At 31.7% G+C, this 72,089-nt stretch overlaps 2 protein-coding genes across 4 annotated transcripts in view; both read left to right on the top strand.

The window, feature by feature from the left end:
* The window catches only part of LOC127729069 (26S proteasome non-ATPase regulatory subunit 3-like), a 17,183-nt gene extending 11,559 nt beyond the window's left edge, over positions 1-5,624 (top strand). Inside the window, exons 7-11 of the mRNA XM_052236720.1 lie at positions 244-358; positions 1,000-1,223; positions 3,118-3,273; positions 4,111-4,161; positions 4,853-5,624. Coding sequence (XP_052092680.1) covers positions 244-358; positions 1,000-1,223; positions 3,118-3,273; positions 4,111-4,161; positions 4,853-4,930 — 624 coding nt within the window. The 3' untranslated portion in view covers positions 4,931-5,624. The remainder of the gene's footprint in view (positions 1-243; positions 359-999; positions 1,224-3,117; positions 3,274-4,110; positions 4,162-4,852) is intronic.
* A 23,409-nt stretch (positions 5,625-29,033) lies between these two features.
* Positions 29,034-71,152, top strand: LOC127729068 (NGFI-A-binding protein 1-like). 3 transcript variants are annotated; one of them, XM_052236717.1, is made up of 11 exons: positions 29,034-29,276; positions 48,912-49,034; positions 50,043-50,180; positions 52,455-52,723; positions 57,179-57,334; positions 59,251-59,370; positions 61,812-61,945; positions 63,078-63,219; positions 64,541-64,734; positions 66,738-66,781; positions 68,450-71,152. In XM_052236717.1, exons 2-11 carry the CDS (start codon positions 48,935-48,937, stop codon positions 68,821-68,823), a joined length of 1,671 nt encoding a protein of 556 aa, XP_052092677.1. In that variant the 5' UTR covers positions 29,034-29,276; positions 48,912-48,934; the 3' UTR covers positions 68,824-71,152. The 3 variants fall into 3 exon arrangements, with proteins under 3 accessions (XP_052092677.1, XP_052092679.1, XP_052092678.1); XM_052236719.1 differs by having other exon boundaries at positions 29,035-29,276; positions 63,096-63,219; XM_052236718.1 differs by lacking the exon at positions 29,034-29,276 and adding an exon at positions 29,385-29,575.
* Positions 71,153-72,089: the final 937 nt, after the last annotated feature.

The following is a 72,089-nucleotide window of genomic DNA, read 5'->3' as shown; positions in this document are numbered from 1 at the left end:
GCTGTGGATTCATTATTATTCATAGGGTTTTAATTTTTCTTGGATTTCATTAGCAAAGGTGAATCATGAGTTTAAGTTTGCAACAAACATTTCAAAACACAAATTGCCTGTGGTCTTGTATGCAGAAATTATTCAAACCCCTTAAGCAAGTATCTCAAAATAATGATTTTTCACGAATCCAAGGAATTTGGTACCCACAAAGATAAATTTATCACTCAGTATATGTATCATGTATATTTACAGGTGCACAAACTAGCCATTACAGTAGAATTATTGTTGGGTGATATCCCAGACAGACATTTATTCAGACAACCATCAATGAGAAAAACCTTAGCTCCATACTTCCAGTTAACTCAAGGTATAAAATACTGTAATGTATAGACTTGCTTAGGACTACAATATTGTAGTTTTAAAAGAGACATGTGTGATATACTTGGATAAAAATTTCATGGTACCCTAAAAAACAACAGATGGAAGATTTATGCAATATAATATACCATCATTCTACTTCTTTAAACAAAGAAGCTCTGTTGAGACATCATATGCCCATAAGTACATAAGCAATACTGTCTTGTCTGAATCTATATTTTACATTTCAATTAAAAATAAGGAGATGTGGTATGATTACAACTATCCACCAGAGTTCAAATGTCAAAGAAATGAAGAATTATAGGTCACCATACAGCCTTCATAATGAGAAAAACCCATACCGTATAGTTACCTATAAAAGGCCACCACATGAGAAATTAAAAACATTTGTTTTGAACAAAATCTTATGGTAAGGTGTTTTGTCTAGCCTCAATGACAACTTTGAAACATTTGGCTTTCCAAAACTTTTGATTTCAATGATATTTTGATGAATGTTGTTCCTACAGAAATCATAACTTCTTATAACTTAATACATACTCTTCTTTTGTTTCAAAGATTGATAGGATATAAAGTAGTATTAAATTTACTTACTTTAGTTCAATAGTTAGATGTTCTTCTCTCTTATTTCAGCTGTAAGAATTGGTAACTTAGCAAAATTTAATGAGGTGCTGGCCAAATTTGGTTCAAAGTTTCAGGCAGAAAATACATACACATTAATTATTCGATTAAGACACAATGTGATAAAGACTGGTGTGCGTATGATAAATTTGTCGTATTCTAAAATCTCACTGATGGATATATCACAGAAATTGATGCTAGACAGTCCAGAAGATGCAGAGTATATTGTAGCCAAGGTAAATAATATATCAATATCAATAGATTCTTATTCAACTTCATTTTATTTCAGTTGAGTTTGTTGCAGTCAAGATCTGTTGATTTCCTGTCTTTTTGGTCAGAAAATATTGTGCTTCATCTCATATGTATAAAAATAAACAGTTGTGTAAACACAGCAAATATTATGATAAAAGAAATCAGGAAATATGTTTTTGAAGAGGCTTTTGTGATTAGAATCAAGGATTTCTCTTTTATCTAGCCTACAGGATGAATGTAGTGTTTTAATTCAAATGAGGATACGCCACTGAATAAATCAAACACTGATTTCATAATCAAGGATTTTCTCAAGAAATTCCACAGAAATTTTTTGGGGTGTTTTGTAGATCTGAAAACTGGATGACTTGAAGTAAGCTACATTTTTTATTGTTGTTTTTATGGGACATGTACATGTAGTTCCTTTGAAGAATTATATGAAGTCTGAAGTCTTTTAAAAATACACAAGTTATTCACTTTTATGAAAACAAGCCATATACTCATTGTTTTGTTAATTTTCATCTTATTTTTATAATCAATTTAAAGTAAAGGAAATCAAATAATGTATTATTGAAAAAGTATAATTGAATAATAATAATCATGAAAAATTACATTTTCTGTCATAACTTATTGGATCTTATTATCTCCCTTTACACAATTTTTTTCCTGATATTTTAAGGGCTATTCCATTAAAATGTATGTGGGAGGGTAGGAGGGAAAGTTTAATTATTGAATATGGGTCATGGGTCTTTTTTCAGTATGTGTCTATTACCATTATGCAAAATTATCTAAAAAATGGTTCATGGTTGTAGGGATATTTTGAAAGTCCCTACCTACCCTCCCACATACATTTTAATGGAATAGCCCTAAAGGGGCATTAGCTATGAGATATGAAAAAAATTAGAATATGATTTAGTTTGATTTGGTTCAATAATTAGTAAAAGTGAAATGAAATAATAAATCGCTTTTAGCAGCCAATTTGGTTCAATTTTGTCAAAATAAGCGAAGAAACATCACTGATAAATTATTCACTTGCAAGTGAATAATTCGACCTCATTGAATCTGTATTCTTGTGACCTTCAATTTAACTCATTAGCTAGAGATTGGTTACACATATATTAGTCGTGTTCAGCCTTTAAAAGGGAAAGAATGTCAACATTGAAAGTGAAACAAAGGTGATCCATTTCGTTGACTGATTCGATCCACAAAAAATCATTCTTATACAGGTAAAAACGATAATTAACTGGTTTTTTTAACCTATAACATGAAATCAAACAGACATAGAAAAATCCAATTGCACGAGGTTGCTATCTATTTATAGGGCTAGTTGACCGTCGGCAGTCTTCAAAGATCATCTCGATAGTTAATTAGATAGTGTTTAGACTAAAATACACATTAAATTCTGATATATATTATCGAGTATATGCATTGTTAATTGTTTATTTCAGACTCATTGTAATTTGGATATACATTTTAGTATGTTATAAATCAAATTGGTGAACATGATTTTGACAGCTAATGCCCCTTTAATATTAACTTTTGATATTAGTTGATCAATTCTTTTTGTAAGATTGAAAGAATGTAATAATCACTGTTTACACACGTTATATCAGATCAAAAGTACAATTACTTCATGTTAGGGCTGTTCCAAATGATTTTGGGTGGGGGATGAGAGGCACTCAAATTTATTAAATATGGGTTTTTGCCTTTTCCTTAGAACTTTGTGGTAATAATAATTATATGTGAAATATGAATTTTTATTTTATGGTTTGTTAGGGTCTTAAAAAAGTGTCTCCCATGTCCTCCCCATGTTTTTTATAATAATGGAACAGGACTAATTTTAAGTAGAAATTTTGTGAGCGTATGTTGACATTCTTGCAGGCAATTAGAGATGGTGTTATTGAGGCTACCATAGACCATGAGAAGGGGTATGTGCAGTCAAAGGAAATCAGTGATATTTACAACACCAGGGAACCAATGACTGCATTCCATCAACGTATTAGCTTTTGTTTAGATATACACAATGCTTCAGTAAAGGTAATAATTACTTCAACACTGTAAACCAAATAATATTTCTCTTCAATCTATTTTTATCGTGACATGAAAAACAAGTAGAAAGCTTGCACCTCCATACTATGCTCCCATAACCCCACATTGATTGATAGTCCAAGACACCAAATATTATTCCTACAAATCATAAGAATTTAGAAATGAAAATTGTTTTGAATATTTTTTAATGGGCTCTAATATACAGAAAAAACCTGTTTGGAGTACCCCTTAAGAAAACTTGGAAGAGGTTCACCTGACCCTGGCTAAGTTAACATGACAAGATTTCAACAAAAATTTATGATGAATCTAAGCCTCTATTTAGAATTTTGGATTTTAGTTCTCGTTATCAAATTGGTCCATATTTAAGTCCAAAGGCCCCAAATTAAACTTTGTTTGATTTCATCCAAAATGAATTTTTGGGGTTCTTTAATATGCTGAATCTAATCATGGTTTTAGATTTTAGATATTGGACCATAATAGGTTCCTGTCCAATTTCAAATTTTTAAGTTCTTGGACTACATTCATTCTGTGTCAGAAACCTATGCTGTGTCGAATATTTAATCACAATCTAAATTCAGATCTGTATCAAGCTTGAATGTTGTGTCCATACTTGCCTCAACTCTTCAGAGTTATCAAATCAAGCTGTGCCCTGTGGAGCATTTTATTGTCTTTTCTGAAAGGAAAACTTTTGATGTTTATGATCTGCTTAAATGTGTACAAAGTAAAGAGTATTTGTTGTAAGATTGATTATACAAGATTGAAAAAAAACAAGTTTTAAGATAAGTTAATGAAAGACAGTGCTTATAGATGACTTTCTCTTTTCAGGCCATGAGGTTTCCACCAAAATCATACAACAAAGATCTGGAGTCAGCCGAGGTAATGTATTGACTGGATTGTAGTTATTGAAAAAGTCCATTTTGTTGTTTTATTTCGTGTATAATTCTTTACTCTATAATGAATTTAGTTACAGATAATGAGAATGTATATAACCACCTTGGTGGTCTCGTGGTAGTGTGTTCCCCTCAAGTGCGGGAGGTCGTGTGTTCAAACCCCTGTCGAGTCAAACCAAAGACTTTAAAATTGGTATTTGCTGCTTCTCCAAAAAGCACGCAGCATTTAGGAGTAAGAGCAAAGACTGGTCGGCTGGGAGTCAGAATAATGTGTCCGGGTAACGTGACATGTCTTCCTGCGGACTGTTACCTTGTGAATTAGCATGTTCAAAATCCGGCTCAGCGTGTCGGTCTAGTACAAAGCAGTGTTGATATTCAAGTTACATTCACATGTTCTCGTCCTAAATATGCATATTAATTTGCCGCTGGATGTTAAACAGACATTCATCACATCATCTGTCATGTACACCATATTCCCTCAATTCACTAAAAGTATAAAGAGTTTAACTAAAGGCTACCTCTGACAACATTCTTGACATGGATTCATAACAATGTAGTTAAGTTGGGGTTAAACTATTTTTATTAGATGTCATGTGGAATAGCAAATGTTTATAGGAATTAATGTTGGAAACACGTAAAATGCATTTAAAATCAATTGTTATTTAAAATAATTCCAGGAAAGAAGAGAACGTGAACAACAAGAATTGGAAAGTGCTAAAGAAATTGCGGATGAAGATTTCGATGGTTTCCCTTGATCATGGGTTGAAATTTAGGATATATAGTTGTTTTGGTATCATGTACCATTTGCATTTTATTATTGTTTATTAAAACTACATAATTATGTAGATTTAATGGAGATGTTTCAATGTAAGGCTCATGTGTTGAAAAAACGACAACTTCATTTGAAGGGTGAAAATTCTTTCATATTATTTATCGAGAATTACTGCCTTTTCATTATGTTAATTTCAATGTCAAGATACTTTTGAGAGGTTCCAAGAATCTCTGAAATCATCTAATAGAAACTGATTAGGATTTCTAAGAATAAAATTTGAATTTCTGTTTTGTAATAAGTCTTGGATTATCAGAATTTGAATTCATTTTTTCTGACTATTGTGATTTCATTTTGTTTTGTGGGTACCCATTTTTGTGTTACGAGTAATAATTCCTCTTTTAAAGAGAATGTACCTCTACAGAAGGCAACTGAAAATTTATACTTCCATTTAAGGTCCCTATTTACCCATAGAATTTGTCTCCTTCATATAATGAATCCATAATATTTTAGCTGATGTACATTATGACAAGATATGTAATCAAAAGATGGAAGATTCAAGTAATGAGAGAAGTTATGATTGAAAATTTGTCACAATATCAGTTGATGTCAAAGTACTATCAGTGTAATTTAATATTAGAAGAGTCTTTAGAATTGAAATAAAGTTGTATATATATTTATATTTGTTTGTTTATTTTAATATGAGGTTCCATTGGTGTTCCCTTTTCTTATATGAAATACTGTAAACATTGAAATTTTTTGCAATGTTCTTTTTTCACCTGCGTCACCAAAGGTAAAAGCAGGTCTAGTAACCCCTTCACTCTGTTCTTCTGAAAGAGCTTAGGTAGAAAGCTTGGTTCTACGAGTGGGGAATGCTTTTATATTTAATCTGTAGCTTGATGATATAAAAATGAGATGTGGTATGATTGCCAATGAGACAACTATTCACCAGAGTTTAAATGAAGTGGTAGTAAGCAATTAAAGGACACTGTACAGCCTTCAACATTGAGAAAAACCCATACCGAATTGTCAGCATGTTGATTTGTAGCATGTAAGCATTTTTTGCATCAACCGTGCAACCACTTCCTTTTTGCCAATGGTTTGAAATTTTACAACACTCATTGTACAAGGAAAATGTGTCATAGTTTTCTTGACTTTATGGAAGGAAATGATTTTATATTTGGTCTGCAGCTTGATAATGTTGAGTTGCCGTGTGCAAGCATTTTTTGTATGTCCGTCAAAGACCGGATGTATTATGGAATACCCATGTCTGTCTGTCCATCAACACTTAGTACGATATAAACTCAAATTCGCTTTAACCAATTTTCATATAACTTTAACCCAACATTAAAGTTGACAAGAATGCTCCGTTTTTATTTTTTATGCCCCTGCCACGACGGAAGGGGCATTAAGTTTTACCCTTGTCTGTCTGTCTGTAAGTCCCAAAATTAGTTTAACTTTAGTTGGTGGCATCACTTTCATCGTCCTCGAGTTATGTCCCTTTATAAATGTAAAAATTGACAAATTTGCAGTTTCCACAATCTTACTTTATTTTGCCTCAACCAAATATTATGAAACTTGTACACAATGCTTATTACCACAAAAACCAGATAAGTTTGAATTTGGATGGTGTCACTTTCACTGTTCTCGAGTTATGTCCCTTTATAAATGGTGAAATCACTTTCGGACCTTAGTTTGGCTCAACCAAATGTTATGAAACTTATACACAATGCTTATTACCACCAAACACAAATCAAGTTTGAATTTAGGTGGCCTCACTTTCGCTGTTGTTGAGTTATGTCCCATTGTTTATTGAAAAATTGCAGAACTTGCAATATATTTACAAGCTGGGGCATCTGTGTCCCATCATCTTTGCTTAATTCCACCCTTGGCAGATTAAGCCAACATTTGTGATCACAATGCTGCGCCATCTAACAGAAGATAAAGTCACCCATTCCGACTACATCATTCTTGACCAATGGCAGCACTTGAAATCTCTTCAATGTGGAGGTTTAACAATGGTTGTGTCTAGTGCTTACAAATTTCGTAAGCAGGAACAGAACATACACGTTGACATTCCAACATTTCCACTAGAAACATACCCAGGAACTTCAATTAGTTGATTAAGAACTTTGAATTGTCACTAAATATTGTCCTACGATTTGGGGGTAAAGACTTTTTGCGCAATCAGCATGTGGTAATTGTTTATTTACATTTTCTACATTTACACGTGATCATCTTCTAAGCGCTTTTTGATTGGATGCAGCCAGCTATAACTGCGACCAATGGAAACCATTACCTCGTCGATCCGAAATTCTATCTTAATCCGCAATGGGTGGAGAGGATTGGACTGGATCGTAACCCTTGGCTAGCGAAGATGGTGTCCTATGGACACATTCTTCATTTGTTTTATTTTTCAATTTGTCATTCCAGAGTTACAGAACATTGACCCTTAGATTTATGGCAACTCCAGTATTCCTGAATTGAATTCCTCCAAACTTCACATTATTGTGGGGATTGATAAAAGAAAGCTCCCTGATGAGTTATTTTATTTTCTAGTTTTTTGTTTTTGTCTCACCTGTGAGGAAAGTCGCAGAGAGCGAGACATGGGGATTGCTTTTCGGGCAACGGCTACGATGACAGTGTCAACAATTGTTAAGTTTTCTGCTTAAGTTAGTTTGATAGGAACTACTTGTGATAGATCATTGATATTTTGTATGAGGATGCATTACTATCAGTACATATCAGTTAGACGACAATTTTGAAGCCCTGCCCCCTAGGCCATGGTCCAGTGACTTTGATTTAATTAGCTATTTTCAATGTTAAGTTTTCTGCTTAAGTTAGTTTGATAGGAAGAACTTGTGATAGATCAATGATATTTTGTATGAAGTTGTATTACTATCAGTACATATCAGTTTGACAACAATTTTGAGGCCCTGCCCCCTAGGCTATGGTCCATTGACTTTGATCTAATTAGCCATTTTAAATGTTAAGTGTTCTGCTTAAATTAGTTTGATAGGAAGCACTTGTGATAGATCAATGATATTTTGTATGAAGTTGCATTACTATCAGTACATATCAGTTTGAAGCCCTGTCCCTTAGTCCATGGTCCAGTGACCGATTTAATTGGCTATTTTAAATGTTAAGTTTTCTGTTTAAGCTAGTTTGACATGAACTACTTGCGATAGATCAATGACATTTTCTATAAAGTTGCATTACTATCAGTACATATCAGTTTTGACGACAATTTTGAGGCCCTGCCCCCTAGGCCATGGTCCAGTGACTTTAATTTGATTAGCCATTTTCAATGTTAAGTTTTCTGCATAAGTTAGTTTGATAGGAACTACTTACAGTAGACAAAGATATTTTCTATAAAGTTACATTGCTGTCTGTACATCTCAGTTTGTCAACCATTTCGAGGCCCTTCCCACTAGTTGGTCCAGCAACTTTGAATTAGTTAGCAATGTTGCTTTCTATCAGATTGTCTTTTTCTGAATTTTATGCCGACAGGCGAGACATATCTCTGTGTCAACAGTTTAATTAGAGTTACATTTACAAATCACGCACTTACTCCAGTATTCCTGGATTGATTGCACTAGAAAGGAATGGTCAAGATTATTTGCTCAACCGGATCTGAAGCCAGCCATCAGCTTTTGCCATCAATTTTTGGTCAGTCCATCGAAACTTTTTATAGAAATCTCTAGTTACAATATTGATTTTGATGCTCCCAGCAAGGAAACCTACAAGATCATTGTTAAGAAAAGAATTTAGCATAAAGTTTAAAAAAAGTAGACTAATTTTAGATTATAGATCTGTCTTCTTTTAATTAACAAGATAATCTGAAATCTTGTTTCAGATCATCTAATTATGGCCCTTTGACTTCGAAGATTTCCGTAAAAGTAATAGTTTTTAGTTGTCATTTTTTTCAAATATTCAGCTTATATAGATATAAGAAGATGAGGTATGAGTGCCAATGAGACAACTCTCCATCCAAGTCACAATTTATAAAATTAAACCATTATAGGTCAAAGTACGGCCTTCAACACGGAGCCTTGGCTCACACCGAACAGCAAGCTATAAAGGGCCCCAAAAAATTACTAGTGTAAAACCATTCAAACGGGAAAACCAACGGTCTAATCCATATAAAAAACGAGAAACGAGAAACACTTATGAACCACATCAACAAACGACAACTACTGAACATCAGATTCCTGACTGTTTGGATTATGATTTTAAAATGAGATGTTGCATTAAGTATTTAGACGCAGTTGACTATAAAAATTCTTATACCGGCCATGAGTCTTTCTATTTATTATACAAATGACAACTGTTTACTCAGCTTGCAGTCATCCATGGTGATATTGTGCTGATATTTAGCGATGTATTATAAGCACATCTGGTTGTGGTTTGAACACTTTTTACCTAATTATGACCATGTATGGGACTATTATTTTTAATGAACATTTTGTACTTTCTTAGCAGATATGGTACTATGCTTTGAAAGAAATTTGATTATGATTAGTTTCCAATACTAAGGCTCGTCTACTGTTTACTTCTATAGAATTTATGCTTGGAACGGGCAACCTGACGTTAGGGTTTGAAATTGGTGGTTTTCTGCATATTTGAGACATTAAAACTACCAAGACACGAAGTTAATTTTGCTGACTATAATATTAGTCAGTAAAGACTTATTTATATTTTTCGAAAACTAAACTGGTTAGACCTACTTGTATTTCATTTTGACCTTTCATGATCCCATCTAATTCATCTTACTATTTGTGGTAATAAATTAAATAACCGTTTTATCATCCTTCAATGAATTCATAGTAGAATAATGGCGATATCTTTCCTTGTTCTTGGCATGCATGATTTTGCAAAGTTTAAAAGTGAGTTAGTTGATTTGGAAGCTATTAAATAACTGATTACTAGAAATCTGCAATGTCAACCCGAATTTACTAAGCCAAAAGGTGTTTAAAGTTGTTTTTTTTTAATAAGATTGAACTAGTCTCCACTACCAATAATCCATTCACATCATTTAGGACCAATAAAATTCATGTATTAGTTCCAGATATCATGCATTCAAAATCTTTCACATACGATCTAGCCGTCAGAACACATACCGGTAGTTTTAGGCCGAAACAAATATTGTTCTGCTTCCTGTCCTCCCACCTACCCTTAATTTTTATACCTACCATAACACATTTTATCGGCATTTTCGGCAACTTTTGGTTAAGCACCATTAAAGTCCAGCATTTTAGTAAAGCACATCTATAGTCCAGAACATTTAACAGATTTTCCTATGTAGTTTATGTAAAAAATAGAAAATATTTACCTACCTAGTACACAAGTTTTTTTTTTTTTACCTAACAGGAGTTCACGTGGAAATGTCTGCTCTGCACTATTAGCATGCTGAGGGTCCTTACAGCAGGATTTTCGTGTCAAGAAAATTTACGTTAATCAATGAACCATGAAAATGGGGTCAAGGTCAGAAGACACCCCTACAGACAAAAATGCAAACCTTGCATGTTTTATATTCTTATGTTATTGAGTTTACTCATATGGCGATTGTCCCTCACTACTCCAGACTCCCCAGCACTTATTAACCATACAGCTAAAAAATGACAATAACAATTTGTAAATCTTGTGCGTCCGAAGCGCTTTACTGAATTTACCTTCAAACGCTCAAAGCCAAACGTTTGAAAGCCAAGGATGTACAAGTGCCGAAAAAGTGAAGAGCTAAATGACCAAAAGGAACTTAAAAATAATAGCCAAATGCTTCTATTAAAATCGGTAAAAACTGGAGTTGGACGGTGCTTTTTTACGTCTCTTGTGGAAAGTTGTCTCATTGGTACATTATTGTGTCTAACATCTGTGGACGAGCCCGGCCACAGTCAAAGGTCTGTGTAATGCTGGAAGCTGTCTTAGTTTGGTCGTCCTCTTATTTGACGTTCCACAACTTTATTGTCGTTGGAATGAATGTGTGTTTGTATGCGTCATTTCTGTTTTTTTTTAATGAACTTGTTGGCTTTGAACTTCCGAGTCCCACCGATGTTGTGTTCTAGATCAGAGGTGTATCCAGGATTTTTGAAAGGGGGCGTAGAATAGAATCTTTCGCCGAGCGGAGCGAGGCAAAAAAAGGTTTTTGACCGGGCTTTTTTTTGTTGCTAAAAAACATAAAATAAGTGTAAAATGCACTTATTTAACGGTTCCTAACGTGGGGCATGTATATACCAACAAGAGTTTAGGCACGGACCATTTGATTTTCTGAGGGCGGCCTGGGATTTACATGAGAACCAAAACAAACAAAAATTACGCCCGTTTTTTATACATTTAATGCTAAATAATTTTGTTGGAAATTTTTTTTTGTAATAGAAAAAAAGTGGGTAAGATTATTGGTTTCAACCCAGGTACCGCCATATTTTGTTTTTCAGGCAAAATATTAAATCAGGACCAGAATTTAAGTGTCTATGGGCCACTCGATATCCTCGGAATCACGATTCTCGGAACGTCTCGAAAATTTTCCATCATTTATATAGGTAGTTATTTATGTCTTTGATACGGTCCCTCTATGGATAGGCTACAATAAAGACTAGGTTGCATTCTAAAAATCATTTATATGTTAGAACCTATTTGCCTTTTGACAAAACATATATGTTTTTAATAATGTGAATGTTTATTAAATATCAAATATAATGATAACGCAATTATATAATTTGCTTTGAGACGGTCCCTCTGCGCGTTGTGTCTGTTGTATTTAATAAACCTGGGAATAGTTATTTGATATACAATGACCCAGAATAAACTGATTATTTCTGAACGTTTTTCATTTGATATTTAGTATTTCAATCATAGCATGAGAAAATGTCGGAAAGAATGAAGAAAATTAAGAAAACGATATTTCTGTTAAAAATATTTATCTTAGGTCGGAAACACCGTGAGTGGTCGGAAAGCAGAAAGATAATCAAACAAAAGGAATTTTCTGTAAAAAAACATCTAATTTCATTAATAGATATTACCAGACTAAGAGAATATTCATTGTTAAGGTAAAACTGAGACTGAATTTATTCCTAATAATTATGATCAATTATAGAATATAATTAAAATTGTAATGTATACGTGCATTATGTCTCACAGGTTTGATCAGTCATTACATTTATGAAAATTATATGTAACGTATGAGGATGCGTACCCAAAGTTAGCTAAATATCTGAATTTTAAACGGTCGTGATTGAAAAAAATACTTGCGCGGTTTCAATTCACAAGGATTTTAAATCCTTGCATCTCACAAAAAACGTAATTAATATTTTACAATTATCATAACAAAATTTAATTACTATCATAATGTTAATTATTTTTTTTAAATTTTTGTTTATTTTATTAGTTCAACCTTATAGCATCTAAATATTTGTACTATGGTACGGTTTTGAAAATTGTATTCATTGTGTTGGTCAGCTATCCTACACGTCTTGATTCATTCACATTATACATCACCCTGTTCACACGCACACTATCGACTTGCGTTCACAAAAATTCCGGATAAAATGTCAATGAATCCAGAGTCAAAACACTTGAGGTAGGTAGTTTGACATCCGAATTCAACTATTAGATTAATATATGTGATGACGCAAATGCGTATTCTTATCCAGAGTATCAGTGCGTATGCAGAAGTTCTATTTACTATTTCTTACGCAAAAATACCAAATTCATACATAAATATTAATTTCACTCGCGAATGCGAATTTTCGCTTTTCTTATCTAAATTCAGGACACGGCAATAAGAGCTTGCCATGTGACTTTCAAGCACGGTCATCATTGCTTACGGTATTCTGACCTCTAGCTGTTTCTCTTTTGTTTTCTTTTTTGAGTCACTGTCCTTTTATAAACCTTGACATTTTCGAAATGCCAAGGATTTTCTACCCAAGGAATAGATTGCTTATCTTCATACTTTATTTGGCCTTTTTAACTATTTTTATTCGAGCGTCACTGATGATTTTTTGTAGATTTAACTCGCGTCTGGCGTACAATATGTATTTCCTGGTATTTTTTTTTATATCTACATGTCTTTTTATATAAATTGGTTCTTTTGAGAGTATGTTCAGGTATTCATAACACTTTTGAAAATAAGATATTATTCAAAACCAAGTTTCCCTGTAAAATATTTGGATTGATTTAAGTAAAATCATGAAATCCTTAAAATTTGAGATGTTTTATGAGACCAAAATAAGTCTCTATATAAGAGGTCTAAATCAAGCTGGTGTGTTACTCTCAAGAAAAATATACGAAACCTTCTTATAAGTTGCATGCCACAGGGTTTCACTTCACGTGGAAAATGGACTTTAAATTTATCTGTACAAAATCTACCATTGGGAAGAGAACTTCAATAACGAGTTGAGAATATGAAGGCATCCATGCAGGAAACAAAATATAAAGATGTGATAGATAAAATAAATGCATCCAGATTATAAAGCAAACTGAGTGCTTAAATTTATATTGCGATTGGTTTGTGCAATTTGCATTATACATCCGGTTTGTAGAAACTGGGATTTGCAATAGGATTATAAAAAAATGTACAATCCCAAGTAATAAATGAAATACTGTCGAGCTTTAAAATGGATATTCAAATAGTAACTGTATATACACTTTTCTATTCACACCTATCCAACATTGCTATCAACTGACTTGTGCAAGAATTTACACACTATTACATATTTCTAATAAAGGTAGTTTAACTTCATCATTATCTCCTTCTATTCACAGTCAATTATTTCAATTCAAAAGCAAACAAAAATTCAGCAACAATCTTTTGGTGACCAGTCAGTGGTCTTAGGTTCACGTATTGCTTTTTTTTATAAAGAAAGCAACTTGTTTTATCATGTGAGTGTTATCGAGTATTACCTTCTGTTGGGTGAAATTGTGAAATAGGAGTCAATACGTCCTTGCTCCATCCTTTGTCGTTTTGAAAGCGTCATGTTTGTCATCCTCAGTCTTAGCAATGTGTTACTGTAATTTGAATTTCAAAATGACCGAGTGACTTTTTTTCGACGTACTAGTCAACTCCACGGTAGCGAATAACGTGACTTTGACATAATCAATAATGTATTACACGTAAATATGAGCGAATAATATCTTTATAAGTAACAAATTGTCGCATAAAAATTAAATATACGAGAAATGGCAAAGTTAACGAAATTTAGTCTGATTAATCATTTTACAGTCTTAATTAAAAAAAAGTGCAAGTAAAGGGGGGCGTACGCCCTCTACGCCCCCTCTGGATCCGCCACTGTAGATGGTGTGGGCTTCCAACTTTTATATAAGGCTGTTTTATGATTTAAAAACCGAATATACAACTTGAGAGGTTTAGCTAGCTATAAAACCAGGTTTAATCCACCATTTTCTACATAAGGAAATGCCTGTACAAAGTCAGGAATGTGACAGTTGTTTTCCATTCGTATTTGATAACGGACTTTCCGTTGTGATTTTTTTCTTGGAACTCGGTATTTTTTGTTATTTTACTTTTTTGTACTCATTGTAACTATGATAAGCAGAGTGTTACCATAGCTCCTCTCCGAGACGGAAATTCACTTGCTGAATCATTATTGGATATATTAATTACTCAGGTAGCTGCTAAACTAGCCTAAGTGCAAAAAGTTTGAACTTATAAACATTATTCTATTTTTTAAGTTATTGGGTCATGATAATGAGGTCAAGGTCGACTGACTCAAGCCGGATTGAATATTCAGACATTTTTTACGCATAATACCTTGATAAATTCTCACTTAACGAGTTTGATATTTATAGAAACTATTGGGACAACCATTTTGGTTTTCGGGCGGGAGATAGGAGGATTTTGAAAATGAACATTCTGGTCTGGTTGAAAGAGCTGAAAATAAATAAGTTTGTCCAAGACGGGATGCAAATGAATATTCTGCAACACAGAATGCAGGAAACAATTGTGTAGTAAAGTGAAAATAAATGTTCGCCCGGAAAAAAGCAGGTGTAGCAACAGATGAACTTGAAAGACATGTCAATCCGCAAAAAATCCTCCTGGACTCCCCAACATTATCAAGTTGTCGCCCCTATTAAGTTCCAACGTCCTCAAACAAAGTTGACCTGAATTTATATATTTTAAGCGCTAGGTGACGGTTAATCAAGAAAAGTGCATCGAATGCTGTAAATACCATTAATATGTTAACTTTCCTTCAGTCCCTTTCCGTTGAATAAATAAAATATAGCACAAAACCTCTTTTTTCCAAATATCGTTCTTCCCCTTTTATATAGTTAAGGCAAACGATGTCAAAGAGACATTCAAAATGCATTAGTCGAAGAGAAACCAACTAAAGCCTGGAAACCAACTAAATCCTGGAAACCAACTAATCCCTGGAATCCTACTAAACCCTGGAAACCAACTAAACCCTGGAAACCAACTAAACACTGGAAACCAACTAAACCCTGGAAACCAACTAAACCCTGGAAACCAACTAAACCCTGGAAAAAACGAAACAAAGATGAAAAGACAAACAACAGTCTACAAAACACTGCATTAAAAACTAAAGATTGAGCAAAACGGACCTAATGTTAAATATTCCAATAGAAGTATACTTTGCAAATTTGGGACCTACTTGGGGATAATTCATCGATTTGTTATTCTTTTAACATTTTGGTCTTATAATATCCTGTGACTTAACTTAATTTTCACACGCTTAACTAAATCACTTCAAGTGCTGTTTGTTCATTTGACGACAAAAGTTTCTGAAAAAGAGATCGAGTGCACCATTCTTCCTAATAATACATAAATATATATACATGTATACATAATTGCATTTGATACATTCGAATTTTTATCGGGTACGTTTTGACGAGTGTATGTAGACGAAAAGTATGACGTACCAAATTATAAACCTGGTATATTTTATGAGTTTTTTTTTTAATCTTCATGTTCACCGCATTCAGAAAAAATTAAACCTCTTTCCTTTTACACTTTTTTTTTTAGGCCTATCCAGTATTATTACCCTTTTTGTTCATTGGTAGTTACAATTTCCCGCTCTTCATCCCGGTTGTCACCTACCTATTCTGATCCTATTCTAACATATTGTTTACCTTGTTTTCGGACTGAACTTATGCATGAAATATTTGCCGCTGATTATTAATCTAGTAACAATAAATCAATCAATCGAAGAAGCCCTGTCCGATACGAATTCCGAGACTTAATTATTGGTCGGTTGATTAGGGATTCATTAGGAGGTATCTTGTTATATAAGGCTTTATACATGTCCATTTCCTACAATCTGACTGAAATACAGACCCTGTGACAACGCTTCTTTTACTTGTCTGTCATTTCCTTTATAAGATACCTCCTAATCAACCGACCAATAATTAAGTCTCGGGATTCGTATCGGACAGGGCTTCAAACACAAACAAACATACTCCAAGGCTTACTGAGCCTTTCCGGCGATGACACACACCCAATCAACCGTGACGCCGCGGCGAGTCGCGGAATTGTTGCCTTAGCCTGTTAATTTGTAACATTTATCTCATTATTTAGCATACAACTGTCTACTATCTTTAAAAATTATTGACCGAAGGAAACGATTAAGGTATCCTAATACGCCCTGTTTCAATGAACAATGTGACTATAACGGAAAATAGTCATGGACTTACCGGCACAGAGTTCGTATTTTACAAACATTCAAGTTCAGTAGCGGGGTGTTCAAAATTTTGATGATGAATGGTTCTAAATTCACGAGGCTCTTTGTCATCACAACAAAAAACAGTTGAGTATATAGATGAAACTACCGATACTGATTTTAAATGACTATGGCAACAACTTGTTTTTCTTCTAGAAAATGGTCAAAAGGGGCACGAATCAGTTATTACCCAGCAGTGCAGCACGTTGACAACTCAGTCCTAATAATTATGACGTCTTGAAAGGCTATTTTAATTTTTTTTTTCTGTGAGGGCGTCACAGAAAAAAATTAAAATAGCCTTTCAAGACGTCATAATCAGTTGAAAAGCAGGTCACGATTTGACCCCAAGTCTATCAGCAACAATAGAGTCACGTGACATTGAAAATTCTGTAAAACTACGGAAGAGACAAACCTCATTTTTTCTAAATAATATACCACTGTCATGATAAAAACGTACCAATCAAAATAATCTTGAGTATATATAGTTTTCACTCTTCAAAATTTACACATCAACCAGAGACATATATATGTGTATATTACTATATATGTCTCTGCATCAACTAAAAGTCCTTCTTTCTTAATTTTATCTAAATATTTTCGATGAAACCAAAAATGATGGACTGAATTTGAATTTAACAACGCATCTCATTAAGACAAACACCCGATATGAATATCCAGGCAACAGAGTTTTGGACAGGGGCGGGTCCAGGTGAGGGCGTAATGGGCGTACGCCCCACCTTTTTAAAAAAAAACAAAAGAAACTATCGTAATCTGCTAATATTGTATTGAATATGGCAATTTATCATATTTTATGTTTTTTAGCAAAAAAAAAGGTACAAAAAAATTTTCGCATCGCTCCGCTCGGCAAAACATTTCATTCTACGCCCCCTCTTTCAAATATTCTATAAACGCCCCTGTTGGATACGCAAACGTCAAGTTATTTTCAACACGAAGCGGTGGTTTTTGCTGATTTTGTGCAAATGGTTATCTCCCCTGATATCACAAGTCAAAAATGAAAATCCAACAAAATCAATGAAAAGGAGTAAACATCACAAAAATCAAGAACAAAATAAACAAAATTCTATTTAGAACTATTGTTTTTTTTATATTAACAAGACATACCTGCCTCCTTTTCAGAGAAGGATAAGAGGTCAAGATTAAAAGACAATACATTGGTTAAAAATATATAAATAACACATAGCTGAGAGGGTGATAGAGCAGATTGTTACCCCGAGAAAACATTGTCAATTGAGGCGAAGCCAAGGTTGACAATGTCTTTTCGAGGAGTAACACTTACATATAGTAAAATGAGTTAACTGCACTTTTCTTCATCATTTGTGATGATAAATTTGGGACCCCTAAAGTAAAAGAGTGCTATAATGCCGTCTTTTATGTTAGGGGTCCCACAACCTATATATAGGTCATTTTAATGGGACCCTAAAGAAAAAGAGTGCTATAATGCTTTCTTTTACTTTAGGGGTCCAACAACCTATATAAAGATCATTTTAATGGGACCCTAAAGAAAAGAGTGCTATAATGCCTTATTTTACTTTAGGGGTCCCACAACCTATATACAAGATAATACTATATAAACAATTAATACAACAGTATAAATTTTAAATACACTATATATTGTGGGACCCTCCCATTTTTTGAAAATAATGTTGGGACCCCTGAAGTAAAAGAAGGCTTCAGTCATATTTATATGTAGAAATTTAAAATGGGTTAACCGGTTTCATTTAAAATTTCTAAAGTTCTTTTCCGTATTTGGATACGCAGACGTCAAGTTATTTAAACTCGAGTTTTTTGGCGAACAAAAAAGATGGCTGATAATTTTTACAATGGACAGGATGAAGTTAGTAATAGCAAATAAATATACAATATATGTACATTGTCGGAAAATATGAAATTTATTTGTATGAGCTTTAGAAACAGGACGAAAAGCGAGTAAATAAATTTTATATTTTCCAACAATGTACATATATTGTTTTTATCCTGAAATTTACACCCAACATTTAAAAATCTATATCATTGTATCTAATTTTTTATACGACCGCAAAAATTAAAAATGTTTGGTCGTATATTGGTATCACGTTGTCGTCGTCGTCGTCCGAAGACGGAGGGTTTCCAGATACTAACTTTAGTATAAGTAAATAGAAATCAATAAAATTTTAACACAAGGTTTATAACCACTAAAGGAAGGTTGGGATTGATTTTGGGGGTTATGCCGGTCCCAACTGTTTAGGAATAAGGGGCCAACAAGGGGCCCAAATACGCATTTTTGTAGTTTCCAGACAATATCTTGTGTTAAAGTGTATGAATCTCTCTGAAATTATACCACAAGTTTCCATACTACAAAGGGATGGTTAGGATTGACTTTGGAGGGTTATGGCTCAAACCAAATAGTAATTAGGGGCAAAAAAGGGGAAAAACTAGGTGTAAGGGAGGTAATCCAAATCAATTAAAAGAACACTGTTTGATTACTTCCCTTACACTGCTTGTAAATTATGTATTAAGAAATGATGATTGTCTTGAGGTGATTAGCTGTCAATTTATTTTTAGCAGTTACTATTTAAAAATGCTGATTAATTTTAGCCATGATTATGTATGTCATTTTTTCTATTTTAAGACTTTTATGATGTATTTAGATGGGTAATTATAGGTGCAAACTCCATTGGAAATTTGAATTGAGATTATGACCATATCTTCAGGGAAAGATTTTTTTTTTGGAAAAGGTGGGGGGGGGTGTTAAAAAAGAAATTGTGAGGGGGGCAATTTTTTTCTCATTTCAGATTTCAGAAATTGAAAAGAAAATTTCTTCAATTTTTTTTTTTTGCACAAAAAAGGGGGGGGGGGGGGTAAAAAATTATTTTGTTTGGGGGGGGGGGTCAATTCGCAACAGCATAGTGTATTGCACAAAAGCAAAAAATTGAATATAAATTCAAATCATATAACCAATTCTACGTTCTTTGACTACAGTTATGCTGTGTCAGAAACCTATTCTGTGTCAAATATTTAGTTACAATCCAAATTCAGACCTGAAAGAGGTTTGAGAACTTCCCCACAGTTAATAATTGAAATGAACTGTATTGATTGACATGAACAATAGATGGACAATAGATACCTGACAATAATTGGTGATTATGAGTGGACCATATCAAGTGAAACTCATCTGTTTGTTAATTTCATCATCTTCTGCAGGGACGAAAAAAAAGTGCACTGCAAAATCCAGTTAAGTTTAAAATTTTCTAAAACATACAATGCATTTGAAATTTATTTATCTAGGGCATGCTATGCCTTAAAACTTTTCCAGATGCACAGGTTTGTCATTAACATATATGCTAATGGATTATGTGTGTTTTTCGTTTGATAAATCTTGGATATAGAATCGTCAATGGAAAACGAAATGGTACAACTAGAATAAATTTTCAGGTATGTAACACTCTATTTAGTTTATATAACTAATAAGGGTGTGCTCGATTCAGGGATGGGCACGATTACTGACAAATGTAATCGATTAATAATCGATTACATGAAGGATTTTTGTGCAATCGATTAATAATCGATTACTCTAAATTTTGTATGTAATCGATTGCAATCGATTACTTTATCAAAAGTAATTACATTACTTTTCGATTATTATCAATTACATGTTATCAAATATTGAAGAAAGTTTAAACACAACTTATTTAGAGTGGTAATTTAGAACTTTACAAAAACAGCTTTTAAAGCATTGTTTCCAAATGTTATGTTGTCAGTTGTTTTCTAGATGAAAGCTCTTACAGAGGATCTAAACTATTTAAATATTCTTGAGTGAGTGATGATAAACATGAGAACATTCTTGAAATGAAATCGACAATTGTATCAATTGCCTCCTTATATTGTAGGTCATTTTCTCCATAGTTTGCAAATTTTTGCTGTCATACTGACTTAATTTTGATATTTACTCTTATTTAACAGGATGGTATATTTGAATATAATGAGTATGAGAGGTTTCCTATGAAAACAAAATATATAAAAAAGAAGAAGAGTTAATTTAACTAATTTTAAAAGATGGAAATTTATAATTTATAGTTACATGAATGAATTTATCCTTTTGTTTGGATAATCCCCCTAATTACAGGTTATACAATTGCCAATGGAGAACAATTTATAACCTAAGGGCAACAACATGTATTAAATCTCTCATTTAATTAAACATAATTGAAATCAAAACATAGTCTGTATCTCATTGATTAGAGGTGTTTGCTCATCTGATTAGTAATTATAAAAACAAGAAGGTTTTTGAGATTCTTTATTCTCTTTTCACAATCATAAACAATTTACATTTTAGTGACACAATGGGATACATGTATCTATTACTGAACAAAAATTTCAATGCATTGGTTCATTGTAAAAATGTTTTGTATTCTTTCCTAATTTTGATGTCATAACACTATGACGAATCAACAGTTTATCTACTCTAAGCTAAAGTTCTAAATATAATTGAAAATTAAGCTTTAAAAAATGTTATTACATATATAAAAGCATTCTTCTTTAGTATAGTACAGAACTTAACTTAGGACTACAAGTACATTTATGTATTTTCCTATTTTGAATCTATGTTCTTATTTTTAACATTTTTGTGTTTAATAAAAAATGTCTCAAATTATTGACAAGCATTGGAAGTCATTTATTTCAAAAGCTGGAAATAAAGTAAAATTTGTTAGCCTAGGAGATTTGGTTTATCATAATGCAGCTTGAGACAACAGATCTAATTAAGGTATTTGATAAACTCTCAAGTAATATTGATGCATTCTATTTTATCAGTACTTTAAACTGATTAATACATGCAGTTGTCTATTTTCATTTAAACTAGGTTTTATTTCAAACTATATTACTAAAGTAATCGAAATGTAATCGAAAGGTAATCGATGATTACATCATAATTTTTGCTGTAATCGATTAAATTACGATTACATGTAATCGAAAATGTTGTCGATTACAGATTACTGTCGATTACTTGAAAAAATGTAATCAATTACAATCGATTACGATTACAGATTACGATTACCCCATCCCTGGCTCGATTATAAGTTATATCTGAAACGAAATATGATTCTATATTTCAAACCATTCTATTAGATCAACTAAAATTAAACACGAAAATAGTGTTTCATGCATATACATTTTTCTTTCCCTTTGCTCATAACAACGAAAAATGTTATGCATATTTTAGATGATTCTTAAATAGCAATACAAGCAAACTGAAAATATTTTTCATTTTTCCCTTAATTCTCTAATTTAGAAAAAAAACTCCCGTGATTAAAAACATTTATGGATCCCGTTTTGTATGTTTTAACTTAAGTGGAAAACTACTTTTTGATTTCATTTAAACATTTCAAGATTAACGCCGTCATTTGCACTGCCGATATATCTGTTATATTTGCCACTGGACAAATAACAACAGCGAAGGAATTCGATAATGTTACGCTTTTCTGTTGAAAATTGAATAAAAACCCCGCCCAATATTTGACACAAGCCTTATTCAAATGTCATGCATACCCACTCCAATTCTATTCATTAGTCAGTACTATATTCAAATTATAACAACGAACAATCAAATAATATACCGAATACATGTACGCCATTTTGACCATTTCATTTTCTTGAACTATTTATTCCATCAAACCACAATATACTTGTAGAAACTATCCGAGTATTTTTTCTGTTTTAATGTAAATAAAATTTAGAATGGAAACGGGGAATGCGTCAAAGAGACTACAACCCGACCAAAGAGCAGAAAACAGCCCAAGGCCACCAATGGGTCTTCAACACAGAGAGAGCAAATCCCGCACCCGGAGGCGGGCTTTACATATCAAAATGGAACAAACGAAATTTTGCTGTACAAAATCAAAATACAACACTTTAAATTTCAAGGGAATGATATCTTAAACAGTTAAAATTAAAAGCAAATCTTTAAGTGGAATATATTTTTCTCTAATTTTCCTTATTGAATAATGTTAATGTATTCAATAATACAAATAATTCAACTGAGTTAACACATTTGATATTTTGTAGATGCACAGAAAAGGAATGGCACTCAATGGAAAATATTCGTGTTTACCCGCTTGGACACTTTCCGTGACATAAATTCAGCCAAGATTGGCATCGGAAAACGAATGGTGGATAATGCTGTGGAATTTTAGTGAATACGATGCTATATATTATACGATGGAATTACGACTCGCAAATAAAACCTGTTTATTAATAATCAGATATTTGGTGTTCATTGTATTACTTTACGATCCCAATTTTTAAAAACAATCAGTATCAGCCTTTTTAGTAAGTTTTCATCTTCATTCAATATCGCGTTTAGTCCTTTAGAATTATTTCCATGGGTGAACACTTTTTAAGAAAGAGCCCATGGAAGTATCCAAAGGGCAAAACGACCGGATGAATGAAGATGAACAATAGAAAATAACTCTCCATTCCTGAAAAATAATGGAGAGTTTGAACAAAAGATTTAGGTCACAGGTGTTTTTTAAATTCCAAATAATCAATAGACTCTTTATTGCTTAACATGCTTAATATGTCACCCTAACAGCTAAGGTCAGCTAATGATCATGATCGCATCAAATATGAATTACAAAGTAATTTATTCTTTAGAAGAATCATTTTCTTCATGCGATCTAAGTGCAGATTTGATGCAGTATTTACCGTTCCTGATTTGTCCAGACCTCGCCTCAGTGATATGTTTTCAGTTTGAGTTTTGCTATTTCTGTTGTTACTGTCATTGACAGCAGAAAATAAGTCACTGAGTCACAGACCTGGACTAGGTTCACGATATGCAAGGGGAAAGTAGATGTTTAGTTTTCTTCGCTTTGGATGTGACTATGTTTTGACAATAATTTCCGGTCAATAATTTCAAATTTACATATAGCTTATATTACTTATTACTATTTCATATTTGCATAGAAATTGCATCACGTGACGTTGACAGCTACCTGTAGACCTGTGAAATTCACATGATAAAACTGTACCAAGCCATTGAAAGTCACCATTTATTTTAAAAGCATTTTTATGATATGCAGTTCACGTGTCAAAACCATTCGTTGCATATAGCCAGAAGCGAAAGAAATCGAATACCCCTGGTACGTTATCGGCTCTAAAAATCACTATTCTATGAAAATAAAATCAGACACTGGCGCAGGTAGATATCAGAGTGATCTCGACTCAAATATAAGTTTGATTTATACTATAAGATAGATAGATATATTATAAGAGTAAAAAACTTATAGAAAAAGTTTTCTTGATCGAGATGTTCTCCGATCGTCCCTGTAAAGACAAAAAAAAACCAACCTTACTAAAATGTGTGCTCCTATATAAGATATCTTATTTATCCGGTGGCTGTCGAAATCCTTATCCTTCATCCCGGTCGACACACTGATGAACCTACCGAGTTTATTGTTAAATTGTTCTCGTCCTGAATATGCATGGCATGTATGTCACTGGACGTTAAACGATCAATCAATGTAGTAGAGTTGAACAATCAATGTTATTCAATTCAATTCAATGTTGAACAATCAATGTAATTCAATTCAATTCAATGTTTATTGGAAAGAGCACAACAGAGGCGGGATCCAATTACACTATACAAATAAAATGACTGAACAAACAAATCTTATTTGTTTACATATATATAGTATATAAATAACAAATAACTCGTGATTTTATCTGATAGATTTATCATATATATCGTGTATGCTATCATAGTATAATTATTTTGTAATTTTTCAGTAAATATACTATATATAGAAAGCATATGTATATGTCCCAAAATTAATGAGCTCCCTTTATATTTGTTTCAGTGCTCTTATATAAATTCCTTTCCCTAAACTTCATTCCCTCAATCATAACAGTTGTTTAACCTCAGGTATAGATTAACTTAGTTGTATTTGGCAAAACTTTCAGGAATTTTTGGTCCTCAATGCTCTTCAACTCGTACTTTATTTGGCCCAGATGCGGATTTAGAGGGGGGCCAGGGGGCCCGCCCCCCCCCCCCTTTTCTGGGAAAAAAATGGTTGATTATATAGAAAATCACTGAAGCATGACCGGAGCGGGCCCCTCTTAGGCAGTCATAGGGCCCCCACTTATGAAAATGTCTGGATCCGCCACTGTCAGTCCTTTTTAACTTTTTTTGAATCGAGCGTCACTGATGAGTCTTTTGTAGTTGAAACGCGCGTCTGGTGCAAATACAAAAAAATGAAGCTTTTTCAAAATACACAGGAAAACGATTACAGTGAGATACAAAGACTTTCAATGTATATGATTCCATAATTTCAGTGGTTCCACATAGATTCCCTCGGACATACCTATGAAATATATGATTATATTTTTATCATTGTCGCTGAAACGGCGTCTTAAGTATAACTAAAGTCAGGCAGGTTATCTATATATTTACCATTGTTGAAGGTGGAACGTGATCTGTGTAGATGTTTTAGGTTATTTATGTCTCGTTCTTTTTGGTCTTTGTTAGATTTACCGTCTTCATATCCTTTTGTTCTATTTTAACAAACGTTAAATTTGAACACGTTTTAGTCGAGTTGAGACGGCGTTTTGAGTGTCGCGCGTTTGTTGTTACGTTATTGAAGATGTACCACTGTACACGAATAAGTAATTTTTCTATGAATTTGAAGGACAATACTATGAAGTATTGAACTTTTCGTTGGAAACTGGAGAGGAGTCCAACTTCTGCTTCCCCGTCCCCCACTCCCGGTCTATTTCATCGCCGTTTGTAATGAGATCTGAAAACCCTCAATTACATCAATTGAAATTTAGTTTAAGCTTAATTCATTGGATGTTGGATGTGTACAGTACTGATTGATATTTTAATCTTAGATTCATGATTTGTACACAATAGGGGCATAACAAAGTACTTTGTTGTTTTGCACTTAACTATTTTTGTTAAAGATTTTTCTGTTAACCTTTTGTTTGATTTTCTGCTGTTTTTGTTTGTTTTGTTTTTGTTCTTATTTAAATTATTTGTATGTTTATTTGGATTTTGAAGCTCGAATCTGCTATTAAATTGTATGCATGGAAACTTCAATGAAACTGCATTTTCTCTGATTGTTGCATGGTTGCGGGTTGTTAGTGTTTTTTTCGTTGCTATGGTGAACATTACTAGGGAAAAATTACAGTTAAAAATTTTAGCTATAAGAATGAGGGTGCAAGCCTCACTTTTCTGTTGTTTTTTTAATGTTGTTTTCAATATACCTAAATAACAGTAATTTATTTACAAATGCCCTTGTTTTTTTCATAATCACCGTAAAAAAATTAAAACAAATACTGTTTTTAATTCAAATCAGTAAAATTCATCTCCTTATAAGCAACAACAGACCCCCTTATCAGTGACCCATGCCCAATGAAAAACATGAAAAATATAATGCATATATAAATATATTTATATATAAAACAACATCGAAAACATAAATTTTACAGAAACAGCCCAAAGATATCTTGACTATACATATATATCAACTCAAAAGTAAGCTCACAGCAACAAAATACTTTTGTGATAGAGTTATTATATACTTTTGGGCATGAAGTAAATGAAGAGATGATTGTAAATAGAGTGTAAATACTTATAGGAAAAACGACTCAAACTCCAGATAAAAATACCATGTGTCCTTTTATAAAGAAACGAGCCGCTGTAAAAAATATAAGTTATCTCTAACCCAGCACAAAATTGATTCTTTACATTTTCATGGTTTACAAAAAGGCTTGTCATTTTACCCAATTCGATTGGTTTACACGATCGGTGTTTTGATTTTGATAGTTCTAGCTGTTTCATTATATATTCCAGATCTTTTTTTTGAGTTCGAGACCATTCAAAGCGTGTTGATGGCATACATTTAGATAGTTCCTGTTTCATTATATATTCAGATCTTTTTTTTGAGCTCGGGACAATTCAAAGCTTTATATTTGTTCAAAACTGTATATTAATAAATTCTTCATTTTAATTGTTAGGTGGCTGTCTTTTTTAGGTGCCAATGCTATTCGTATATTGATACATGCAATTTTGAAACAGTATTTCAAACAAAATCATGTAATTAATTATGAGAAACGGGTTTTCCAAATAGGAAAGGTGTTTTTCCAAAAGGAAACCACAGCCAATTTTACTCGATTTAAAGGTTAGATGCATTAATATATAGCAAATTATACTTGTGTGCATGAAATTTAACTTATTTCAAGGAAACTGAGCTTAAGAGAATACATAAAAGTATCACTAGAACTGTTACCACATGCAGAAGAATGAAAATGTTTGATTAAAAACAATATCCAGCATTCTAATAGATTTTTTTATTAGCATTATATACTTTTTAACTTATTTAGCGGCAAGAAATATGTTTTTCGTTTCCTTGGCAAAAAGACAAGCCGATAAACAAGTAAACTTTGTTTTATTTTTCACTGAAGTTGAATAATAAAAATAAATATATAAACATTAATAATGATAAATCTTTATTGTCATAAAAGCATGAACCAGTGCAATTACAAGTTTTAAAAAATCAGTTCGAAGATCGTGCCTTTCGACTTAGAAATTCGGTCTGGAATTAACAAATGACAGAGATTATCGACTTTTTACAGGACTTGACCATCTCCATGCATATAGTATACAAGTACGTGGTTTGATATCGTCAAGATTTTTGCAACAAAGCATGCTGAAATACACTCCATCAAACCTGGGACGAAATATCAACATATCTATGTTGTGGTTATATAAGGTCTATATTATATTAGGTCTATATTAGGTCCCAGACCAAACTAAAATGAAGATGACTCATTAAGAAGGGTCGTTTTTATTCGAGACACTCTTACCCATGATTTCAGTGAATCTTAAAATATCGTACTAAAAAAATATGCATACGTTTTTCTCTTTTTTTTAAATTCTTTACATATGAACTGACTGACTTATATACACGATTTTTTTCCCTTCTAAATACACAACTTTCTTCTTCGTTCTGGTGTGTAAACGATAATTAACTTCTCGTGGGTGTGATCAGTCTGTGAAATGACTTGTTAAGCTATTCAGTAGGGCGTTAGTCTTTAGGAGAAAAGATCAATAGATGTACCATTTGCATTTGAATTTCTTGTAGAAAGATTGATTCGGAGACATTTTTCGGGTGGTACGCAATCAATATGGACGGGTTTTGTGGTTTTTAAATAGCTCCGCTTCATTGTAAATTTAGTAGTAGTTTTTCCCCCAGAGATCATAAAACGTCTGGCCCGTATCCAAGTGGTGTGATATTTAAATTAGATGTTAACCGTACCGGGGGTCGACTACCGCTGTAAGAGGCCCCAAACGTGATTCCAGTGCCTGTAGTTGTTGGTGACATTTTAATTTAATACGACTTTTCTTCAAACTTGGACTAGTCCCAGTTACAACTAGAGAAATTAAATAAACGTTTTTTTTTGTTATTTCTCTCACCTGTACAAATTATGCAGAGCTTAGTCGATTTTTTGAAGAAGTTTTCAATGCTGCTTTTTAGTACACTATTGTTTTAAATTACACAAATATGGTAGTCTCAGGTCTTGAAATCTTTAGATTGTTTTGAACGGATATAACAATCACCGACAATTTACATTTTTAAAGTGATTCTATTCCCCAAGATTATCAACAAACTAAATAAGATATAAAGCTAATGCTGAAACGCTGTCATGTTCAAGTTATATCATATTATATATAAAGTGCCTAGAAAATCAACCTAACGATGTTCGAGTAGATCTGTTTCTTTACTTCCTCCCCGAGCGGGGCTGGAACCTGTACTTTTAATTTCTAACTTCTACGATATAAATATATATAAACTTCCGATGATTATCCGGATTTCATTCTCTATACATGTATATAAATATAAGTGCCTATATATATATATATAGAAACAGACAAAATCACCATGCGGTTACATTTTTCTCTTTTTGTAGTCTATAAGTATACAATATATACAGTATGATATTCAAATTTGCAAACTTTTGCTTGCTCCTTGCAGACTACTTAATTAGTTCGAAATTTCATAATTCTCTATTGTAGAAAAGCATCCAGAATTTAAAAAAAAATAAAGTTCTAATTAAGAAATATTTTTGTAACAGTTTAAAAAAATATTGGATCGGACACCAATAGATGCATGGTGTTGTATGTATTTAGTCATATATAAATCCTTGATATTTCGATATAAATATCCTCTTTTTGGATTTTTTTATTTCTATTATTAACTTATTCTGAAATTTCTTCTTTCATTTTTTATCTTATACATGTTATAAAAACAAATCATTTACCCATCAGTTGCTACATGTGTACTTCTTAATAAAACGTATTTATAATCAGCTTAAACTTGTTGAAATTCCCCCGGTTAATGACCCCCACACCCTCCTGGGGAAATACGTCATAAGTTCCTACCCACGACAGCAAATATTCACGTGGTATCCTGCCCAATCAGGGTCGGGATATGAGGCACGAGGAACTATAGTGTAGTGACGTAGATCGATCGGCCATATATGGAAAATTAACCCCCACCCAGACGTACGATACCAGGGACGGGAAGTCATTTACTTTAATATAGACATAATACATTGTTAAAAAATAATAGAATAGGGAATATAATCAAAACAAAGGTAAGTGAACCACACGGATGTAAACATTATAGACACGTGTACACAATGTGCAGACGATAAGTCGATTATGTACCGACCCCCGGGGTCATGGGAACAACACAGCTTGTTTGTGTATTAATACTATTATTTATCTACACGGTTACTCTATGTGAAATGGACTTAACGTGATGTATCAAAGTGTGATTAAAACAAGAGTTTGTTTTATTTAGTTAAAGTGTAGACGAAATATTGACAAATTCGCGGAAGTATGGAAAGTGGGTGGAAATGGGAGAGAGAAGCCATGTCGGTTTTTGTTTGAGGTACTCATGGGGGGATTTTTATGTAAAATTTATGTGGTATGGTAGATAATAGCCTTAACAAATCCATACATCAATGGAGGGGTTTTATTTGTAATTTCACACAATAACCTCAATGACAGAATAAAAATAGTATACTTACGATCTGTTTACATTTATCTCTTTATTCAATACCCCCTTTTATTATTATTAAACTCCATATATGTATGTTCTCAAATACATAATGTTTATTCATTTAAAACAGGAAAAATAAAAATAGTCTGTGCTTTCATCCTTTGTACTAGAATACTACATATGCTGTTACTATATTTCAAATAATCACATTTTTAAATGGATTATAGGAGTTATTTCCCTTTTCACAAAGCTGCATCATGAAATTGAACACATAATAAATGCATTGTGTATTGAACTAACAGACAAACACACAATGAAATTTCATTTCCCACAATGTAATTATAAACTCTGGAAATACAACATAAAAACTTACAATGTAATTAATAAAGGTTTGGTGTATTTCATATCCATGTATATTAAATTTACCTTTGTATACATGTATAAACTGGGACCCTACTATAGGAATGTTGTTTTTGTGCAGTGTTCTCGTAGAAGGTATTTACTTTATAAGCTATAACACAATGTTAACATAACTGTTCATCCTGAATATAAAGCTTTTTGCATTACTATTATAAAATTTTATCCAATTTTATCCACCAGCTACATGTAGGCAGAGATCGTCTCTGAATTGTAGAATACTAGTTTGTTTTTGGGAAACACAAATATAAAAAGAAGATGTGGTATGATTGCCAATGAGGCAACTCTTCACAATAGACCAAATGACACAGAAATTAACAACTATAGGTCGCCGTATGGCTTACAACAATGAGCAAAGCCCATACCGCTATAAAAGGCCCTGAAATGACAAATGTAAAACAATTCAAATGAAAAACTAACGGCCTAATTTATGTACAAAATAATGAACGAAAAACAAACATGTAACACAGCAACAAACCCCAATTTGTATAAACTTATGTAACTAGATGGTACAAGTAAATATTCATACTTGTCTCTTTATCACTTTAAAAATTACCTTTTGAATTGCCTTGCTACAATGTACATGTAGTTTTGGATTCATACTTTTTCCTTGTAATAATATTTCTTGTTTTGAGGATTCTTTTTTATTCATGTGGATTCCATGAGACAAATTCTAAATACAAGCCTACATTTTGTAGTTCTTTAAACATTTGAATTATGGTAAAGTTGAACCATTATGAATTCATGCTATAACTTACTATTTGTTCAGGTTAATGTGGATTCTATAATTTACAGTTTAAAACACAACCTTAAATTTCTTTTCTCATTGAAATTTTGTACACACATTTACTATGGGCATTACCAGGGCTGCCATTTAGCGTGAGACTCACGCATTTTCATGCCTATTTGGCGGCATTTTCCTTTGATCTATTGTTTTTTCTCTTTGATCTTTATGATTTTGGCCAAATCTCACGCATTTGCATTATTAAAAGTTGGCAGAACTGCATTACTCTGAATAAGATTATGTTTTGTGCACTGTTCTTACATTGTAATTTTGAAAACCTTGTTAAAAGTGTAGCAGCCAATATTTCAGTATAAGAAGGTACATCACAATTTCTGTGTCAGCAGAACAAGTACCAATACTTTGTGTGTTAAATGAGGATTGTTTGATTCAAGATATATAGACTCTATTATTGTTTAACTAGTACCTGTAATTTTTGTCTTTTAAAATATCTAAATATCTAAATTATATCATGTACATGTATATAGTGCTGTTATTTTTTCTGAAGTTCAGAAAATTAATTAACTCAATAAATTGATTTTTATGCCTGGCCTACAATATCAGGGGGCATTTTTTTTTTACTAATGTTAGTCCATCTGTTCCTTGTTTCCTCTGTCCGTTCCCATTTAAGATACATTTTATTTAGTTTACAAATGTGATGGAGGTTACATCAACTAGAATCTTAGCATACATGTGCATGTTAAGTTGGTGTGCTTTAAAATGAATGTCAAATTATATAAATAGTGATACATGTATGACCAAGATTTTTGTTTTTTTTCTTAACTTGAGAATGTGATTGTATAGACACTTTTCCTATTGGTTATTGACTTCCAAGATTTGTTTTTTGTTTGTTTTTTGCTGTCTGACATTGGTGTGCAGTTATAACACATAGTCTTTAACCTTTATTCCGTAAGGAACAAATCCTGTAATAAATTTTCTAGTGGAAAAATTATTACAGAATACATCTTCCACTTGGAACTTAAATTATGCATGTTATGAGGGAACTTATATTTCATGACAAACGTACTGGACCATTCCTGAATTATTTATATACTTTGTATGCAGATACCATGGAGTCCATATGGCAATGTATGGGCTTATATAGTACCTACAATGTGTTTCTTTACATTCATGGTTCTCACCAAGGAGTTTTGAAGGCGTGTCCAACATTGAGCTCTAAGTAGAAATTGTATTGCTACATGTATATATATAATGTGTGAAATCGGTCTTCATGACAAAATAGAACAAGGAAATGACATCAAAATTAGATTATTGTAAACTTTTGCTATATAATAATGATATGTGTGCTCAGTTGATACAACATTTTACAATCTTAATGCCTCTTTGGACTCACCAGTTTTTAAAATGTTGAGTCCAGATAGATTTCATGAGTCCAGGTCTCATGGACTCGTTTTAGTGAGAACCCTGACATTGGTTGAAAATTACAATTGGAACATGTATTTGAGCCTAAAGTATAGTAACTGGGGCCAGATGGGGGATATTGATAAACATGTACCTAAAGTAAGCTTTCAGCTCTGATAAGGACTGAAGTAACAGCACCTGTTTGAGTTATGTAACAATAAATGAATGATTAACAGGTGATGAAGGAGGTAATCAATGAGGTTTTGTTACTACAGTTTTGATCACCAACTTCTGGTAATTTTGGTGACAGTCGTTAGTGGAAAAAATAACGAGAATATATATATATATATATACAGGAATCTGATGTTCAGTAGTTGTCGTTTGTTGATGTGGTTCATAAGTGTTTCTCGTTTCTTGTTTTTTTTATAGATTAGACTGTTGGTTTTCCCGTTTGAATGGTTATACACTAGTAATTTTTGGGCCCCTTTATAGCTTACTGTTTCGGTGTGAGCCAAGGCTCCGTGTTGAAGACCGTAATGTGACCTATAATGGTTTTAATACTTTTATAAATTTTGACTTGGATGGAGAGCAGTCTGCACCAAAATCTTTTCCAACTGACTAGTCAGAAGACAGATATTTCGACATAAGAAATTCCGACATTTTCTTATGTGTCTAAACAAAGTTTTGCAAATATTTACTAGTCCCAATAAAATTTTACTAGTCTGGGGGATAGGACTAGTGGCTAACGGGGTAGACTGGAAAAGGTTAAACTTTGATCTTCTTTAAAAAAAAAAACATCCAAGAAATTTAGAAAATCATAAAAATTAATAGTGGCGAGGCCATCAGTAACAGGCTGACATGAAATAAAGTTGGTTTACAGTAAAAAAATTATAAGTAGTCAGATATGAATGCAATCCCATATATGTTACATGTATCTACCTAGCTCTGCATTTGTCCATGATTTAAGAACTTTGACATATTTTGCACAAGAGTCAAAGATTATACCATGAGAAAACACTACATGTGTGATGGCAGAACCTGTTTTGGTCATTGTTGAAGGTCCTAGAAGACCTATAATCTATAGGTGCTGTCATCCATGTCATTTGGATTTAGATGGATAATTCATACCACATCTCTTTATTTTTGTATCAAGTAAAAATGTGTTAAAACCAATTCGGAAATTGTGGTTACAGATAATCAGGGACACACTAGCTAAAACATGACAGTTTATAGATTCACATATATGTGTATGTATAGACTTCATTTCAACATATACCATTATACATGTATATAATAATATAATAATAATAATAAATTCTTTATTTAAAGAGGGTTAACACAGTTAGTTACAATTACTAATCTTCCCTGTGGCCCTCATATACAATACATGTAAAAAATAATAATAAAAGAAAAAGAGCAAACATACAACATATTAACACAATCGTATAGTCATGATAGTTCAATGTACATGTACCATAATTAGAACATATAAAACAGTTACAGATTGCATGTAGTGAATAGATATTATATACAAATCAAAATCATACATTCTAAAAAAAGAGTAATAGTTGCAATCATTTCAAGACTGAATATTAGGACTGTCTCAAGTATTGTTTTATAATTTGTTTAAAAGAAAAAGTGTTTTGCACTTTACGCATTTCATATGGTAGTCCGTTCCATAAAACTGATCCAGAATAAGCAAAAGATTTTTTAAACAGTTCAGTTTTTGGCTTAGGAACTATCAAATTACCTTGAGTGACACCCCTTAAAGCATAAGGATTATTAACAGATATAAGTTGAAACTTTTGAAGTAGGTACTGTGGTGCTTCTTTCCGCATACATTTATGTAGCAGTAAATATTTGTGGTATTTGATTCTGTTTTCAACTGTCATCCATCCAAGTTCTTTAAATAAGGGGGCTGATGGGGATAAAGGGTCTGCATCAAGAATTAATCTTGCTGCTCTTTTTTGAAGTTTTAATATTCTTACCATCCCTTCATTTTTACATTCTCCCCAAACAATACAGCAGTAATCGATGAGCGGCAGAATATACCCATTATAGTATGCTTTCCTGGCATTAATATCTAAAAATTTCTTTAATTTAGAAAGAAGGTATATTCTTGATGAAATGCTAGCACAAATTTGATCAATTTGATTTGTCCAGCTAAGTGTATAGGGTTATTGATTAAGGCACTTACATGAATCAAGGCACTTACAAGGATCAAGGGGGATTTTCTTACTAGAAGTGCTGACCCTTGAACCTGGCATGAATCAAATTGAGCCTAGACATCTCAAATTTATCATCTATAAATCTATTAACTATATCTGTTAAAAAAGTATGGAAACACATGCTCTTTTACTATTTAACATTTAAATTAAAAGATAGCTTTCTTTTGCATTCATTTCTTTGCTTAATCATTAAATGGTATTGTATTCAATACTATGTCGACATTAAGATGGCTTTTGGTTTTTGTGTTGTCATGGTTGTTGGGTCCCTGTCTCCCTATGCATTTTTGCTATGGTACCACACATATTGTGGATTGCAGCTGATATTTAACAATATTGATGTGTACAAAACCCGATAATCTACTCATTAGCTGGATACATGTAACAATTTTTGTGGATTTTTTTGGTGGAGGTTAACCACTGAATTTAAATGTTTAACAAAATACAAATTCTCTAGTCTATACTGGGTTGTATACAGACTTTGGCCAAACCACCAAATTGATTATCCCTCAAAATACAATGTTTCCTTAATCCACAAAAATTGGTACCCACGAAAATAAATGAATCTACAGTATATGGCTGAGATAAAGCGCTAACATAGCATCCTTTTTATTCTACCATGACATTAATGACCTGCCACTACACATTACCATGATTTGCCAATATCACATAGCATCCTTTTTATTCTACCATGATATTAATGACCTGCCACTACACATTACCATGATTTGCCAATATGACAATAAGTGGAAAGGAATGAATAGTCCTGATACAAGTCAATAGTCACTGCAGACTTGTCAACTTACCCAATTTGTGGATAATTTACCGTAATGTGGAGGTCCTCCATTTTCTAAACTTAATACTTCCTAAAAGGCAATTTAAATAAATGAATAAAGAAATTAAAATGGAATTTTAGCACACACATACACATTCAAAACCATATAACACACTAGATATACATGTATTAGATTAAAAAACGTTTATAAGAGATGCATTAGGTCCTCTTATGCTCAAGTTGAAAATCCACCATGGATAATTTGAGAAGTTGGCAGCTATGTAGTGGAAAATCTTTAATTCACTATATATATGTTAGAATACTTTAAATTTATGCTTTCTTCAAAGTTTACCGAAGCAGTACATGCTATAAATCACCTATTCTATAAATCAGCAATTGAAAAATGAAAAAAAAATCTTTCTGTAATGTTTTTGTTGGTACAAATGTGGGTAAGTTGGGAACATTATATTTGAATTTTGGCCTTTTGAGGGTTTGACTTTATGAAAAAATATGGGATATGTGTATGAATACAGAAAATAATTATTTAACATGTTAAGGACACTTTGTACATGTTGTAAGAGGAAAATTTGTAATTTCTATTACATGTACATGTATATTTACTTTAAGAAGGAAATGTTTTATATGTAAAAAAAAAAAGGAAATAAAAATAAAATAATTTAATACCATATTTCATGTCCAACATGTCCTTATACATGTACATGTATTTATACTTTGCATGTACTGGTACAAAGGATTTTATTTTTACGAAATGATGGCATGAAAAGTGAGAAAAATTAGTTAGTCAAGATGCCGTCTTGCTTTCTTCTCTATATTTTTTTTTTGCACTTTAGAGACAAAAGAACGAGCATAATTTGAATGAGCGTTAAACTTTAATATGATTGGAAATTCCAGGTCTTATCTTAATGTATTACAATAATATCATGCATGTTATCATGTTACTTTTTGTTGATGAGTTTAGCGTTACATCTCCTTTTGTGGTCAGTTTATATTTTTTTTACAAGATGCACATCTTTTATCCTGTTCATTGGAAATTCCACATTATTTGCTTTTGTAAGGAATTATTGATGTGGATTTTCCAGTAAAAGATAAATTCTTTGAAGAGAACTAAAAAAAAAATGTACGAACATTATTTAGAGCTCAGAGATTTATTTTACACTTACAATACAAAAATCTGTAATCGAAAAAAATAAACTTTATACATTTAGTATGATTATGTTTATCATATTCAGACTGTACTTTGGTATTTTGAATTAAAGATGAATCCTTCATTTAAAAACTTAAATATGTCGGAAACGAAATGTTAGTTCTCCTTTAGGCTGAAGTATGAGAAGAGAAAAAAATGTGTATAACTATGTTCTATAGGAATACAGATATCATTGGTGTGACATATCTAGCTTAGGGTTAGATATTAACCATAGAAAAAATGTTCAATTTGTGACACCGTTTTAGTCCATGATGTTTGGAGGTCAGGTGGTCAATAGATCTATCATACATGTATATCTGTGTATGGACTATTAAATTTCTTCCTGAAAACAAACACTGTATGAAAAATTCTCAATCATGTTTAAACAGTTAATGTGCATTAACACATGGAAAATGTTCTTGAAATAAAACATGTATATCTACAAATGTAGTAGGATTCATGCAAACTTCCAATGATTTATTTGAAATATCAAGAGGATTGAATAATGTTTATTTTCCCCTTCCAATTCTGATACATGTATTCAATCTTTTAAAGGGACAAAAATCCATACATGAATTTTCAGTGTAATATATTTACACATTCAAATGTATTTAAGTAATAACACCTGTTTTTTTTTTTTTGAATATATGATTGTACAAGTTGTTGACTAAAAACAAGGCATAAATTATTCTCATTATGATGTAAAAGAAAGAAACAGTAAAGCACAATTTTGAAACAATTGAGTGCTTAACCAGACTTAATTTGCTCAAAATGTGTAACTTACTGTGGAATTGGTTAAATATTGTAAAAATTAGAAGTCTTTTTAAGACATATAGATTCTACCACTGCATCGAGTGTGATACAATATTTATCCACTCGAGACAGTTAAATTTTCAAATTTAAAACGCAAGGCTTGCCAAGCGTTTTAAATATTTAAAATTTAACTGTCGAGAGTGGATAAATATCGTATTACACGAGATTTGGTGGTGGAATCTGTTTCTCTAATGATTTTCAAACAATATGCAGGCAAACTTATTCCTTCTTTTTGAATGATCTGCAAAAAGATGTGTTCTTTCTATGTGACGTCATCAGGCATGGTCGCCTTTTTTCATGCCGTCACAATAGGAAATTCAGAGGAAAGCAAGAAAATTCGACGTCATAATCGGATTTTAACCAATGAAGAACTGAGATCAAACGAACCACACGTTGATTAAATTTTTTTTATACAATGGGTGCAGAAAGGGATAAATTGACGAAGAATTAGAGAAATATTTATATTCAATTTGATCAATTTAATTTAATTTGATATCCCAGAGTTGTAAGCTGGGTATAGAAAAAGACTGTAATAATACATAGAAAAAGACTAAAAAGACTGTAATAAAACTTTGAAAGGTTGAGATATTTAGGATTGTAAGAAAAAGATAGACAAAGAAGGTAGATAATACAATTATATATAACTTGGGGTAAAAACCAAAATGATGGAAGCCAACCGATCAGGTCATTGACACTTTTATACCCTGAACATGTACAACATACAGGAGATGTCTCTAAAGGTAAATTATATGGGAAGAAAAAAAACTAAAAGTGCACTTCCTTCTTCTTTCCCTAACAGGCATTCTAACCGCTGGTTTTGTAATGTTTCTGATATGTTACTAATACCTAGTGATGTCAGGAATTATTGTTCAAAGCAGGTTTAATTTGTGGAGATTTTAAAAGAAGGATCATGTATTATCATGATTATATATATGGTAAGGATTACAATTGTGAAACATTACAGAATTTCTCATTTTCAAAAATTAAGTCGATCATGTATTAGAAACACCCATAAGGATGTTAGCCCGATTGGGTGTATCTTATTTACGCCAAGATATTATGGCTAATGCAAAATGATAGATATCAATAATTTAAAAGGGTGGTTGTTCAGCCATTTGATCTTATTTTTATGATAAAGCATGATAAATGCAGGATATATCCAATTACATTTAATGACACCTTGATGTAAATTATAATGTAGACCAAGCTTTTGGACTTTGGCAGTTAACACATTGAATGTTAAAAATTAAAAGATTGTTTCTGCATACACACTACATGCAAAAAGATTTTTGGTTGGCAGGGGGTGTGCATTTTTGTTACTTATTTTTTGTTGAATTTCTTTTCACTAGAAAGAATACCATTTCACAAAGTGTATATTCAATCTATTGTAGCTTTATATGTGTATGTATTTGACATTTCTGAAAACATTTAATTTCATATTTTTAAAGATTCAGAAAATTTTATATCCCTATACATGTAACAGATAGTTCAAATCTTAAATGTTACCAATTTTGGAATAATTATAGAAAATTTGAGCTGAAAAGATATTCCAAATAAAAAGTGTATCTGAAGTAAAGCCATGGGTTCTTTGTATTTCAAATACCAATTAAAAAATCAACGAAAAAAAGTTGAAATTTTGATATTTCTCAAGTGTTCATTTGACATAATGATCAATGTATAGTGCTGATTAACCATTTTGATTCTATGGATAATTTGTTAAATATAAGATATAAGTAAAATATTTAATTTCGACCATCAACAAATCTCATGAACCTTCTGATTTTTGCTCGGTGAGGATAAAAAAATATGGGCTAGTGGTCATTTATTCCTAAAAGCTCAATGAAACACATCATGTATTTTAATTAAAAAAAAATGTATAATCTCTATAATTAATGACAATAATAATAATGATAATAATAATTATTATTAGATAATCTAATTAATGATATATGAGTGTTAATTGCCACTCAATATTGAATAAGAAACATGTGAAGAGAAAATCTGACCATTTGCTGTTATGGTCCATACATTTACTCCATTACTAGTACGTATATATACCTGCTACATGTATTTACATGTACTGTGCTCATAACTTTTCAAGGGCAACTTTTTTGTTACCAAAAAGCAAAAATCCAGAAAATTCAGTTTTTATTGTCGAGCCTGTGACTTCTGTCCCAGAAAGCGTGACATAAGGATAGTCATCCGGCTGCGACAGTGGCATTAACTTACTATTTTAAAGCTTAATATTTCAAAAGGTAGAAGACCTGGATGCTTCATACTGTGTATATATATGCCTTATTTTATGAAGTTTCGGTCTGTCATATGTCCATTGTCCGTGAACTCATTTTCATGGTTCAGTGACTACTTGAAAAAAGTTAAGTTTTTTTGTAATGTTAATTTCTCTCTTATTATTATTAATAGGATAACCATATTTGGTAAGTTCATACCTTGCAAGGTCCTCATGCCTGTCGGACAGTTTTCACTTGACCTCGACCTCAGGTCATGGATCAGTGAACAAGGTTAAGTTTTCGTGGTCTAGTCCATATTTCAGATACTATAAGCAGTAGGTCAACTATATTTGGTGTATGGAATGATTGTAAGGTGTATATATGTCCGTCTAGCAGTTATCATCTGACCTTGACCTCATTTTCATGATTCATTGGTCAATGTTCAGTTTTCCTGGTAAAATTTGTTTCTTAGATACTATATGCAATAGGTCCACAATATCTAAAGTATGGAATGATTGTAAAGTGTACATGTCTGTCTGGCAGGGTTCATCTGACCTTGACCTCATTTTCATGGTTCATTGGTCAATATAGAGTTTTCACTGTTTGGTCTGTTTCTTATATACTATAAGCAATTGGTCAACTATATTTGGTGTATGGAATGATTGTAAAGTGTAGATGTATTTCTGGCTTGGTTTATTTATCTGACCTTGACCTCATTTTCTTGGATCATGTTAAGTTTATGTGATATTTTTAATAAAACTTTATATGTAGGACTATCAACATAACATCAATGGTCAGTAAAGCAGGAGAGACATTTCATCTTGTACACTCTTGTTCTCTTTACATTTGAGTAGATAAATATATACATGATATATGCAGATAGAAATAAACAAAATGATGAAAAAATCTGAGTTTTATTAATAAACATATTATAATTGAAGATTTACAAAACTCAAACAGACCATATACAGTATGGGTTTTTCTCATTGTTGAAGGCTAGAGGAGGTTACGCATAAGCTAGCATCATGCTCAGCTATAAAAAGGAAAAGAAAGTCAACATTGAAAGAGAAACAAGGGTAAACAATTTATTTGACTGATTCGATCCATAAAAACTCATTCTTATACAGGTAAACACCATGATTAATATATTTACTTTAACCTAAGTAATATGAAATCAAACAGACCTAGAAAAATCCAAGGGCACGTGTTAGCTATTTGTTTATATCTATATTTTTGTTTATATCTGGATATCTGACTGTCGGCAGTCTGGCAGTCTTCGGAGGTCATCTCAATGGTTAATTAGATGGCGTCTAGACTGAAATACACACAAAATGCTGATACAATATTATCCAGTACATGCATCTTAAATTGTTTTAATAGTTTAGATATACGTTTTAGTATGTTATAAATCTAATACGAGAATTTGAGTCAAATTGGTGAACACGAATTTGACAGCTGAAGCCCCTTTAATAACTGAAACTAAAGTATCTCACAAGACAGGTAGTTAGGAAACTATATATGCAATACTACTTCATTGTATATCATGAAGTTCTTTTTTAACTACCACACGAGGGAAGAGTAAGACTTAAATATTGTTTGAAAAAATGCATGCAACTCGTCCTATCTTTCCATCAGAGATTTTATTTCCGTCATAATGTATTACAAAATATAAATTTGGTTTTTTACTTTTTATTTGATATCCTTCAATTGTATAAATACAATGTTTGTGTTTGCCTTTATTGTTTTACTCACTGAACCTAAGTAGCTAATATATAAATTCCCCAAACAAACTAAATGTATTTATATACATATTTGTATAGTGCCTTACAAGATTTTGTGAGGTAGACGAAATTGACCTTAAAACAATCATATTAAATTTTGATGTCCAAAAATAGGCAGATCGGACGTATTTTGACTTTATTCACTGACAACTTTTGTGTGGGATTACTTGTGATTATAACATTATAAGATGAGACTGAAAATGGGTATTTTTTGTTAAGATACACAAGACTTAATCGATGGTAGGCATTTACATAATGTGACATGGATGGAGAGTCATACCACGTCTTCTTATATCTATAACTATAAAGGAAGCCAGTTTTAACACTATTATATAAGAACAGATTAAAATATTACTGATGCCAAAGCAAAAAACAAAATAAATAAAGACCAAATGATACAAGTCACTAATTTCACTAATCCAATCCACAGTTTATATATGTTTAAAATCCAAAATGACCCAAATCTTCAAAATTAATGTCTAATTGAATAATACCACTAAAATGTTTTGGTGTCGCTTGAATTCCAAAGCTGGGTTGATTCCTTTGTAAAGTTGAGTTGTCAGTTATATTCTTTTGAGTATTTGATTTGGTGGTTCTGAGACCCGAGTAGCTGAGCTGTATAGAGTTTATCTTCTATTCCTTGATTGGCTTTGGAAGCACTCATTTCTTGATCAAATTGAACAAACTGAACAGACTTTGCTGTGATAATTCAGATAATTTGAGTACAGTATTAATAAATTTGTTTAAAAATGTCAAAAGGTGAAATATGAGTAATGCCAATTTAAAATTATTAATGATGCAAATTGAAAAAGTATTGCTCAGACTAATTGATGCCAAGTGACCAGATACCAAAATATTGCTCAAATAAAGTAATAGTAGTAAACAGATGACATATTGTACAAAATTTACCTGAGATTAACCATATATGGTTAAACCTAGAAATTGTCTACTACTAATTTTTAATCTTATATTTTCTAAAATAAAATATATTTTTAATAAAATTTCACTCGGAAAACTTTTACTTAAAAGTTCACATATGATAAATATTTTATGTCAATGTAGCATAAAGGGAGATAACAATTGATTAGATTTCAGACAACAAACATGATAATATGCTTAGAAAAATGTTACATCATTGAAAAAGTGCCATAATTTTTTAAGATTTCCAAATGCAAAGCACTATCCTTTTTAAACTTGTTGCATTTCACCCTCTCTACATACCAGTTTTGAAATCAGCATGCTTGCTTATCATTATGAAAAAGCCTAAATAACATGTGCAAATTTTAAGACCCAAAATATATGTAAATAATTTACCTGTATGACTGTTTAATTACTTTAAGTGTTTATGGTCTTGCTTGTTTATAAGTTTATAAATTGTTTGAAGCTGATAATATTTTTGAATTAAAAGTTTGAAACTGGACTTGAAGTTTGAATACTGAAGACAAACTTCTTTTCGGAACTTTTGCAAGTAGAAAAATAACGCGATTATGTAACACTTGGATATTTCCTTATTCAACTACATCAAGAAAATTTGAAAATCGCAAACTTTAATCGCCGTGAAGTGGGCTAGAAAGAGCGAATCGCGAAATAAAGTATCCGAGAACATAAGTTGGTTTACAGTACATTTACATTGTGTAATCCTAATACTAGCTGCTTTTGTTAAATTGACAAGGCAAATGAATTTGACAAAAACAGAAATCATTAGTAATATTGATTTAAAGAAAAGAAAAGAAAAGAAAAAAAAAGACATTTATTTAAAAATTCTGTACTGTTAAACTTTAAAAAATTATTTTTACTTTTTCCGTATATGTTATTGGATTGCATATATTTATACAAGCCCAAAAGTATGTTACACAACACAAGCTGTGTGTCTTTAGATAAAAAGTTGGCAGAGAATTCAACATAAAAAAGTAACAAAAATGGACAAATCTGTCGATTTTACATTTGTGACATATACCTTGCATTCTCCACTGCAGAAGTATGATCTTTAATATAATTTATTATTTCTGCAAATGTTGCTAGAGTTAAATTTCAAAGATGCATGCATCAGGTGAAAATCAGAGAATCTTTCAAAAATTTTCAATTTCTTCATGATATTTATTGATTTAGCTTATTTGAAGTGGAAAGATTTTTTTTCTAATTTCATTAAAAAGTCAGGTGTAATTTGTTAGTACTCAGATCTTTTACAAATCTCATGAAATTTTCATGTTAAAAAAACTGTTTAATGTTATTTTGTAAAGTTGAATCTTCTTGTAATAATAGTTTTGTTCATAAGTTTCATTGCCTTTGGATACGCAAGCTGATCACATCTAAAAGCTTAAGATGGAGGGAAGATTTAAAATAACATTTTTTTGGTCATAATTTATCTTTTAATATGACGGATTTTGAAAGGTATAATACAAATTTATAATAATATTAAAAAAAAATATCAGTTTCTTAAATTTTTATAGTTCATTAGATATTACCATACGAGATTATCATTAAAAATTCCCATTGAAGCCTGAGAACTCAGAGTGACAACATTGAAGATTAATTTTCACAATGTATACTTACATTGAGCCAGATTATTGTGGCTATTTTGATGGGGCAAATTATGGAAAGTGGCATTACACATCAAGAGAATATGGTCATCATTTGCGAAATAAAGGTAAGAAAATTAAGTTTTGTCTAAATGTCAGAAAATGTGAATTTGATTTTTTTTACTGTTTTGAAATTTCTGTCTTTTATCTTGAGATTTTCAAAGTATTGATGATTGCAGATCTGCTTTCAGATTTTTTTGCTTTTACAAAGAAATGAATTGTTTGATGTTGCCTATATTTCAAAGCGTTTTTTTTTTACAGAAGTGTCATATATCAATGTTTTAAAGACTATTTTTCTCTGTTTTATGAAAATTTTCTTTGATACAATTAAATGTAAGAACATTGTAAATTTGCATGTCTATAATTTTTGCATTAAATGAATCAAATTTGAAACATAAAAGTAATAACTATCTATAGCTTGACATGTAGAAAGTAGAAATACTGAATTTAATTTGAATTAAGTTTTAAATGTACATTACACGAAATAATAACAAAAAACTCTTATATAAGAACCTTCAATTTCATCATTACTGTATATGTATTGAAAATTCTCAGATATTAGAAGATACTTGTCAGGCAACAGCCCTTGAACAATTTCAATTTCTATGGAAAAAAAATTTAGGTCAAAAATACTGTAGATTCATTTATTTTTGTGGATATTGGATTTTGTGAATTTGCAAAAATCTGCATACAAGCCTATATAAAATTTCTACTTTGATGAACATTTAAATTCTCCGGTCACCTATACTAATGAAATCTACGAAATTGGTACCGCATGAACAATAAGGAATCCACGGTAATTAAATGGAAAATGCTGAAAACATCCTACATGCATTGTAATGCAAGTAATTTGGATATAAAAAAAATTGCACAATTAGATGTGCAGCATCAGTAGAAGGTTGGACGTGTTTATTCTCCATTTCATTAGTATAGATCTTATCACTATTTTGAAAATTGAGAAAATTGATTTTTGTGTCATGTGACCCAAATAACACTCACTTTTCTTCTTTCCTCAATTTTGGGAACATACATTTCCACTTGCTTGCAAACCCTCTGCCCAACCTATAGTTGCAAAAGCAATTTAAATTTGGCCTATGACATCACATTGGGAGACAACAATTCGATTTTCACAGAGGGCAGAATATTCATTTTCTCCTGTTACTAGGACAGCTTATTTATTTTGCATGGCTTTGCTGTGTTAACATTTATTTTATTATTTTGCACACAATTATCTCTTTGATTTTTGTTTTGCAGAATATTTATTTTATTATTGTCATCCTGTCTTGGACAAGTATTTGAGATTTTACCAGGCAGGATATATTCATTGCCATAATTCTCTTCTTCCTTTTATTCATTTGTCCATATGTGGCAAAGATAATACAATTTGTTTCTATCAGGCAAAATATCTTTCAAAACAAGGTTATTTTCCCAGTTTTCAGACTTTTATGCATGTTGAGCCTAAAATAACTAAATATGTCAGATGAAATTTTAAATCATGTGTAAAAGGATGTTTATAATTTTGTTAAAAAAAAAGAGATTACTCGATTCAAGTTATCGCAACAGTAGCATCATTTATTTCTGTGGATGAAGGAAAATTATATTTTCATGGATATTGGATTTCATGAATTTGCATAAGTCTGCATACAATTAGGCCTATATGAAATTTTTACTTCATTGAACATTTTTATTTGTGATTCACCTATACCTTAGATATCCATGAAAATTGATATCCAACTAATAATATTGAATCCAGCTGAGTAGCCAAACTGAAGAACTTCATGCATAGTGGCAACTTTGATCTCTCTGGACATGTAGGATATGGTTACATGTAAAGGGTACCTTGCTTTGTATATTTTCATGGTAATTGATTTGAAAAGGACAATAAGAAACTTTTAAATTGATTTTTTCATGATTACAATACTTGCATGTATCAGGCTAAAAAACCTTTCCTATTCCTGACTTCTGGATGCATGATAAAATGGATTCCAAGAAGATGAGGGGATTCATTGTATCTCTTTTCATTGTCAATGCAATCAATGGAATACTGATTCATTATATTTAAGGGTGTTCACTACTCTTGTTTTTTACTTTTTGTCAGGTATTCCCCTGTGGTTTTATCAATGTATGCCCAATAAAAAATGTTCCCGATAATCTCTGATTTTCTTTTCATAATTTTATTACATATAGTTTTAAAAAGCCATTTTTGAAATTGTATAAAATCGTTGTTATTTTTCATAGTTTTTGAAAGAAAAAAGGTGCCAATGTTTAACATATGAAAAATCTAAGAGCATCATTTCACGCCAAATTTTCAAATGCTTATATCTCAAAAACAAGAACACAGACCTTTCATTTTTTTCTGCTTTTTAAGTTCCATTATATATATATACTATCAAATTATAACAGTCCTTTAAAAGGCTTATTATTTTTAAACAAAGGAGTGAACATCCTTAACACATGATGAAGTCTCCTCTGAGAAATGAGCTGATCTTTCTGTATTCAAAACAGTATGATTGGTGTCCACTGTGGAGCAGGATCTTGCAACACAAACATAAATGTACCAAAGGTACACCCTGTTTCAATAGAAAAACATAGGCAATGGACAGTTTTGACTTAGTATGATTTATATATAAGAACTGAAAAAATATGGAAAGGAAGTAGTTATGTCTGCTAGCTGTATACCTAAAAGCAAAATGTAATCAGAGTTTGGGAAATTTATTGGTCCTGCCTGTGAAGACCACCATAATTTTGGAAATTTTCCAAAGGTGTAACACAATTTTGATATTATACAATAAAAATAATATGTTCTGATGGGCATATTTTTTCAAGGACTTATCTAACCATTTGTAATTTTCCAAACTCTTCAATGTAGTGAAAATAAATCTTTTATTTTCAGTGTATGAATATAATATAACATGCAATATGGTATTAAATTCTAAAAAAGTTTAAATTTAAGGCTCGTAAAAAACGATATTTTGAAATAATTCCACATAAAACAATGATTAATCTTCTAGTGTGTCACGAAAGCATGCAATAATATTTCTAATCAGTTGTTTTTACTTGCTAGAAACATAACATAGTATTTAAACAAATAAAAAGAAAATACATTCAAAAAAGTTATTTGCATATTCAAATTATGATGTAGTTGAAAATTGATTGCATGTTTTCCAGATTTAAGACAAGAGAAAAAGTAATGTCAAAGTTAAGGTGACATAAAGTTTTAAAAATATATAAAGAAATGTCATGAAGTTTTAATCAACATGAAAATTTACATGTTATGAAGTGAAGTGATGTAGACATTTTATGATCTTTTATTATGAAGTCGAATTCTTCATGACCAATTGATGATACATTGTAACTTGTCCAACTGAAAAGGGACAAGGGAAATAAATACTACATAATTTGACAATTTTGAATATTTATTGATCATGCAGTCAGACTAATGGATCAAGCGATTAAAACAATAAGGTTCGTTGTGAAAGGTTGGCCCAATGGGATGAAGGACAAGAAATATGGACTGCCACTAGAAAAAGAGTTTACATTTGTAGGTTGGATTTGAGGCAGACATTGTGCCTTGCAATGGTTTACCGCCATAATGCAATTAAGGGTTCAAAAACATACGACTTGCACAAAGGGCATTAGACTAATTGTATTGATTTAAACCTAACATTTTTGAAACTGAACATAACTTAATGAATTATAGTTTAGTCTTTTGAGATGGAATCAGACCAAAATGGCTGTTTCAGTACAAAATCTAGTTACTAGAGGGAATACTAAAATGGGAACTTTGCTACCAATTTGTCAGTGTTTGTGGGACTCAGTTGTATTTGTGTATAAAAAATCCTGAATTTAATGAACATTGAATTTTGTATCCACATCACATGGTATGAGCTACGAACAATGAAAACAACAACTTAAAAAAATCAACACAAAACACATAAGCTTTTTAATGTCTTATAATTATTGACCTTTAGATACCTTTTTGTTTTGTGTGTCGCTTAGTTGTTATCTCTTTTACATATATACCCCACAACTCATTTTTCCCATATGTTTGATTTATTTGTTGAGGGAAGGGTAAGAACTTACTAAAAAATCTAGTTGAACCTTGAAAATGTCAGGAACATTGTTTACTGGTTGTCTTTAGTTATGTGTATATCTCTTTGGAACTTTGTTTAAACAGCTGACTTTTGGCCTGTTAAATTAGTTTAGAGCTTTACATTTTATATAAACACTTGTCTATTGTTGAAGGCCTTATGTCTATTGTTGAAGGCCTTATGTCTTTTGTTGAAGGCCTTATGTCTATTGTTGAAGGCCTTATGTCTATTGTTGAAGGCCTTATGTCTATTGTTGAAGGCCTTATGTCTTTTGTTGAAGGCCTTATGTCTATTGTTGAAGACCTTATGTCTATTGTTGAAGGCCTTATGTCTATTGTTGAAGGCCTTATGTCTTTTCTGTTGTTTGTAATGTTGTGTAACTGTCTTATAATCAATGTTACATATACTCCACATGTCCTTTTATTCATATGTGTGTTGATAGGCTGTTGTATCATTGATGTTTACCCACATCTCCTGTCATTTATGGAGATGTTTAAAGATTATGGAGAATAAAAAAAAAAACTACCAACAAATGTTTCTTGAATTCAAATCTGTATTGAAATTAGAATTATTATGACAAGTAGTGAGTGTTATAGTTCAAATACATTTATTGGTCAGCAAGGAGATATCAAATTTTATTATAAAAAAAACTGTTTGTAAACACTTCACTTCAGTAAAGAGTACTTTAATTCAATTAGAAATTTCTGTTCATCAAAATCAATCTCATAGTCACGTTTAAGGCAAAGTTTTTTCCCTGTAAATGTAATATTCTAAAAATAACCAGCCATCATCTGTAACATATATGTGGAAATTTCCTTTCAGTAACTGAGTTCTCTTAAAATTGAAGTTTGTGTCTTTTTTCATTTTGACTCTGGTGGAGATAGTATTCTTAATGGCAATCACACTAAATCTACTTATTTTTATATTGGGGTTGTGACCTTCATTTACCTTTTTTTTTTATTTTTCCAGAACCCCCATTTTACGAAGGTGAGATGTCGACAAGCCAACCTAAGAATACATCGGAATGGCAGTTACATAGAGTTTTACAGAGAGCTAATCTGTTACAGTATTATGATACCTTTATCAGTCAAGGTACTTTAATTTTACATGGTAAAAGGAGGAAAAATATATTTCCTTTTATTCAGGAGGAGATATGATAAGCACCATTTGTATACTCCTACTCACAGGGTGGTATTGTATACTTGTAGTGACCTTGTCCAGCAGTCAGTAAGATTTGTTTCTTATTACTCAGCTACTTTATTGAGGAAGGATATGAAATTTGTTCGATTAAATTTGGTCTGGACCTTTTTGTGTTTTACCCTGTAAGCGTTTTTCAGAGTCACTTCCTGTTCAAGGATAGTTGGATTTTCATTTTAAGCAAAAAAAAATGTCATCAAGAATCAGTGTCTAAGAACAAGTTTGGGTGTATTTTACTAAACAACTCATGCAAATTCTTTCAAAATTATGTTAATTATATCTTGATAAAGAAATTGAGACCATATACACAATCTCAAGGTCACTTATTAATTAGTATAGAAAAGAAATATGTTTGATTTCCAGTAGCAAAAAGTTTATTCTGTGTAGGATAAAATTAGATCAGAAAATGAATCAAAGATATAAGTTTACTAGAATTGGTTTCAGAATTAAGGGTTTGAAACTTGAAAAAAAAGATGTGCAGGTAAGGGGAGAAATTTTACCTTTCAGTAAGTTACCTATGCAAACCTTTTTTTAATGAAGAGTGGCACTCTCCCAACATGGGACATCAGATTGAAGACCATATTCTGATCAGATACATTGTAGACTTGTAAAATAGATAAAAAAATCATTTGATTATGTAACATGGTATGACACATAAATGTACTGTAAATTCTGAAATGATTGTGAGTATTCAATATTGCCAATATTATGACCAATGGACAAAAATGTGAGGTTAGCTATTACATTATCAGGTAATGCTGCATACAAAAACTGCTACCTAAATTCAAAATGTGAGGTTTTTTTTTTCGAAACCTATCGCCATCGCAATTTGATTTGAATTTCTAGTTCCAATATTTTATATTTTTTTCACATTATAAGATTTTATGACTATACATTTGACAGGAGGAGATGATGTACAACAGTTATGTGAGGCAGGGGAGGAAGAGTTTCTGGAGATTATGGCCTTGGTAGGGATGGCAAGTAAACCATTACATGTCCGTAGATTACAGAAAGCTCTACAGGAATGGGTCGCTAACCCTGGTAAGTTCAAAGTTCATATTTTAAACTATTATATAGAGATCAACCAGTTGTTTCTTATTAAATGCTGTTGCTTCATTTGCTGATAACTAATTTTTGTTTTCGCCTGCGATGAAAGTTGAGGAAAGCGAGGCAAAGGGATTGCTTTTCTGGAGGCGACGCTGTTTTAGTTGGTGTCAACAATTGTTAAGTTTTCTGCTTAAGTTAGTTTGATAGGAACTACTTGTCATAGATGATTGATATTTAATGTAAAGTTGCATTATTGTCAGTTTATATCAGTTTGACGACTATTTTGAGGCCCTGCCCCATCAGACATGGTTCAGCGACTTTGTATTAATTAGCAATTTTCAATGTTAAGTTTTCTGCTTAAGTCAGTTTGATAGGAACTTCTTGTGATAGATCAATGATATTTTCTATAAAGTTGCATTACTAACAGTACATATAAGTTTGACGACTATTTTGACTTCCTGCCCACTAATTCATGGTCCAGCGACTTTGAATTAATTAGCAATGTTGCTGTCCATCAGATTGTCTTTTTGTCGAGCCTTCGACTTTAGTCGAAAAAGCGAGACATAGCGATCCTACATTCCGTCGGCGTCGGCGTCGTCGTCGTCGTCGTCGTCGGCGGCGTCCACAAATATTCACTCTGTGGTTAAAGTTTTTGAAATTTTAATAACTTTCTTAAACTATCCTGGATTTCTACCAAACTTGGACAGAAGCTTGTTTATGATCATAAGATAGTATCTAGAAGGAAATTTTGTAAAAATAAAATTCCATTTTTTCCGTATTTTACTTATAAATGGACTTAGTTTTTCTGCCGGGAAATATTACATTCACTCTGTGGTTAAAGTTTTTAAAATTTTAATAACTTTCTTAAACTATCCTGGGTTTCTACCAAACTTGGACAGAAGCTTGTTTATGATCATAAGATAGTATCCAGAAGTAAATTTTGTAAAAAAAAAAATCCATTTTTTCCTTATTTTACTTTTAAATGGACTTAGATTTTCTGCCAGGAAACAACACATTCACTCTGTGGTTAAAGTTTTTAAAATTTTAATAACTTTCTTATACTATTTTGGATTTGTACCAAACTTGAACAGAAGCTTGTTTATGATCAAAAGCTAGTATCTAGAAGGAAATTTTGTAAAAAAATAAATCCATTTTTTCCGTATTTTACTTTTAAATGGACTTAGATTTTCTGCCAGGAAACAACACATTCACTCTGTGGTTAAAGTTTTTAAAACTTTTAATAACTTTCTTATACTATTTTGGATTTGTACCAAACTTTGACAGAAGCTTGTTTATGATCAAATGCTAGTATCTAGAAGGAAATTTTTGTTTTCTTTCAATTAACATTACATTCAGTCTGCAGTTAAAGTTTTTAAACATTTATTAGATTCATAAGTTATCCTGGATTTTTACCAAACTTGGACAGAAGCTTCTTACAATCAAAAGATAGTATCAAGAGGAATATTTTTATTGATTTACTTCCTCATTTTTGTTGAGCCTGCGATTAACAGAAAAAGTAGGCGAGACACTGGGTTCCGCGGAACCCTTACGAATTTTTTCTGAATTTTATGCCAACAGGTGAGGCATATCTCTGTGTCAACAGTTTATTATGTATTCCTAGGGTATAGGTTAAGCATAAAGTTTTAAAAGTGGTCAACAGAATACAAATTTTCTAAAGTCTTTACATTAATAATGAATTTGTTTAAACCACAAAACAAAGTATCCATGAAAATACAATTTTTCCTTTATCCACATAAATTAGTACCCTTGAAAATTATTGAATATTTCTTAGTATGTTTCAAATTTGTAAATAGACTGAAAGCTAAGCTTGTTATGAAAAGATAGATTTTTTTTTTTGTCCAGGATGTAACAAAGGATTCAAAGATAAGATAACCACATATATCTAATACAGCTTTTGTCTGTTATGGTAAAGAAAATGTTCACTGTGGATTCATTATTATTCATGGGATACCTATTTTGGTAATTGGTCAACTAAGTGTAAATTTTCTATATTCTCTGATCTTTTCACTTGTAATTAAAATTAAAAATTAGTATAAGGGAGCAACCATTTAACTTCAAAGGGGGGGGGCTGTAGTTTTTTGTCTGAGTCAGAAATTTTTTTTTTAGTTTTTCGATCAATCAAATTATTTTTTTCAAATTGGGGATCAGAATATATTTTTAGGAAAAAACCATAACCCCTCCCCCCTTGAAGTTAAATGGTCGTTCCCTAACAAAGATAAATACATTGAACTTGTATCCATTTTTCAGCTGCTTTCCAGGGCCAGTTACAAATGCCAATGATGGGAACTTCCCCAGGAGCAACAGGAAACCAGTCTTCTCAGCTTGGTCAAACTGTACCTAAAATGAATCATAATGGTGGCCAACCTAACAGAGACCAGGCTAATCTATATCAGATGCATTCTTCTACATCACCAGTAATGAATGCTAGGTCGTGGAGCCCTAGTCCACTCATACAACCCAGTACCAGTCCAGGACCAGCAAATATGACAGGGGGTAACCAGTCAGAAATCAAAGAAGTGAGTCAGTTTCCAAGTAGCTCAGTGTATATGTCTTTCAAAAATTGACTCAAATTGATATTGAAGAAAAAAAGATGAAAAAAGAATTTAACTGGAAGATATTAATCCCTTTTTTTAAACCAAGATATTAGTTACAGTTATTTAATTCAACATAAAAAAATTAATAAATACTCATATCCTAAAATGAATATGGATTTTGAACTGTTGATCAGCTATGTCATAATGTAAAGTGTCTAAGCTTTTATTCATTTTCTTTCAAATTTATATAACCCTTTCCTCCATAATGACACCTTTTAAGTGTCCCCTTTTCCTCCATAATGATACCTCTTTGTGCATGGTACCTCAATTGAAATGTTTTACCTTTCAAAACCTGTTTCAGACTTAATCAAATTTGTATCTAATATAAAAAAAAAATTCTTGGGAAGATCTAACATGAATTTCCTTTATGAAATGATTTTTATGCCCCACCTAGGGGCTTTATGTTTTTCCATCTGTGCGTCCATTTGTCCGTCCATCCGTCTGTCCCGCTTCTAATTAAAGTTTTTGGTCAAGGTAGTTTTTGATGAAGTTGAAGTCCAATCAACTTGAAACTTAGTGCACATGTTCCCTATGATATGATCTTTCTAATTTTAATGCCATATTAGAGTTTTGACCCCAATTTTACGGTCCACTGAACATAGAAAATGATAGTGCGAGTGGGGCATCCGTGTACTATGGACACATTCTTGTTTTATCTATGAATTATTGTTTTAAATGTGATATTTTTATGCCTCTGCCGCAGTGGAGGGGGCATTAAGTGTTACCCGTGTCCGTACTTCTGTAAGTACATCCCAAAATTGATTTCCATTCTCTAACTTTAGTTTGCCTCAACTAAATCTTATGAAACTTATACACAATGCTTCTTACCACAAAACTCAGATCAAGTTCGAATTTGGGTGGCGTATCTTTTACCATTCTTGGGTTGTGCCCCTTTATAACATTATATGCAAACGGGGGGCATCATCGGACACATTCTCCATTTATTTGTTTATCTATGTCGTCATTTTTTAAAAGTTTTTATTACATTAAAATTTTCCACATTTTTTTGAAATATCTTATGCGAAATAAGTATTTGTATGTTAAATGTTATGCGAAATAAGTATTTGTATGTAAAACATTTATCAATGGAGGAAAGGATTAATTCATTGATATTGAAGGCATTTAAAGTTGACTTGTATAGGACTTTATCAAGTGAGAAGTCAAGAAAAAAAACAGTATAGATAGAGGTGTTTTTATGCCCCCGCCATAGGCAAAGGGGGCATAAAATGGTACCCTTGACAGTCCTTCTTTCCGTCGGTCCCATTTTCGTTTCTGCACTATAACTTAAGTTTTCTTCATCCAAATTTTATGAAACTCATACACAATGCTAAGAACCAAAACTCGCAAACAGAGTTTGAATTTGGGCAGTGAGTCAATTACTGTTCTGTGTCATGTCCATTTTTTAGCTTGGAAAATTGCAAAATTTTTAGTTTCTGCACTCTGAACTTAAGATTGCCTCATCCAAATTTTATAAAACTAATACACAATGCTAAGATTCACAACACACAGACAGAGTTTTAATTTTTGCAGTAAGTCATGAACGGTTCTAGAGTTTTGCCCCTCTTTAACATGAAAAATGGCAAAGCTTGAGCGGGGGCATTCATGTCCTCAGACACATTCCTCTTTTAATTCTATTATAAGATTAAATTTTAATTGTAAAACTTGTTTAGATGAAACACTTTTGATTGTTAAAAATGATCAATACTCTGTTGCCTCCTAACAGGGTTTTGTTGGATGAAAAAAAAATCTTCCTTTTATTACAAGCAGCTTTTTGTCAAGATGGTAATTTGCCACATGCATGTGTTTTGGTTAACAGATCATAAATATTATAAATCTTCAAAACATTTAAAAAAAACCTCAGTAAATTCAAAAAATTGTATTAATAGCTAATCTATCTAGTTATAATACATCATTTCAGAGCTGTATGCACTTATTTGAACAAAGAAAACAATTCTTCTTTGATTTCAAAGATTTCCAATAAAAGTGAGAAAATTTTGAAAAAAAAATCAGCTTTTAGTCATTCAAAGACCAGATTTAGAATGGAATCAATTAAACAAAGGACCATCAAATGTAAAAGAGGAAAGTACAGAGTCTAAATATAGCTCTAGATTTTTTGGAGGTTGTGAAATCTTTATATGCTGGCAAAAATTGGTTCAGGTTTATAGTACATAATTTGTACATGTATAAATAGAAGTAAGTGTGTAGTATAATGTCTAGACCTATTAAATAGCACAATTATTTTATACTTATTAATTTCATTGCAGAATTAATATATGTCTTTTAACAATGGTTTCTTCAAAGTATTTAAGAATAATTGGAGAAACTGCAGATAATTCTGTATGTAATGGACAATAAAAAAAAAGTGATTTTACACAAAATATATAGCAGAATTTTTGAGTGGTAAAACTCTTTTGACCTCTGACTGTAGTGTTTGTTGTACACAAGTTATGATATTCAATTACTGAAAGAACTTCAGAAGCTGCTAAACTTGTATATTTCAACTGTTTTCAAAAATACAAAAAAAAGAGAAATTTTATTGAATTTGCAGCAAAAATGCATGGGAAGGATTTGAAGTATATAAACATTCTAGCTTGTAAAATTTCAATAGTAATTTGAATTGGTAATATGTTTTGGATTTTGTTTTAAACCAATAAAGTTGTTAGATGATCTCATTATTATTGTTTATGCCAGGTACAATATCTTCAGATATAGTGAATAAATTATAGAATTTTGCCATAAAAAATGTGTTTTCCAGAATTATTTGCTTCAGTTATATTCTGGAAAATGCTTATCTGTAGTAATGAAATCTGATAAGACAAAAAATACCTCCTTAACAAAAGATTCTTTAACGAATTTGAAAACAGATAAAAATTATATCTCAGAAACTAAACTTAGACTTACATTTTTATATCTTGATGACTAATTATCAAAAAATTAAAAATTCATCTGAAAAATTGATAAATAATATAACATCTCAAATATTCCTTTTATAAGTTATCTGGACATTAACTCAAAAAACCAAAGTCATCAAGTTAAGGGTCTGTAATAACAGAAGACTATCTATGAGATAAATATCTTGTTTGTAATGATACAGTCTTTTTTGCCTATTGAAACTTCTTCAAAGTAACTTGATAACAATTATGTCTAGTAATTCATTGTTTCAACCGATCCTTTCATACCTGTAATTTTGTAAGGTAAGGTTTGATTGTTTTATATTTGTAAAAGAATTAAAGAATCCATATTTCTAAATATAAAAATGCAGTTTTATCAAATTTTATTCTTAATTTGTTATTTATTAGTTAAAGCTTACAGATTTCCAACAGTTGGCTCCAGCATTGTTGATGAGATACATTTTTCAATTGTGCTAATAATGCATGAAATAAGTTCTGATAAACAAACTTAGTTTTTAGCTCACCGGGGCCCAAAGGGCCCCATATGAGCTTATGCCATCACTTTGTGTCTGTCGTCGTCGTCTGTTGTCGTAAACTATTTCAAAAATCTTCTCCTCTGAAACTACAGGGCCAAATACCTTCAAACTTTAACTAAATGTTCCTTAGGGTATCTAGTTTATAAATTTTATCCGAAGTTTTGATCCATTGACAAACATGGCCGCCATGGCTAAAAATAGAACATAGGGGTCAAATGCAGTTTTTGGCTTATATCTCAAAAACTAAAGCTTTTAGAGCAAATCTGACACGGGGCTAAGTTGTTTAATTGGTCAAGATCTATCGGCTCTGAAATTTTCAGACGAATCGAATAACCCATTGTTGGGTTGCTGCCACCGAATTGGTAGTTTTAACAAAATTTTGCAGTTTTTTGTTATTTTTTTGAATTAAATTATAGATATATATAAACTGTAAGCAGCAATAGTGTTCAGCAAAGTAAGATCTACAAAAAAGTTACTATGACCAAAATTGTCAGTTGACCCCTTAAGGAGTTATTGCCCTTTAAAGACAATTTTACACAATTTGTTCATCAAGTTTGCTAACATTTAAAAATCTTCTCCTCTGAAATACAGGTGAGCGATTCAGGCTCTTGAGAGCCTCTTGTTTGCTGTTAACATTTAGATAGTCTTGGGGAAAAGTTTTTTTAGAACATCAGTATTTTAGTCAAATCATCATGGAATGCTACAAAACTTGTACTGAAGCCTGTTCATTATCAAGAAATAACATCTGAAGAAAAAAGTTTACTGATAAATGGGCTTGGCCTTAGTCAGTCAACATAACACAAGCCCAGGCAAGACCAAGGTTTCTGTGGAACACTTACAAATTTTTAGTGTTGTAAGTTCTGCATTTTCATGAGAAGAGCCATTTGATATAATTCCAGATTCTTTTAGAGAGTCCAAATGCATTACAAGAACCGTATTTTATTTTGCAGGAGAAGGATCATTCCCAATCCCCTCTTCCTACCCCAGTACTGGTAGAGAGCCAGATCGCTGCTATAGCAGATGCTGCAACAAATATTGCCAAGGCTATACCTTACTTTGAGGCCAAACCTCTCAACATGAAGAAACAAATTAACAAAGACATAATGGTATGTATTGTACACTAAGTCTCAGCACCATATCAATTTTTTCTACATAAGGAAATGCCTGTACCAAGTCAGGAATATGACAGTTGTTTTTCATTCGTTTGAGCTTTTGATTTTGCCATTTGATAAAGGACTTTCCGTTTTGAATTTTCATTGGCGTTTGGTATTTTTGAAATTTTACTTTCTACTTGATGAAAATCATTTCAAAAATGATCTTATAAAGCCAGTATATTAAGTTTTTCTAGTTTAGACGAGTATACTTTTGTTGTTGTCGAGCCTGCGACTTTTGTCGCAGAAAGCTCGACATAGGGATAGTGATCCGGCGGCGACAGCATTAACTAACTTCTTAAAAACGTAATATTTCAGAAGGTAGAAGACCTGGATGCTGCATACTTTGTATATAGATGCCTTATGATATGAAGTTTCCATCTGTCATATGTCCATTGTCCTTGACCTCATTTTCATGGTTCAGTGACTACTTGAAAAAAAGTTCAGATTTTTTGTAATGTTAATTTCTCTCTTATTAATAGTAATTATATATAATAGGTTAACTATATTTGGTATGTGGGAACCTTGCAAGGTCCTCATGCCTGTCAGACAATTTTATTTTGACCTCAACCTCATTTCATGGATCAGTGAACAAGGTTAAGTTTTCATGGTCAAGTCCATATCTCAGATACTATAAGCAATAGGTCTACTATATTCGGTGTATGTAATTATTGTAAGGTGTACATGTCCAACTGGCAGGTGTCATCTGACCTTGACCCCATTTTCATGGTTCAGTGGTCATAGTTAAGTTTTTGTGTTTTGGTTTGTTTTTCTAATACTGTATGCAATAGGTCAACTATATTTGGTGTATGGAAATATTTTATAATATTTTTATGTACATGTCAGTCTGGCAGGTTTTATTCGACCTTGACCTCATTTTCACGGTTCATTGCTCAATGTTAAGGTTTTGTGTTTTAGTCTGTTTTTCTAATACTGTATGTAATAGGTCAACTATATTTGGTGTATGGAAATATTTTACGATGTACTTGTCAGTCTGGCATGTTTTATTTGACCATGACCTCATTTTTACGGTTCATTGCTCAATGTTAAGTTTTTGTGTTTTGGTCTGTTTTTCTAATATTATAAGCAATATGTCAACTATATTTGGTGTAAAGAATGATTGTAAGGTGTATTTGTCTGTCTGATAATTATCATCTGACCTTGTACTCATTTTCATGGTTCATTGATCAATCTGGAGTTTTCCTGGTTAAGTTTGTTTCTTAGATACAATATGCAATAGGTCAACTTTATTTAAAGCATGTAATGATTGTAAGGTGTACATGTCTGTCTGGTAGGGTTCATCCAACCTTGACCGCATTTTCATGGTTCATTGATCAATGTTAAGTTTTCCTGGTTAAGTTTGTTTCTTAGATACTATGTGCAATAGGTCAACTATATTTAAAGCATATTTGGTGTATGGAATGATTGTAAGGTGTACATGTATTTCCAGTTTGGTTTACCTGACCTTGACCTCATTTTCTTGGATCATGTTAGGTTTATGTGGTAGTTGTAGTAAAGCTTTATATTTAGGACTATCAACATAAAATCAATGGTCAGTAAAGAAGGCGAGACATTTCAGCATGTGCACTCTTGTTTTCTAGTTTATATGAGTATGCCTTTATTCTTTCTTACACTAATTCGAGCATTGATGAAACAGTTATATCCCTTGCAAGCACAAATCAAAATTACTGAATTTACATTTTTTCTGAATACACAGAGCAAGAACCTTTTTTGGACCATAATGGCATTTTCTGGGTTTTAAATTGAGCTTGATTAAAACACACCATTACAAAGACAACTCATGCAAACCAGATTTTCTGTACAATATATAAGGTAAAATAATATTCCATAATTATAATTTCTTTATACAGGCTCTGCAACAACAACCAGACGATTCTCCTAATAGGTTGGATGAAATGAGAAAATATGCAGCAATTTATGGCAGATTTGATTCCAAGAGGAAAAATATAAAACCTATGTCAATGCATGAGGTAATATTTGTTGGTTTTATGTGTGATATTTCTGTTTAGATTGTTCATGTAAAAACACAATTACACCAATCCCTATGTTCATGTGCATGTCTAAAGTTGTGAACCTCCTCAGTGTTTTTTATACGACCGCAAAATTGTCGTATATTGGTATGACGTTGGCGTCGTCGTCCGAAGACACATTTGGTTTCCGGACAATAACTTTAGTTTAAGTGAATGGATCTCTATGAAATTTTACCATAAGGTTCAATACCACAAAAGGGAGGTTGGGATTGATTTTGGTTCAGTGGTCATAGTTAAGTTTTTGTGTTTTGGTTTGTTTTTCTAATACTCTATGCAATAGGTCAACTATATTTGGTGTATGGAAATATTTTATAAACTCCTTTATGACATGAGTATAGCAGCTTTAAAAACTATTTTTTATGCTATTGACTTGCACAACCTGTAATTTAGAACATTCTCTTCTCTGTAAGGTTTTTTATCTTAGTTTTTCCACAATATATTGTCAAAATAACAGGTTAGATATTGCTGCAAGTTACTTCAGATACTAAATCTATATTTAATTATCAGTTTTGATATATTCTTGTAAAAATTATACATTTCAAATGGTCAGATAGGAAGAGAAAAGTGTCTTCCCACTGAAATGTTTAATTTTTTATTAAATCTGAATTTCAATGTGCATTTACATATAAATAACTAATATAACTGTTCTGTTTATAAACTTATATTGTTGACTTTATTTTGTAATGCTAATTTGCCTAGACCTGAGAGCTTAATTTTAAATAATTGAAATTGTTTTTGTGACTTAATCAAATAAACAATCAGGAACACAAACAGCCAAATATACTACATGTATTTCTTTCTAAAAGGCTTCTTTGGCTATTTTACTGTAGTTCAACACTAGACTATAAGTTAATGAAAACATTTCAATATCTTAAATGAAGTACATATTAGTAATGCAACATTAGGTATTCAAGAAAGAATAAATCTACAATCTGTTGACAGCACATTTTATTCATAGATTTTACTGTAACATCTGCTTTCACTGTAGTTTTTTGACAGACTGTTGGTTGTTGTTTGGACACAACACATGTTTTATACACTTAATTTGCTTATTCAGAATAGAAAAAAAAATTATGTATCATCTTCACCTCAAATTATAAAATTAAGAACTAAAACTTCTGTAAGATCTGAAAAATTGTTTACTGAATTTGAATATACATTTTGGTCTTTCAAACATTACAATATTTTATTTGAATTTCTTATCTGAATATTTTCTGCCTCATTCTCAAGATTTATTCATCGAGCAAAAGAATAGCAGTATTTAATTTTTTAAAGTTTTCAATAAGTATTATTGATTACTACATCTACAGGACGCCTGCATGCCTTAATGCCTCTGCTTTTCAAATTTATAACAAAAATTAGAAGCCTACATGAAGTATTAAGATATTCTACTTTTGGTCCACATGAAAAATTTGTACCTTCCTTGGATAGCTGTTAGATATACATGGAATAGACTTGATATAGATAATAGGATTATAATTTTCTTTTTCACTATGGTCATTTTTGTTCCAGAATTAAGGAATAGCAGTAACTTATTTGAAGAATTGCCTACGTCAATTCATGTTTGGACTGTTTCAAATATGGTTCTGTTACTCCAATTCTAATGCATTACTTGTAAATATTAATAAAACATTTAAAATTATCCCAGAAATGTTGACTGCAATTGTGCAATAGCTAATGACTCTGACCATCAATGGACAATCAGAAATGAAGTAGATATCACATTGCATTTGAATGATCTGTTTTCTTTTGTTATGCCCCCCATGTAGCGGAGGGGGACATTAAGTTTTACCCTTGTCCGTCCGTATGTCCAGAAATTGGTTTCTGTACTCTAACTTTAGTTTGCCTCAACCAAATGTTATGAAACGTATACACATGACAATGCTCATTACCACAAAAAACAGACCAAGTTTGAATTTGGGTGGTGTCACTTTTACCTTTCTAGAGTTATGCCCCTTTACAAATGAAAAAAATGCTGAAAACTTAAGTTTGCCTCAACCAAATGTTATGAAACTTATACACAATGCTTATTACTACAAACTCAGATCAAGAACAAATTTGGGTAGTGTCACCTGTACTGTTCTTGAGTTATGTACCTTTATAACATTACATGCAAGTGGGGGCATCATCTGTGTCCCATTGACACATTCCCCATTTATTTGATTAGTTATGGACAGCTAGAGCAAAAATTTGATCAAATGAGGATTAATCAATCCCTGCAGCAAAGTCATATAGAAAGGAATAAACATAAATTAATAAGCTGGTTCACAATACTGATAACTTGTTTTTGCCATTAAAATAGAAAACTACATTGTAGTGTAGTGATTGGTCCTATTAATTATTTCAATATTTATAAAGGGATTTTATATGAATTATTTCAGATTTCAGTAAATGAGGCAGCAGCACAACTATGTTTGTATATGCCGACCCTGTTAACAAGAAGAGAAGATTTATTCCCCTTGGCAAGACAGGTTGTTAAAGATAGCGGATACCAATACTCTAAAGGACACTCTAGGTAAATAAGTTCAAAAGTTTGAACATAGTAAAATGTACCCATCTTGCTGAATGAATTCTAGCTAATATGAAAAAGAAGATATACAATGTATTAATTCTTGACACAAAATCCATCTACATTATGAAACCCAATGCAAATGAAAAGCACTTTTATTCCTGTAGGAAGTTAACCTCCCCCTCCCTCCTCCCGAGTTGACTTCATGAGGAATACCCATCCTGTAATACTACATCCATAGTTTAGTGAAAAGAGAAAACATGAATCTTATTACTGGTTCTTATACCATGGATAATAAAATCAGGATTACTGGTTCTTATACCATGGATAATAAAATCATGATTACTGGATCTTATACCATGGATAATAAAATCATGATTACTGGTTCTTATACCATGGATAATAAAATCATGATTACTGGATCTTATACCATGGATAAAAAAATCAGGATTACTGGTTCTTATACCATGGATAATAAAATCATGATTACTGGATCTTATACCATGGATAAAAAAATCATGATTACTGGTTCTTATACCATGGATAATAAAATCAGGATTACTGGTTCTTATACCATGGATAATAAAAATCATGATTTAAAAATTAACCTTTGAAAAAGATATTAAGAAGATAAAAATAGAAATTTTAATTTTTTTAGTCTCTGAATTTATCATATTAACCCTTTATACTATTACATGTATTATGTGATACCATTGACAGCGACCCTTTCTCAATATCTCCCGTACAATCCTTTTCAGTGGACTTCCTAAATACACTATGTTTCAATAAGGGCTATTCCATTAAAATGTATGTGGGAGTGTAGGAAGGGACTTTCAAAACATCCCTACAACCAAGAACCATTTTTTAGGTAAGTTTGCATAATGGTAATAGATGCATACTGAAAAAGACCCATGACCCACATTCAATAATTGACTTCCCTTCCTACCCTCCCACATACATTTTAATGGAATAGCCCTAAGCTGAGCAGCAACAAATGTTAAACAAATTTATTTACCTGTATAAAAAAAGATAATTCAGGTAAAAGTCTTTTGTAGGCCAAATTAAAAAAATGTTTTTAGGGGTAGGACAATATTTATTCGCTAAAATATGTAAACCTATTTTATTTTTTCTGTAATAGATTTGCCATTATTAACAGGTCTGGTGAAACAATTTTACCTTCAGCAAAGAGATCACGCTTGGATCCAACTTTCTTAAAAATGTTGGAAACTTATCCAGGAATGTATGTACCATTCGAGTTCGAAAGGTCACAAGTGATGAATGTAAGTTTTGGTAAGAGGTTATTTGCCTGTATGTTGGTCTAATGATTGATATGTTAATAACATGTATCTGTAAATTTTAAGTTGAGATCATATTTTTGCATAATTTTTGTCTCGCCTGCGACAATAGTCGAGGAAAGCGAGACATAGGGATTGCTTTTCCGGCGACGGTGATGATTGCATCAACAATTGTTAAGTTTTCTGCTTAAGTTAGTTTGATGGGAAGTACTTGTGATAGATCATTGATATTTTGTATGAAGATGCATTACTATCAGTACATATCAGATTGACGACAATTTTGAGGTGCTGCCCCCAAGGCCAGGGTCCAGTGTCTTTGATTTAATTAGCCATTTTCAATGTTAAGTTTTCTGCTTAAGTTAGTTTGATAGGAACTACTAGTGATAGATCAATGATATTTTGTGTGAAGTTGCATTGCTATCAGTACATATCAGTTTGACAACTATTTGATGCCCTGCCCCCTAGGCCATGGTTCAGTGACTTTCAATTAATAAGCAATTTTCAATGATAAGTTTTCTGCTTAAGTTAGTTTGATATGAACTACTTGTGTTAGATCAATGATATTTTCTTTAAAGTTGCATTACTATCAGTACATATGAGTTTAACTATTATTTTAAGGCCCTGCTCCCTAGGTCATGGTCCAGTGACTTTTAATCGATTAACAATTTTCAATGTTAAGTTTTATGGTTAAGTTTAATAGTATGATAGGAACTACTTACAATGGACAATATTTTCTATAAAGTTGCTGTTTGTACATCTCAGTTTGTCAACCATTTCGAGGGCCTACCCACTAGTTGGTCCAGCACTTTTAAATTAATTAGCAATGTTGCTGTCCATCAGATTGTCTTTTTCTGAATTTTATGCCGACAGGTGAGACATATCTCTGTGTCAACAGTTTATTATCATAAAACTTTTTGTTCAGATAAAAAAATCATCACAAATTCAACATTTATTTATGTTTTACATTTCGTTCATATTGAAGAAAAAAATTGCCTCTATGAAATATATGCATTATCCAGCATTGGTTGTAAATACATTTTGTACTTGGCATTTTATTTCCTGTTTGATGTTAACAATTTATCTTTTAATTCAGTGATGTTTCAAATGTTATTGAACAATATCTATTTTTAAAATAGAATGTAATTAAATCTCTTTCAAATATTTGAAGAAAAAAATGTCTTACAGATATGAAATTCAAATTCATTAGGAAATCCAGTAACTTATATCATTGTCTTGTCCGCATTTTAATTGATTGAATTAGGATAGGATATTAAAATAGTGTTTTGATATATTTGTTTGAAATTAGGATAGAATGTCAGCTGTGATAAAAGAAATAGGGTCACTGAATCAGACACAGGATGAATTTAAGAAGCAGATACAGGCAGCCCAGGAAAGAGGTGACATAGAGACGGCTAAAACTCTTCAGGATCAGTATGATCAGAATGTCACAAAACTTGAAAAACTACTGTCTGAGCAGGCAGAAATGAAGAAAATAAATAAGTAAGTGAATTTCTTAAAACCCTATCTTTTAATAAAATGTTTGGTATATTTCTCTCACAATGTGAGGAAAATGTTTATTAGTTTGTTGTTACTCTCACAATGTGAGGAAAATGTTTATTAGTTTGTTGTCATTGTGTTTTCTTTATCAGAAGAAAGGGTAAATGGACTTTTTATGCTCCCACCACAGCCAAGGGGGTATTAAGTGTTACCCTTGTCTGTCTGTACGTCCATCCATACATGTGTACTTCCCAAAATTGGTTTCCATTCTCTAACTTTAGTTTGCCTCAACCAAATGTTATGAAACTTATACATAATGATTATTACCACAAAACACAGATCAAGCTTAAATTTGGGTGTTGTCACTTATACGGTTCTAGAGTTATTCCCCTTTACAAATGGAAAAATTGCTGAATTTTTCATTTCCGTTCTTTAACTTAAGTTTACATCAACCAAATGTAATAAAACTTATACTGAAGTTCGTATTTGGGTGGTGTCACATATACCTTTCTAGAAGTATTCCCCTTTACAAATGGGAAAATTGCTGAATTTTTCGTTTCCATTCTTTAACTTAAGTTTACATCAACCAAATGTAATAAAACTATACTGAAGTAGTATTTGGGTGGTTTCACATTTACCTTTCTTGAGTTATGTCCCTTTATAATGTTAAATGCAATCAGGGGCATCATCTGAGTCCCATGGACACATTCTCCATTTATATTACAATATTCTCAATAACAAAAAGGTGCTATGAGACCATCATTTTCATGAAATGAATTGATAAAAATTGTAATGACTGTGTAACTACCTTTTAATGCTCCCAAAAAAAAAATATGAGGCACATAATCATTTCATTGTTTATCTGTCGGATTGTGTCTCTGAAACAAATGGTTTCTGGATTATAACTTGAGTAACCCTTGTTTGATAGGAATGAAACTTAAACAGATGGAAGATATAGTAGGATAAGGAAAATAAGCCTATTGATTTTTAGAGTCAAAGTTTAAGGTCACTGTTACTAAAATATGAGGAAATAATGTTTTAAGATTGCAACTTGAGTTTCCCTTGATTGATAATTGGGTCAAAAGTTTTAAGATTAAGGTCACTGTTGCTTAACCTAGGAATTCTGTTTAAACTTGGCTTTAGTTTGTTTTTTTTAATACTGAAACTTGTATAGTTGGAAGCTTTGGTTTGTTTTTTTTTTAATAATGAAACTTGTATACCGGTAGTTGGAAGATATAGAGAAGGCGAAGAATCCTATTAATTTTCATGTGAAAATCTCAAAGGTCAAGGTCACAGCTCCTAAAAAAAAACACACACAAAGAAAAAATTATTGCAAATTGTTGTTTCTGAGTGATGTATTGTGTATTGTGTTACACTTGTTTGATTTTATGATGAATTATAAAATTAGTTGTAAGTAGAAAAAGGTAGGAAGCCCATTGGTTTTAGGTAACTTTTTCAAAAGTCAAGGACATATATAATTGCCAAGGATACCTGTACATGGTATGAAATACTTCAAAATTTTAGTTCCAAGATGAAATTTCTTGAATATGTCTTAACTTTTAAAAATATTTTTACTGGGCAGGTGGCAAGTAAGCCTGAGTCAGGGGAACCCCAGCATAATTTGTATGCACCTAAAGACTATTTTATGTATATTGGGAATCTGGGAAAAGTGTTGGTAGCAATTTTGATTTCTATTTATCCCATTTTTATGTTCACTGGGGCCATATTATTTTGTCAGATAACTTGAGTATCCCATTATGAATTGTAACACATCTTTACAGGTAAAATATTAGCAGTAGTAGTACATTGATGCCTATACATTAATTAGTGTAACCAAGATTTTTATGCCTCTTGATAATACTATTAAGTGTGATTTTCTCGCTGCGTTGAAGACCCATTGGTGGCCTTTGGCTGTTATCTACTCTTTGGTCGGGTTGTGGTCTCTTTGACATATTCCCCATTTCCATTCTCAATTTTATACATGTTTTTCTTCCCATTTTTTTCAGATTTTCCAGGATGCCCAGACTTGTTTTTGATGATGATGACATAAGTAAGTCAAAATATGTTTTGTATTGATAGCAATAGAATACTGCAATTACTATATGATGGTTTATTCCACATTTAATTATGCCCCCGCCGTAGCGGTGGGGGCATTAAGTTTTACCCTTGTCCGTCTGTACGTACATCCGTACGTTCCAAAATTAGTTTCCGTTCTCTAACTTGAGTTTGCCTCCACCAAATGTTATGAAACTTATACACAATGCTTATTACCACAAAACACAGGTCAAGTTTGAATTTTGGTGGCGTCACTGTAACCGTTCTAGAGTTATGCCTCATTATAAATGGGAAAATTGCAAAATTTTTAGTTTCCATTCTCTAACTTAAGTTTGCATCAACCAAATGTAATGAAACTTATACACAATGCTTATTACCACAAAACACAGATCAAGGTTGAATTTTGGTGGTGTTACTTTAACCGTTCTAGAGTTGTGCCCCTTTATAAATGGAAAAATTGCAAATTTTATTTTTTTTTTAAAATATCAAGTAATTTTTAAAATTGGAGTTATCTTCCTTTGTCCATGATTATAGTTGAATCAACTACAATCAATGCTTTATACAATGCAATGTTTAATTTTGACTTCCACTGATAAAACACAGATCAAGTTATATTTTGGTAGTGTCACTTTAACCATTATTGAGTTATGCCCCTTTATAAATCGAAAGATTGCAAAATTTTTAGTTTCCATTCTGTAACATAAGTTTGCCCCAACCAAACATTATGAAATCTATACACAATATTCATTACCACAAAACTAAGATCAAGTACAAATTTTGTGTTTCCGTTTTCTAACTTTAGTTTGTCTCAACCAAATTGTATGAAACTTATACACAATGCTTATTACTACATAATACAGATTAAGTACAAAATTTGGTGGCCACACTTTTACCATTCTTGAGTTATGTCCCTTTATAAACATAAAAATTGCTGAATTTTTTGTTTCCGTTCTCTAACTTTAGTTTGTCTCAACCAAATATTATAAAACTTATACACAACTGTTCTAGAGTTATGCGTGTTTACAAATAGAAAAATTGCTGAATTTTTAGTTTCTGTTCTCTACTTAAGTTAGCCTCAACCAAATGTTATGAGACTTACACACAATGCTTATTACCACAAAAATCAGATCAAGTTCAAATTTGGGTAGCGTCACTTTTACCATTCTTCATTTTAATAATAAAACTCATAAGATGTTGCTAGAATTTTGCTTAATGTCTGGATAATCGGTTGAATCAATCAAATAGGTTCTAATATTTTCTTAAAACGTGTTGAAATTTTGAAATCTGAATGGGAGATTTAGTTTGATGAACTGAACATTAATGATAGCACAAAACAGGTAGTCAAAGAGAATCTCGTTCATCACAGAAATGTAAAAAAAAAAAAAAAGATCATATATATGAGTAAAAAAAAGTTGCCATTAACGTCAATGAGACAGCAACCCAAAAGCACAAATTAAAGAACAATTGTACAACACACGGTTTTCTCATGAATATGCTAAAATGCAGTCAAAACATTTAAAATGATCAAGAGTTTTTTGGGGTAATGAAACACTGTGGATTTGGGTTGGCTTCAAAATGATAAACATGTTAGCATTTTTAGTTTCATTATTTGTATGAATACTTTATGAAAATATGATAAAATATATTATTGTAATATTTTTAGGCTCAGATTTACAAAGTGGCGGATCTTCCCCATCCAACTCTGCTGATGGAGATGATTTTGCTGCACATTTACGTGCACAGTTTGATCCAACTGCAAAGACAAAGATATTGAATGACACACTGTTCGATGAAGGACTAAGAATTGCACAGCAATATGGAATGGCAGATTTTGCCAAAGAATTAAAAGGGCTTCAAGTACCAGGAGAAGATGAGGAGGAACCATCTAATATTCCAACATTCAACAATAACAATGGACAATCTCAAAATTCTATAGTAAAAAATCCAGCCAATGAAAGTTCACAAAATAATCATGTGATTAGTGACACTTGTGAAGATGGGAAGGTAAATGAACTTCCTGTGAATGGAGATTCCTGAAAAATTCTCATATTTTGTTAAGTGTTCATATTGTTTTGTAATAAGTCATATTTTAACTGATCATGTCGCATTGATCTCCTTAACATAAGATGTTTTCATCTTTCATAAGCCATTTTACCTCAATTCACAATTATCATTTTGTTGATTTTGGTAGCACAGATTGATAGTAAGAAAAATTGTTAATTGATAATGAAAACTCCTTAAGTTAAGTTTGTCGCTAATTTATTATGAATATGATTTGATGTAAAAGTTCATATTTATGTAAGTTTTATAACTTGAGTGCTATTTATATTTTTTTTTGTCTTCTTTATGACAAATATTGTAGAAGATGAGATTTATCACTTTTCTTTTGATGCTGATAAGGTTAATAACTACAGGTCTTAAAATCTTCTCACTTTTATCTGTTGCCTTAAAACTTCATACCTCTTACCTTTGGCAAACATTAATCAATAGATCAACAAAGTCAAGTTAACTGCAAAATAAACTTTTGATACAGATTTATTATGTTAAGGTCTATTTCTTAGATCCTTTAAACAATATGTCAACTTTATTTGGTGGATGGAATGACTGTAAGTTGTACATGTCTGACTGGCAGGGTTCATCTGACCTTGACCTCATTTTCATGTTGAATTGGTCTATGTTTGGTTTTTTTGATAAGGTCTGTTTTTCAGATACTTTAAGCAATAAGTCAAATGTATTTGGTGTATGGAATAATTGTTAGGTGTACATGTCTGTCTGGCAGGGTTCATATGACCTTGACCTTATTTTTATGGATCATTGATATTGTAAAATTTATGTTATAACAATAGTAATGTAAAATTTATGTGATACCAGTAGTAAAACCTTGAGTTCAGTTATAATCAGTAAAGCAAGCAAGACTTTTCAGCATGTGCACGCTTGTCTTTGTTAAGGAGGCATCATTATAATTTCTTTTCATCTTCATTCATTTTTTTTACTCATACAGATATAATTTTACTTCTTTTTTGAGATTATGAAGAAAGAAAATGGAACCATACCCAGGGTTTCAAATTGTGATTAGAAGTTAACAATTTCTTTCAAGAGCATTATAAGTGGATTGCAGACAAAGTAATCTATCTCATGGTAACACTGATACAATTTTCTATTTGTCAGCGATAAATTAGCAGATGATCTATCCATCCACACCATCAGTAACCAATCTTATGGTAACACTGATACAATTTTATATTTGTCAGCGATGAATCAGCAGATGATTAATCCAGCCACACCATCCTGAATATGCATGAAATAGTTGAAACTGGATAATAAGAAAAAACAACAATCAATTAATCATATTTGATCTACAGAAAATTGAGCTGAAATCAATACCTGGTAATCAATAGTCTATTAGTCAATTACCAATTTGATTCCATTATTACACACTTTTCATAAAACTTGTTTCGTTTTGCCAATTGCAGAATGGTTCTAAACAAGAACAAACAATGTGCTGCCCATGCAAAGCAAGATAACGAGCAGATTCAGGCGGGTGCCCCCTAAAATTTGCAAACCATGGGTTGTCCTCAGCTCAATAAAGAATATTTCGATAATTTTACCTCCAAAAAGTTTTTGCCTTGGTCCGATTGGCAAAAATTTAAGTTTGCCCCCCCCCCCCCCCCCCCCCCCCCCAACCAACCCCAACCTAAAATCCTGGATCCGCCCCTAGATAAGTTGAAAGTGATATACAGGCGTTTTAAACAATTGATAATTAAAAAAAATATTGATATCAAAAGTTATTAGCTTTTCAAAATATTAAATGTAATTAAAACATTTGATAAACTTAAAGATTAGATACCTACACACAGATACAGTTCCTCTTTCTTTTAGCTCTTCATTGTCAATAAAAAGTTTTATCCCTCCTAAGGGAAACAACTCTTACAAATTGATCTCTTATTACAAGATGAATTACGGAATTGGCAAATAGACTATTATGGACAATACAATTAAATCTTACCATTGGGATAATCAACTACTAGTACAACTATCTACATCCATTTATAATCAGTTAAAGGACTTCCAATGAGATTTAAAATGCAGTTGAACATAAATATTTGGAAAGCTTCTTAAAAAAGTAGAACTGGCTTTACTAGAACCTAATACACAATCTTACATCTGACAGTTTACAATGGTTCCTTACACAAATGATGGAAATAATGCATTTAACATCAGATCATTTAAAATGACTGTATTTTTTGTTTTCGATGTTGTTTTAAATTATTGTGAAATGTTATGTCTGTTCATAGACTTTAAATGTAATCATGTCAGAAATTTTTTATTGATATAAAAACAATTAATAAAATGTTGAATTATGGGAGCAATGATGTTTGTGATGAATAAATTTATTTATAAAAAAACTTCTTAATTCCTTCTTTCAACATGTTTTACTAGTTATATAAATAGTAGTACAGATGTGACATCCTTACTTATCTGTTTTCTATTTTCAAGTTCCGGATCTTTTCTCAGGTCCCTGAAAAATACCACTCATCAATAAACATGTTTGGCAAAAACTAGTAAAAATGTTGTAAAATATTGCTTCTAATTAAAGAGTTACTTGGCTTACATCACACAGACATATTCATAGTCATCTGTGACACAGATAAAGACAAATACTTCAGGTTGGTATTGGATTACTGCTTCTCTACTTGGTTTTTGGCAGTTCTTAGAGATAAGAGCAATGACTTGTCAGGTTTGAAGTCTTGTATAAAATTTCAACTCAGGATATGTCATATGATTGCCAATGAGACAACTATCCAAAAGAGTCCAAGTAATGTGGATTAAAGCTATTATAGTTACCCTAAGGTCTTCAACAATGAGCAAAACCAATACTGCATAGTCAGCAATAAAAGGTCTGGACATGACAAAATGTGAAATGAAAAACCAACAGCCTGATTTAAGACAAATCAATAAACAAAAAACAGATATAAGAGACTGCAACCAACAAAAATCACCAAACCACAGGCTCCTGAAGCACAAAAAACATAAAGACAAAAGATACAAAGTACTGATCTAAGAGTTATAAATAAATCATGTTATTCCAGGCTAAAGTATAAATCAGTACACAACAAACAGATTTAGTATAAAGACATCATAAACACTCTAATAAAAGCAATGCCAAAATATAAGTACATAATACTACAGGATGTAGGACCATAAGTTTTCATAAATGAAAAGCAATACGTATTTTAATTTATCATGTTTGTTCAGTACAAAGCTAGTTTTAAACTGATATCTCTTACATGTTCTGAATAGGG

The sequence above is a fragment of the Mytilus californianus genome, unplaced genomic scaffold (genome assembly GCF_021869535.1).
Source record: "Mytilus californianus isolate M0D057914Y unplaced genomic scaffold, xbMytCali1.0.p SCAF_2, whole genome shotgun sequence".
Lineage (NCBI taxonomy): Eukaryota > Metazoa > Mollusca > Bivalvia > Mytilida > Mytilidae > Mytilus > Mytilus californianus.
This window is presented reverse-complemented; position numbering and strand designations above follow the sequence as displayed.

Coding starts and splice junctions, on each gene's coding strand:
- LOC127729068 (XM_052236717.1), top strand. CDS start 48,935: ATGTCGACAAGCCAACCTAAGAATACATCGGAATGGCAGTTACATAGA. Junction 49,035..50,042: donor TGATACCTTTATCAGTCAAG/GTACTTTAATTT, acceptor TACATTTGACAG/GAGGAGATGATGTACAACAG. Junction 63,220..64,540: donor AAAGGTCACAAGTGATGAAT/GTAAGTTTTGGT, acceptor GTTTGAAATTAG/GATAGAATGTCAGCTGTGAT.